This window comes from Vombatus ursinus, unplaced genomic scaffold (genome assembly GCF_900497805.2).
Source record: "Vombatus ursinus unplaced genomic scaffold, bare-nosed wombat genome assembly UNPS02011369.1, whole genome shotgun sequence".
In the NCBI taxonomy this organism is placed as follows: domain Eukaryota; kingdom Metazoa; phylum Chordata; class Mammalia; order Diprotodontia; family Vombatidae; genus Vombatus; species Vombatus ursinus.
The window spans coordinates 3229192-3299098 of NW_020951147.1; the positions used below are offsets into that span (position 1 = coordinate 3229192).

The 69907-nt window shown below is 49.4% G+C and overlaps 2 protein-coding genes across 9 annotated transcripts; one reads left to right on the forward strand and one right to left on the reverse strand.

The window, feature by feature from the left end:
* Positions 1-1687: 1687 nt before the first annotated feature.
* ALDH3B1 (aldehyde dehydrogenase 3 family member B1) lies at positions 1688-29728 on the reverse strand. Of its 7 annotated transcripts, XM_027856090.1 has the most exons (13): positions 29567-29728; positions 29030-29239; positions 24147-24238; positions 17667-17771; positions 15207-15369; positions 11900-12010; positions 11578-11698; positions 10419-10504; positions 8462-8543; positions 6697-7083; positions 6267-6433; positions 3054-3153; positions 1688-2117 (listed from the first exon to the last, which is right to left on the reverse strand). In XM_027856090.1, the coding sequence occupies exons 5-13, from the start codon at positions 15366-15368 to the stop codon at positions 1924-1926; spliced, it is 1410 nt and encodes a 469-aa protein (XP_027711891.1). In that variant the 5' UTR covers position 15369; positions 17667-17771; positions 24147-24238; positions 29030-29239; positions 29567-29728; the 3' UTR covers positions 1688-1923. The 7 variants fall into 7 exon arrangements, with proteins under 7 accessions (XP_027711891.1, XP_027711892.1, XP_027711895.1 ...); XM_027856091.1 differs by lacking the exon at positions 24147-24238; XM_027856094.1 differs by lacking the exons at positions 29030-29239; positions 29567-29728 and adding an exon at positions 24875-25050 and having other exon boundaries at positions 17671-17771.
* Positions 29729-39325: 9597 nt separating this feature from the next.
* UNC93B1 (unc-93 homolog B1, TLR signaling regulator) lies at positions 39326-56608 on the forward strand. 2 transcript variants are annotated; one of them, XM_027855998.1, is made up of 11 exons: positions 39326-39591; positions 40036-40177; positions 42458-42611; positions 43769-43930; positions 44936-45065; positions 45812-45905; positions 48002-48126; positions 51831-52013; positions 52231-52504; positions 53715-53833; positions 55596-56608. In XM_027855998.1, exons 1-11 carry the CDS (start codon positions 39487-39489, stop codon positions 55920-55922), a joined length of 1815 nt encoding a protein of 604 aa, XP_027711799.1. In that variant the 5' UTR covers positions 39326-39486; the 3' UTR covers positions 55923-56608. The 2 variants fall into 2 exon arrangements, with proteins under 2 accessions (XP_027711799.1, XP_027711800.1); XM_027855999.1 differs by having other exon boundaries at positions 52423-52504.
* The last annotated feature ends 13299 nt before the right edge of the window (positions 56609-69907 follow it).

Consider the following 69907-nt stretch of genomic DNA (forward strand, 5'->3'; position numbering starts at 1 on the left):
AGCGGAACCACAAGCTTGAATCCGCGGATGATTGGCCGAATTTAGAGCCGCCCAGGAAGCCAAGCTGGGCGGCGTCATGTTCGTCCGGATGAGCCAATGAGCAAAGACGCTGCCGTCATGTGAGGGACGAGCGACGCCGGGCGTCACGTGTTTCGCTCCGGGGGGGCGGGGCAAGGGTGCGCGTGGGAGGGGCGTGAGAGCGGTTAAGAAGTGCGGCTTCAGTTTCTAGTCTATGAAGTGGGCACGTGGAGCTCTCCTTGGTGTGTGAGCTAGTGCAGGCGTCCAGGCTGCTCCAGCCTCAGTGTCTTTAACTGGAAAGGAAGGGGAGGGGTCTCTGCGCCCCCGTGATGCTCAGAGCAGCCCAGGCCACCCCGCCCCGCTCGAATCCAGCGTTTGCTGCGATGCTTGTCATGCCCCACCCTCCGTCGCCCCATCTGGGGTCTTCTTGGCAGAGATCCTGGGGTGCTTTGCCATCTCCTTCTCCAGCTGGTTTTACAGAGGAGGAAACTGAGGCACACAGGGTGACGTGACTTGCCCAGCTAGGAAGTGTCTGAGGCAGGATTTGAACTTGGGTTTTTCCGACTGCAGGCCGGAGGCCCAGGGCACTGTGCTGCCCCCTGGCTGCCCTAGTTATTAAACACCTATTAAGCGCCTCTGTCCAACTACAGCTCCTAGTTGTGGGGAGCCTGCATTCTGGGAGTGGGGGGCACAGGACCCCCTAAATAGCAAGTCATTGGGCAGTGGGAGCAGAGGTCGGGAAGGAGGTGCCCCGGGCCGAGCCTGGAGGAAGCTCGGGATGCCGGCTGGGGCACCTGCAAAGACTGGGAGGTGGGAGATGAGCAGATGCATGAGGAGTGATGAGGAATCAGCTGGGAAAGTTAAGGGGGAACCCAATTGGGAAGGGTTTTTAACGCCAGAGGAGTCTGTGCTCAATCCTAGAGGCACCGGGGAGCCCCCGGAGTCTCTTTAAAATGGAGTGGCAGCCCTTACATTTCATGACTGTGCAGGGGAGGGACCAGAGAAGGGAGATGCCAGGTGCAGGGAGGCTGTGGCAGGAGCCCTGGCAGGGGTTGGGGTGGGGGAGCTGCGTCACGATGGGGAGAGGGGAGCGTCAGGAACGACTGTGAAGCTGCCAACCTGGGGGACTGGACAGATGGGGCCCTTTGGGACAGGCAGGGTTTGAAACCCCCCTGGAGCAGAACTAAAGGAGACCTCAAAAGGCCATGGTCCAGCAGGCACCTGGGCAAGAATTCAAACTGACGGTGTTGTCTAAGTGTCACCTGGCTTCTGCTTAGAGGACCCCCCCCCACCCATCCCTCAGCTCTCCTGGTTAAAAAGCCCACCCAGGCACTGAGTCCACATCTCCCTCTCGCTAACTCCCACACATTGCTTCTAGTTCTGTCCTCTGGCCCTGAGCAGAAAAGACAGAATTTACTTCGGGAAGACATTTAGAGGTCACTGGGTCCAGCCTCCCCACAAAAGGGGAATTTCCCCCACAGACAGCAGCCCGTCCCTCATCCCTGGTCAGTCTGCTCCAGACTGAACGTCTCCAGGTCCTCCATCCAGTCCTTGAATGGCTTCATTTCTTGACTAGCCTGTCCAGTGTTCCTCTAAAAATGTGGTGCCTAAAACCGAGCTGGGGCCCCAGCCTGGCTTGGAGGCTCAGCTCAATAATCAGACAGCTGAATTTGGGTTCCCCACAGGGCCTTTACTTAGAACTGGGCAGCACCAGGAATCCTAGGGCCCCTCTGCCCCAGGTACAGACAGACAGCCAGTAGGGCTGGAAGGTCAAGTCCAAGGGATCTCCTGCCCCTGTGTAGCCCTCACTACAAGTTCATCTCCACCATGCCGCTGAGACCCACGGGCCAGGTGCACGGCAGAAAGAGAGTCCTGGTGCCCGAGAGAGGGGGGCAGCCCCCCAGCTCAGAGGAGCGTGCATTGGCCCTTGCGGCTGATGTCCACCATCGACAGCAGCAGCCCGAGGTTACGCTGGGCATAGGGTGGGTACCGCAGGGAGTTAAGCTTCTCCATGCCCGGGCTCCGCAGGAGGCAGCCTCGCTGATGTGAGAACGTATCGAAGCTGAACTTTCCGTGATACATACCTATCCCACTGTTTCCTACAAGACAGAAAGGCAGGCAGCCTGTGAGGGGGCAGCGACGGGGGTTTGGGCAGCCCTCCTCCTTCCCCCCATCCCCACTTTCAGTACAGTTCCCATCCCGCCAGCCAGAAGTGTTGGGGGAGGGGGAGATTCAGCAAAACCCCCATCAGCACTGGGACATGGAATCAGGTAAAAAGTCTTGTGTCAGAGCGGTCTGAGCCGAGGCAAAGTGAATTGAGAAGACCCGGGGGGGCGCCCCCCCCCCCCCCCCCCACGGTAACTGCAACGTTGTATGGTAATCAGCTGTGAAAGCCTTGGCTGCTGGGATGAAGACAGTGACCCGAGACCCATGATGAGCCAAAGGACCCATGGTGGAAAATGCTCTCCTCCTCCAGAGAGAAAATGATGGACTCCGAGTGCACATGCAAGTAGGATTTTCTCACTTTCTGGTTTTTGGGGTTTTTTTTGTTGTAATGTGGCTAAAATGGAAACAAGTTTTACATATTTCCCATGTATAATTGATAGCATTTAGTTTGCCTTATCAGTGAGTGGGGGAGGGGAAGGAGGGAGGGAGAGAACTTGGAATTCAAAATTTAAAAAGAAAAGAATGTTTAAAAATAATAAAATTTTTTTTAAAAGTCTTACATCTTTTGCTACTGAACGGTGAGTCCATGGGGGCAGAAATGGCCTTTTCCACCCTTTGTGTGAAGATTAGACCCAGGACCCAGAAGGGCAGTTTGAGTCAATAAACATTAAAGTCTGTGTCAACAGCACGATACAGTGGAGGAGGCCTGGGAATCAGGAAGGCCTCAATTCAAGTATTCCTAGTGACCCATTACAGATACTGTGCAAGGACCAGGAAAGGCCAGGCTGTCTGCAGCATTTCTCCTGACTTTGGAGAGAGCCGGGGCCGCAGGGATTGGACAGGGTCATGAGGCGGAGCTCGAGACCTACCTACTCCTCCAAAGGGCAGCGTGGTCAGCGTCATGTGCATGAAGCCGTCATTGCCACAGAAGCCCCCGCTGCTGGTCCGCTCCAGCATCTGGCTCACCACCTAGAAGAAAGCCAGGGATCAGGAGATGGCTGGGCATGCTGCCATGCTCCGGCCATGCTGTGGCCCCTGGGCGCTCTGCGGCAGGAGAGAGGCTGAGGAGCACGCCCCTGACCAGTCCCTGTGACAGGTGCCCTGTGTAGCGACCTTAGTTACTTTGGAGTGCTGAAGCAGCAATACCAAGGCAAGGAGCCTGAGGGGTGAGGCCCTTCTCTGAGTCCCCCAGATTCTTCCCTTGCACCTGGCTCTAGGCCCATCACTTCAGGCCTGGACTGCTCCATAGACCTCCTCGGCTTCCAGTTTTCCACCCGGTTGCCAAAGGAGACTTCCTGAAGCATAGTTCTAAGTATGCCACTGCCCTGCTCAAGAACCTTCCATGTCTCCCTCTTACCTTTAGGATAAAATAGTATCGTAGATTTGGCAATGGGACGGACTGTCAGAATTACCTAGTCCAGTCCCCCCCCCCCACTTTTATGGAAGAGGAGACTGACCAGTGAATCCCAGAGCTGGAGCAGGGTTCTGAGGCTGTAAAGTTTAACTCATTTGTAAATAGGAATCCCCTCTATAACGGTAGGGCAAGTGGGTGGCACAGTGGATAGAACACTGGGCCTGAGTTCAAATCCAGCCTCAGACTCTTATTAGCTTAGTGACTTTGAGCAACTCACCTATTATTGCCTCAGTTTCCTCAACTGTAAAACGAGCTGGAGAACGAAATGGCAAACAACTCCAGCATCTCTGCCAAGAAAACCCCAATGGGGTCATGAAGAGTTGGAGGTGACTGAGCGACCAGTACCGCACTGCCGAAGACGGAGTGGTTGGCCATCCAGCCTGCTCGAAGACCTCAGGAGATGGGCGTCTCTCCCCTTCTTGGACGGCCCATTCCTGCTTTGGGGCAGCCCTCTGTGGGAGGCCCATTTCCTGATATCCAGCCCCTCTTCCTCTGCAGTTCCTTCTCCTTTCTCCTGGTTCTACCCTCGGGGCCATGCAGGACAAAGCCAATCCCTCTTCTTTTTTTTTTAAGGCAGTTGGGGTTAAGTGACTTGCCCAGGGTCACACAGCTCGACCAATCCCTCTTCTTCAGGACAACTCTGCCTAAAGTACTTTCTGTTGTTCAGTCGTGTCAGACTCTCCATGAGCCCCTTTGGGGTTTTCTTGGCAGAGATACTGGAGCAGTTTGCCATTTCCTTCTGCCCTTCATTTTACAGGAGGAACTGGGGGTCACACAGCTAGGAAGTGTCGGAGGCCAGATTTGAACTTGGGAAGTTGGGTCTTCCCGACTCTAGGCCCAGCATGCTATCCGCTGTGGCGCCACCTGGCTGCCCCTAGAGTACTTAGATGGCCGCTATTCGGTCTCCTAAGCCTTCCTCCCTTCCAGGTTTTATGCTTCCAGTTCCTTCAGGCCTCCAAGCCTCTTGCCATCCTACAGGAGATGCTCTCTAACTTGTCAACTGACTTCTTAAAATGTGATGCCCAGATCTGAACATGGAGTAATGTCACCTCCATGGTTTGGCACCCTTCGGAGGCCTCTTGGCTTTCTTGGCCGCCATGGCAAACTTGACTCATGGCAACCTTGTGGTTCACGAAATTCCCTCAATTTTTCTTATAGAATATGATGCCTCCCCCAAACTTGTGAAGTTTTTTTAAAAACTGCATAGGACTTAGTATTTTCCCATATTAAGATTGATCTGATTAGATACACCCCGTCATTCTCATTTATCAGGGTTGTTTTTGGAAGCCGACTCTGGTCCGGTGTGTTGGCCATCCTGCCCAGCTTCGTGTCATCTGGAAATCTGAGAAGCAGCCATCTGTTTTTCATCCAAATCACTGATAACCTGTGTTGACTGCACGAGTCCAAGAACAGAGCCTTGTGGCACTCTGATGGAGACCTTGTATACTAACCCATTAATGACGCTCTTGGAGACTGGGCATTCAGTGAGTTCCCGTCATCTGGCCAGTGTCACTATTGTATCCAGGAGGAGAACATGAGAGACTTGTCGAGTACTTTGCTAAGATCTAGATAAAGTATATCTGTGGCATTGCCTCGTAACCCGGTCAGAAGAGGAAATGCGCTTACTGCGGCATGACCTGATGTTGAGGAGGGCCAGACTGGCTCTGAATCATCACTTCCCTTTGTAAATGGCTACACGTCTCCCTTCCGTAAGACATTCTGGACTTTGTCAGGAATCAGAGTCAAGGTCAGCAGGCTGTAGTTTCCAGACTCTGCTCCATGTAGCAAGGACTACCGCTCTCCCTCAGACAGCCCTGGGGCGCGCTTTGGCGCTCCCACTCCTCGAGTCGGAATCTGAGGTTCGGCATGTTTGTGTCTCGGGTTTTGGGGCCCCCGGGGCCGTGAGCTTTATTGCTGTCCCCTTCTTGCCTCGTTCTTCCTCTGTCAAACCTGCCGTGGTGAACCTCTGTGGTGTCAGACTTGGCAAATCCCTGTGGACGGTTTTGTCCTGCAGGCCCGCTTTCTAGTTCAAAGCTTTTTGATCAGGTTCATGAGACTTCATGACATGTTTCCACTTGCCCTCATTAGGGCTCTCCATCCCTGAGCATGTGTCTGTGCACGCCTCACTCGTGTAATAAACCACCACCAAGATCCAGCCCCTCTCAACTCACAACCTTATCAAGGAATGAAATTTGCTCAGCACAATAAAGAAACCCATCTTAACAGCCATAGGAGAATCGCACCTAGGATCCAGGCAGGGAAAGTGAGGTGTGTGGAAGCTGAACAAAGACATGAATCTGGGTAGAGATGGGGGGAATATAGGTGCTAGAAGAGAAGGCCAGAAAGGATGGGTTATTGAACCCTGCAAGGCCGCAGTTAGGAAGAAACCTTGCGGTTCCTTATTTTTCTGGGGAGAACTAGCAGCTTTAGAGAAGAAACTTGGATCCAGCCCAGGAAGCAGAGACCCACCTGGTCGCCTTTGGTTCCATTCTGCCCCCTCTCCCCAGGCATCACTGACCTTTCTGACCCTAGCCCCTCCCTTCAGGCTCCACTGTCCTGTCTTTCTCTGGACCCCTCACTCTGTCCCCACTGCCTTCTCTATCCCTAGACCCTCCACTCACACCTCAGTTTCCTCTATTTTCCTGCCACCACCATCCCCTTCCCTTACCTTGGAGTCCTTGGAGAAGGCGTATAGGGCCAGGGGCTTCTCTCTCTTCCTGATGAAAGCAATGGCCTCATCGATGCCCTGCACATTCAGGATGGGTAAAATGGGCCCAAAGATCTCCTCCTGCATCACGGGGTCTGTCTCCTTCACATCCACCAGCACCGTGGGGGCTGCCTCGGACCACAGAGGAGACCTTAGGCTGGGGCTCTCAGAGGAACCCCAGGGCAGGGGAGCAGAGGTGCTGGGGACGTGAAAATGTCATCATAGGGCAGACTCGGGGGGGAAAGCAATGCACGCCATGCCATGGAGACCCTCACAGGGGCCTGGTCACAGAGGTCAGTGGGGACAGGGACAGCTGCCCACACCTTGGCTCCCTGCGGCTCCTTCGGAGCTGCCAGCCCCAAGGACCTTGGGGGAAAAGGGGGCCACTCACCAATGTAGCGTTCCTGCTCGTCTGACTGGCCGCCGATGGCTGCTCGGCCATTGCCCAGCAGGCCTCGAAGCCTGTGGAAGTGCTTGTCGTTGATGATGCGGCCCAGGTCTGGGGAACTCTGGGGATCCTCCCCATAGAACTGGGTCACTGCATTTTGCAGGGCAGGCAGCAGCTTCTCCTGCGTCTCCCGGGTGCACAGGATGTAGTCCGGGGCCACGCACGTCTGTCCCGCATTGAAGAAACGGAACCAGGCCACACGGTTGGCCACGTTCTGGGGGTCACAGTTGTCGTCCACGTAACAGGGGTTCTTGCCTCCCAGCTCCAGCGTGATGGGGGTCAGGTACTTGGAGGCAGCGGACATGACGATCCGACCTACGGAGGGGTTCCCTAAGGAAACAGGAGAAGTGTAGACCATCTCAGCACCTCTCCACCTCCCTGCAGACCAAGGAACCTTGGGTTTTCATAAGGTTGTAGGCTTTAGATCTGGAGGAATCTGAGAGGTCGTTCAATTTAACCCTTTCTAACCCACCTTCCACAGAGCTACTGTGTTGGTCCCCTGACTGTCTCCTCCCCTGAAACTTCTGGGGCTCCCTGTTACCTAGGACCAAAGACAGAAGCCTCAACCCCACCCCTAAAGCCCTCCATCATCTGCCTCTCCCAGGCCTTTCTATTCATTTATTCCCCAGCACTCCTTCCAGTCAGAGCAGCCCACTTTCTATTCTCTCTAATGGGCATCCCGCAGCTGGGCTCCGAAGTCAGTTGTCAGAAGCTCCCCCTTCCTCATCTCTGCTCCCTCTTAACACACCTCTCCTGAGCACCCCAGCTATCAGCTGTTTCCCTCCTGGCATCATTTTGCACCCTTTGTAATTGTTTACATGTGTGTGGATTGTTTTCCACCTTCTCCTGGCTGTAAGGGCAGGGATCCCCATGGAGGCCAGAGAGGAGGAAATCACCTTTTCAGGGTTGTGAGGAGAGCCAGGATTGGAAGGAGTCATCTGAATCCAAATCCTAGCCCTTGCCACAATAATCCCCAAAGGTTTTCTGTCCAGGAATCCAGCTCTTGCTTTTCTCCAAGGCTCTGAAAGAGTAACTGCCTTGGGGGTGGGCAGATCAAACCTGAGGCATTCCACACCTCCCAGATGGGGGCCCCCCTCTCTCCCAGGGCTGTGCTGGGTCAGCTCTGCTAGCTATGGGGAGGGAAATGGGGATCCCCATTGGTTCCCCATCCTGGAGGAGTTCTCCAGGAGACCAGCCCTCTGGCCCTGACTCTGAGACTTTGGACAATCTCCGTTCCCCTCCAGGCCTCTATTTCCCCATCTGTAAGATGAAGAGGTTGGACCAAAGGGTCTCAGAGGCTCCTCTTTCCAGAGTTGTCTGTTCCAGTCTGGTCAGGGAAACATGACATGCCCACTATCTGCTCCCTTCCCTCCGCTCCCACTAACCCCACAAGTGTCCAAGCCCTCTTCACCTCTCCCGGGTCATGGTGTGGCCTCCTAACTATTCTGACTGGCCCACACACTCCTGCCCAGCTCATCTTCCCATTAACCTCTCTGCCGTCGTCCACATCACCCTGTCCCTAGCCCCACGAACAGGTCTGCGAGGTCTCCCACGCCAATAACTCAGGACCAGCAGCAGATTTCCCAGGCATCCCACTGTCTGTCTGCACATGCAGTGACACACAGGATCCATGTTTAACTGGCCTCCCCAAACCATGCATCCCTTGTCTCATCATCCCACAGGACCCTCCCTGCTGGGCTGGACTCACCTGTGAAGAAGATGTAGTCAAATTTGTTCTCCAGGAGGGCAGAGGTCTCCTGGGGTCCTCCCAGCACCACAGCAAAGCAGTTCTATGACCCAGGAAAGAGGAGTTCCCTTGAGGCAGCCTGTGACCCCTGGGAAGCCTGTCAAGACCCTCTGCCTTGGCCTGGAAGGCCCCTCCTCCCCTCCACCACTTCCTAGAGCTCTAGGTTCAAATGCTCCCCCCCCACACACACAGGAGGCCTGTCCTGATCTCACACCCCTGAAGTGACCTCCTAGCTACTTTCAGTCTCTATTGTATTTACTTAGTGGGTGCATGATGGTTCCCTCATAGAATGGAAGCTCCTGGGGGTAGGGCTATTTGGTTTTTGTCTTTATATCCCCTGGAGCACCTGCCTGACACATCTAGATGTTTAACAAATGCTTGTTGCCTCAATGACAACTGGATTTTCTCCCCTGTCCTGGCATGACCAGGGTCCCCAACTGTAGTATAGGGCGAGTAAGGTAGTTCTCTTCAGGGCCTGAAGATGGAAAAGATTAAGCAATGTGTGTGTGTGCGCGCATGTATGTGTGTGTGTGTGTGTGTGTGTGTGTGTGGTGGAGAGGGTTAGGGGGGTGGGTGTGTGTGAAACACCCAGGATGGACCCATAGCCTTGGAAGGCAGGATGTGGGCCAGCTGCTAGCCTGTGGAAATGAGGGTCCCAAGGCCCTGACTAGGAGGCTGGGGTAAGGGATTGGGCTCCTTTTGTTATTGGCTTCTTCTCTGACTCCCCCATCTCTCCTCCCTAGGCCCCTCCACACACCAAGTAAAACCCAAACGGAGCCACCTACAAGCCAAGGGCCACAGAGGAGAAGGCCTCCTTCAGCCCCGACTGGCTCAGCACCTGACATTTCCCACAGTTCCCCAGGGTCCTTGGGGAGGGATGTAGGAAGCTGAGGGATGTAATGAAACTGATTGTTTGGGGGACACCTCGGACTGACTGATCTCTGGAAGGAAGACCCCCAACAAAATGAGTGACCCCAGTGGTGAGCTGCGTATACCCCCAGGTCAGGGCTCTGACCCGGGGCTCCCTTCCCAGCCTCTTTCCAGGGCTGGTGCATTCTGGGTGTGGAGCATGGCACCTGTAAGGCCTTTTCAATGCATTGACCGCTTTTGAAGAGCTGCTCCTTTCTTCCCTTATTCCTTGGTAGAAGGGGTGGTTCTTAGGGAGACCGGAGGTGGGGAGATAGATTGGGAAGGGTAGGTAATATAAAAATAATATCAATAAAAATTTCTTCTAAGTGAATTGGGGATGAATGGACAAAGAGTATGGATGGACACTCACTGGGAATGAGTGAAAAGTTGCAATAGTTTAGGCATTAAACTGCCCACAGTGATTGCATCGACTCAGGACCTCTCTCCAATGGTATAGGTAGCAGCCCATCCATGCCCAGCCTTCCTGGGTGACTCTTGTTCGTGCCCTTCCATAAGCTGGTGGCAGAGTCCACCCAAAGTGCTGGAGGCCTTCCTCACTGTCTCTGGAGGTCTCTAGAATACCAAGGAATACTCTGGCTGTCTCCCCTCCATCCCTTGCTCTTACCAAGTGACCAGACCATCCTCTGGGCATTGAAATAAATGTGTATGATAACAATGAGCTTGCTGAACAGAGCCCCTGGGACCCCATGAGTTACCCAGAACTGACTAGAGAGAAGCCCTGTGGCCCAGCTGGGGCTTCCCTCCCCTCTCCATGAAGCCTTAGAGTGCAGCTGAAAGATCTAGGTCAGAAGCCAGCTAGAACAAGTCACTCATTTTACACATGAGGCCCAGAGAGGGGACATTACGCTGGTCACGGTGGGGCTGGAATTCAAACCCAGGTTGTCTACCCTAAACGCCTGCAGCAATTGCCTCGGGTGCTTGGACAGATCCGGGTGCTGAAGGCATTGGAGGGCTGGGGAACACGGGACCCTGGGCCATATCCCCTCACCTTGTCCAGGTAGCTGGGCAGCACTTCACTAATGATCTTCTCCACGCTGTTGCTCATTTCCGAGGGCTTTACCACCACACAGTTGCCTGCAGGGAGGAGGAGAGGCAGGTTAAGGCACCGGGCCCCAGCCAGAGGTCAGCTTGTCAGAGAGGTCCCAGCGGCCAGGGAGCTGGGGGCTAAGGAGTTCTGAGCCCCTGGCAAGTCCCTTTACTCCAGGGCCACGGGGCACTTCCCCCCTCTTCTCAGTACTTGACTCTACCCCTTCCCAGGACCCAAGGGCATCATCACAGAACATTGGCTAAACTGCTCATTCTCACAATTGAACTATAGAGGGCAGCCTTGTCCTGGGTTCCACGGTCCTGCACTTGGCTGCTGCCGGAGAGTAGACCAGCTCTAGCTTCTGTATAGACACGCCCCTGGCAAGGGAGGATGGGGCAGGGGCAGTGGGCAAGGACAGTTTGGAAGGGCATGAGACAGAGAGATGGTCAGAGGAAGAAGGAGGTGAGGAAAGGGAGATGGAGCTAGGGCAGAACACGTCTTGTTCACTCAAGTATTTCATCGATTTTTAAGGCCTGGGAGGAACCTTAGAACATAGAACCTAGAATGTCAGAACTGAGCCTTGGAACCCAGAAGGGAGATTGTTGGATGGGGACATTCCCAGGGGTCATCAAATGAATGTGGAGGGAACCAGAGGACAGGCAGGGGACTGGCCAGTGATGTCACAAGCTGAGTTTCTTTCCTTTAAAATACTTTTCCCCAGCCCCCGGATTCTTAGGATAATACTTCTCTCCCCCACCCCCAGCCTGCACTCTGCCACTGCCTCTCCCTCCCTATTAAGGGGCTTTAAAGCTGGAAGAGATCTTAGGTAGGCCCTCGGTCAACCCCATTTTGCAGCAGGAAGAAAATGAAGCCCAGACAGGAGTCTTGTCCAAGGTCACTGGGTATATCAGGGCTGTCTTAGGACAAAAATTCTGGGTCTCCTCACTCACATTGGCTGGTCTCCTCCCTCTCTGTTTCCCTCTCTGCTCCCCATCCCATACCCCTTCCAGCCATTTTGGGGAGAGAGAAAGCTCCTGCCCGAGAACAATAGGGCCTGAGCAGGTGAGCACAAGTCTGGGGTAGCAGCAGGGACGAGGAAGTCCAGGCCCTCATTCCTTACCTGCTGCGATGGCCCCAACCAGAGGAACTAGCACGAGGTTCAGAGGGTAGTTCCAGGGGGAAATGATGAGGACCACGCCATAGGGCTCCTTCCGGATAAAGGCTGTGTCCAGTTGGGTGGCCTGGTGACAAAGGAATGAGAGCCTAGGCCCCTGACCCTGGATCTCAGCTTGGGGCTCCCCCCTCCTTGCTTTAAGAAATCCCGGGAACCAGAGGGAAGAGGGGGGAAGGAAACACCTTCAGAGAAGCCTCTCTCCCTGTCTCCTACCCCCCACTGGCCCCGCAGCTGTCCCATCCTCCCTCCCCAGTTATCCATAGCTCACCAGGTTTTTAGACACATGCTCATCCTTCATCCAGCTGTGCAAGTTGTTCAGAGCCAGGTTGATTTCACTCTGACAGATGCTGATTTCTGATATCTCAGACTCAAAGGGAGCCTGGAGGAGGAGGTGGTCCATAAGTCAGGCCCCAGGGCCCTCCCCATGTATCCCAGGAGCATGGCATACACCTAACCTCCACTCCAAACCCCTAAACATCCTTGTCTGATGTTGCATCCTGCAACAGGAGGAGGAGGAGGAGGAGGAGGAGGAGGAGGAGAATGACCTCGGGTCCTTGGAACCTCTGCCAGCTGAGACAGATCCTATCCAGCTTGAAAGGCCTGACTTAGAGCCCTGAGTGTGGTTCTCTCCACAGGCTGCCTATGGCTTAAGGACCAGCTGGGCCATTAGAGCTCTGCACTGCTACTCTCAAAAATCATTAGATAAGTCATACAGGGAACATCCTCCAGTAACAGGATTACAGAGCCTTGAAGCCTAGGATCAGTCAGCCAATAAGCATTTATTAAGTGTGTATCTGGGTGCTAAGCCCTGGAGATACAAAGGCAGAAACAGAGGATGCCCTCAGGGAGCTCCCTCTCCATAGGGGGAGATATGTAAATAACTGGGTGTACAAGATTGAGAATAAATGGAAGGCAATCTAACACTAAGACGACACTAGGGGGCAGGAGAGGGGGACCAGAGAAGGCCTCCCGCACAAGGTGGGAGCTGAGCGCAATCTTGAAGAAAGTCAGGGAAACCAGGAGGCTTGCAGCTAACCTGGGCAAAGGCGTAGGGGAGCGGGGCAGCCCATGCTGCAGTTTGAATGGAGCAGTCTGTGAAGGAGAGTTACCTGAACAGGGCTTAAAATGAACTTAAACTTGGACCTACATGTACAAAAATATTTATAGCAGCTCACTTCTGGGGTCACAGAATTGGAAATTGAGGGTTGGCCCATCCATTGGGGAATGGCTGAACAAGTTATGGTATGTGATTATGATGGAATGCTATTGAGCTGTAAGAAATGATGAGCAGGATGTTCCCAAAAAACCTGGAAAGTCTTGCACGGGCTGATACAAAGTGAAATGTACTGTGTACAAAGTAACTACATCGTAAGACGATTAGCTGTGAATGACTTCGCTCTTCTCAGCAACGCAATGATCTGAGACAACTCTGAAGGAGTCATAATGAAAAATGTTATCCATGCCCAGAGAAAGAATTGATGGTGTCTGAGTACGGACTGAAGCAGACTTTGAAAAAAATGAACTTCAACTTGAAAGGCTGCATTTTCTCCTGGCGGTATAGAGAGGCAACAAAGCTTTTGAGTAGGGGAGTGGCGCAGGCAGCTCTGTGCTTCACAAAAATGATTTTAACAGCTGAGCGGAGGAAGGGTCAGAGATGGAGCATCCAGGAGCCCAGTGGACAGTCAGGAAGCTGTTGAAATAATCCAAATGAGTGCTGTGTAGGGACTGGACCGGCTGGGGGCCTTGGGAATGGGCAGAAGAGCATGGATGACTAGGAGAGATGCTGTAAAGGTTGGACCAGCAAGCCTTGGCAACTGATTGGGTATGGGAGATAAAGAAGGGAGAGGACGTGGTCAAGGACAATTCCAAGGTCATGGCCATGGGTGTGTGGAAGGATGGTCATGTCCTTTAGAGAAGGAGGGGATTTGGAGAGGTGGGTTTAGAGGAAAAGGAAGAGGAGTGCCATTTTTGTGATGTCACATTCGAGATGCTCATGCGATGTCCAGGCGGAGATGCCCAGCAGGCTTTTGGTGGCAAAGGAACAGAGTTTAGGGGAGAGACCAGCCCTGAGTATGGAGAGTTGAGACTCATATGTGTAAAGATGAGAATGGATCCCATGGAACCCTGGGTCACCAGAGGAAAAGAGTATATGGAGAGGGGACCAAGCCTTGGGGAACACCCACAGAGAGAGGGAAGGAGACAGATGATGACTCAGCAAAGGAGGCAGAGATGCAGTCCTCAGACAAGCAGGAGGAAAATCAGGAATGGACAGTACCATGGGAAGCCAAAGAAGGAGGACGTAGAACCTCAGGATTTCACTGAGGGAAAAGATCCTTGTGGACAAGATTGAGAAATATGGACTGGATGGGAGCAGGGTGAGGGTAATTTACAGCTGAACAAATTTGTTGAGTTGTGTTAATGGATGCCAGCCTGAAAGGAAGTCTTCAGTGTTGGGCCATAGGACTCTACCCTATGATCTCACTGGTTCCAGATTTTCATCAGTGACTTAGAAGGCCTAAATAGCATGCTGATCACATATACCAATGACATGAATCTGGGAGAGATGAAGTTAACACTGGATGGCAGAATCAAGGTCCCAAAACAGACTGAAGACTAGGATGATGGGTCTAAATTAATAGGGATTCATCTAAGTTCTCGAACCTGGGCTGCTCAAGAACTCAACTAAGTACGGGACGGGAAAGGAAGGCTAGAAAATAGTTCATATGGAAATGACCTGGGAGCTTTGGCGGCCAGCTCCTCCACACGCATGTGAAAGGGACACCAGAACAACAAATGTTGTCGTTGGCCCCATGGAAAGGGTGGAGTTCCCAGAAAAGGCAGTGAGACCGGGGGTGAGAGTTCTACTGTCCTCAGCCTGATGAGGCCCCAGTGAGAGTCCTGCCCTGAGCACCCCGTGCTAGGGGGACATTGATGCTGGAGTACGCCCAGAGCTAGGGGAGGAGGATGGAGAGAAGCCTGGAAAATATGTCATGTCAAGCAAAGTCAAAAGGGGTGAGATAAGGCTCAGGGGTGTGGGATGGCTGTCTTCAACTTCTGGAGCGTCGTCTCACAGGGAGGAGGGACTCAATTTATTCTAGGTGGTTCTGGAGAATACAAGTAGAGCTAACAGCTAGAAAGTACAACGGGGCAGAGCTACCACGATTAAGGGGAAGGAGAAGCTTTCTACTAGGGCAAGGCACTGAACTGCCTTGTGAAGTGATGAGCTGCCCATCCCTGTCTGTGTTCAAGCAGAGGCTGGGGGGCTCCCTAGCAGGGAGGTTGTCAAAGGGGTTATGCATGGGAGGGAGGATGGAAAAGACACTTTTATGTGTTTTTTGGGGGTTTTTTAGGCAATTGGGGTTAAGTGACTTGCCCAGGGTCACACAGCTAGTAGGTGTCAAGTGTTTGGTCTGAGGCCGGATTTGAACTCAGGTCCTCCTGACTTCAGGGCCGGTGCTCTATCCACTGTGCCACCCAGCTGCCCCCAAAAAGACGCTTTTAAAGAACCTCTCCATGCCCAGGGTTCTGTGATGCTCTGAACTGGTCAGTCTCCAGAAAACCCTTTACAGTCTCACCTTGCGCAGATCCTGGGCCAGGGCAGCCAGCAGGGCATCTCGGTTCTCTTTCAGGAAGCGGTTCAGCCCCTCTAGCTGGGCAGCTCGGAACTCTGCTGGGCGGGTTCTCCCAGAGCCAAAGGCATCTCGGAGGCTCTGCAGGGTGTCCGTGAAGGGATTCATCCTGATTCAGAGAGAAGCAGGGATTGGCTCTGGGGCTGGGAGCTCCCTGCACACTGGCAGTACCCAGACACAATGCTCCGCCATACGGAAGCAGAGAACTTGTGCCCATTCATTATACACAGACTCCAGAAAACGCCCAAATACCAGCTCTCCTAGGAAGCCTTCCTCAGTCTCCCCAGCCCAAAGCTACCTCTCCTTCCACGGGCCCCTCTCAGCACACTCTCCCACTCGAGGAACAGAACTAGGTTGCACAACCTGGGGTCTAGAACCTGAGACCATTGAGTCCAACCCCCTCATTTTACAGAGGAGCACACCAAGGTCCAGGGCTGGCAGTGATCTGCCCCTACAGCTGGCAAATGGACGAGGTCCTATTGAGGCCCAGGCCTTCTGCTCTGGGGCTTTGGGGGCTGATTTTAAAAATACCATGACTGGGAACGAGGACCCTTGAACCGCCCAGGATGCAGCAGTCGCTGTCGCTGACATCTCTCGGTGAAGGTGGGAAAGAAAACTGGAGCATCTTAGAAAGGTTGTCATTAACAAATTTTCTCCACCCTTTCACCGGGCCTCAGCCTCCTCCACTGTGAAATGAAGGAGATAATTCCTAACTCACAGCTGGATGGGGAGAGTTGATGGGGCTGCCTCCCGGTGTGAACTCATCTTGACACCAAACAGGGTTTCAGGCTAACAACACCCTCAGGCTGCTGTTAAGAGTCCTTCCCCATCTGGCTCCCCCTAACTTCCCAGCCACATCTCAGACTGCTCCCCTTCACAACTGGTCTGCCAACTGATTTCTGTCCACAACGTTCCATCTCCTGCCATTTTGTCTTTGCATAGTCTGTGCCCTATGCCTGGAATGTTGTCTCTCCTCCCTGACGTCTCAGAATCTCTGGCTTCCTCAAGACTCAGCTGAAGGACTGGCGCCTCCTAGAGGCCTCGAATGACCCCCCCTCAGCCTTGGACATTTTCTTCCTCTTTTTGAAAAATTGTATTTATTTTATTTTTAATTTATGGAATAAAACAAAGCATTTCCATGACACAGTGTAATAAAAAAAGATGACTGCACACAAAACTGCAAATCTGTCTTGTACAACTCACTATTCCTTTTAAATATGTAATATTGTCTGTCCTGAAATTCCTTTGTATAGTCTTCATATTTTCAAACCTGTGTCCATATTCTAATCCCCCTGTTAGAACGGGAGCTGCGTTGGAACGTAGCCTTTGTCATTTGTGTTCTGCCTTCCTCCCTCCCTCCCTCCCTTCCTTCCTTCCTTCTTTCCTTCCTTTCTTCCTTCCTTCTTTCCTCCCTCCCTCCATTCCTTCTTTCCTTCTTTCCTCCCTCCCTCCCTCTCTTCCTCCCTTCCTTCCTTCCTGCCTTCCTGCTTTCCTTTCCCTCTGTCCACATAGGGAATCATACTCTTACCTGTGAGTGCTGTGCCCAAACGAAAGTAAATTTTGCTCACTGAAACCTCAAAAGGTATCTTGAGGTTTATGGGCTGGATTTTTTTTTCTTAAGGACCACCCCTTAAACCCAAATCACTCAGGCTCTCAATGATTGGCTGACAACAGGTCCCAGGTCAAGCCTCACTTGGTCTTTGTTTGGGCCCTGATTGGCACAGAGTGAGTGTAAATAGCAATTGTTTCTATTTATGTACATATATTTTACTAAGTAAAGAGGCCTTTCTCGGCTTCCTTTCTTACCTAGCCTTAATCACTGAATGGGTGTTGCCCCAGTCAAACTGAGACCTGTTAAAGACCTTAGGTTTAAACGCCAAGGTCCCCCTACCGAAACCTGGGCTATCTCAAGTTGTCCTGATCTATATCTCACCACTGAACCCCGATGGCTCCAGAGGAGAGAGTGTGGCTGCTGACTTGGCACAGCCCTCCCTCACTTAAACTCAATTCACTTGCATGTCATGGCATCACCTCCCTGATGTCCGGGTCCTCTTTGAGAATGAAGGACAAATAACACCAAGAAAACCCTAGGACCTACCCCAGTTCTAGCTAGAAACGTAGCAGGAAGTGTCTGCTGAATCGAACCTTCAGTTTTCCAGAGAATTGGGTTCAAAGGAACCCTTGCTCCCCATTTACTGAGACTTGAGATACAGAATACTCCAGACTTCCCTGGTATTGACTTAAATGAGGCACAGTCAACCTTACCAAATAACCCAAGACCCTTTACCATGGAAATAAAATGCCCAGATAGAGAGGTTACCAAGGCCAGGCCGGAGAGCCCAGGCAGTACACAAAGGCACTCTCCCCGCCTCCCTCCCTTCCTCCTTCTCTCTCTCCTTCTCACACCTGCCTGCCTAGGAGTGTGGCAGGTGGGCTCAGGTCTGACTGAGGTCAGTTAACAGTGTAGACCAGGGTGTGCAATGAGGATCAGCAGCCAGCAGGGGCTTCTTTCTGAAATAGATCAATGATACAGACACAGATGAAATTGACAAACAAATACAACATGCTGAGAATTCTCCCCTTGTCCTGCTTCTAGGTGGGCCACTGTATTGGGCTATCATGAAGGGTGCGAGATGGGGGAAAGGTTGCTGGGAAGCCTTCTCAACCTCTCTCCCGTCTCAGGGAAGAGTCCCTTACCTCGATATATTTATGCTAATTTATCACCTTGCCGTAAAATCCACCATTAAATCCTGCCTTGGATTAGTGACCTTATTTCCTGTTCAAATACATCCCCCTGTTCTCCTCCAACACATTAAGCTACTATCATCCCTTCACACTTTGGTATAAATGGGTTTGCCAGACCCTATCCAGGTTGGGTGAGGGGAAATTACCCTCACAAGTACAAAACAGAGAAGGTATCATTAGACAGTAGTTCCTATGAAAAAATCTGGGAATGTTAATGCATTATTTCCCATTCTCTTCACTTGCACAGCCACCCGGCAAGTCCAGGCCCTCATCACTTTTCGCCTGGACTCTTGTAATAGCCTTCTAACTGGTGTTCAGTTACTCCCCACTTCAATCTTTCACTTAAGCAGCTGCCAGAATGGTTTTCCCAAAGTGTGGGTCACCCACATCACTCCCTTACTCAATAATCTCCTTTGGTACCCAATGTAAGCTCACTAACCCCCTTTACAACATGACCTCATCCTCTCTTTCCATTCTCCCCTTGATTCCCTCCACACACTCTGTGGTCCAGTCTTGTTGGCCTATTCGCTGTTCCTTGTACATGATGCTTCATCTCCCGTCTCCAAGTCTTTGCAAGGGCTGTCCTCGTGCCTGGAATGCTCTTCCTCTTCATTTTCAGCTAACAGTTTCCCTGGCTTCCTTCAAGATCCATCTCAGATCCAGGTCTTTCCCCTTCCCCACCCCCCAACTCCGAGGTTAACCTCCATCTATTCTGTATATATCTTGCAGGTGCCCCTTTATAAGCTTGTTGTCTCGCCCATTAAAATGTAAGCTCCTTGAAGCAGGGCTTGTATTTGCCTCTTCATTGTTAACTCAGTATTTAGCTCATGCCTGGCACATAGTAAATGCTAATCAAGGCTGATTGATTGATTGGGACTGTATGCTGGGTATGAATTGGCCGCATGAGGGTTGAATTTTAAGGCAGAAGTCCTGAGTTCAAATCCTGGCTTGACTATTTAGGTTTTGGGCAAACCACTTAACTTCTCGTTAGGTTTCAGTTTAAATTTTAAATGCAAAAATAAGATAGTTGGACTAGAAGACCTCTCAAGTCCCTTCCAACTTGAAATCTATGATTCTACTCTCATAAAATAGTAAACATCTGATGTGATCCTAGGTTGTGTGTGAAGAGTCAGGACAAGGGAGGTGAGGGTCCCATCGGACCCATTTGGCCCTGGCTGGGCTCCAGTTTAAGAATGGCATTGATAAACCAGAGGGTGTCCAAGAGATGGAGGGAGGGGTGTGTGAAGAGACTAGAAAACATGCCCTGGGAGGGGAGCAGATGAAGAATCTGGGGAAGTTCAGTTTGGAAAAGGATGAGAAAAGGTCAGGGGTGAGGGGGAAAATGATAGAAGAGTTGTCACATGTAAGACAATTGGAGGGTAGAGCTAGGAGCAACAGGGAGAATTGCAAGCAGGAGAGGGGTGGGGGAACAAAGGTTGGTGTCATGTAAGGAAAAACTTCCTAATGGTGAGGGCTGTCCCAGAGTCCAACGGGCTAATTCCAATACCATAAAAACTATTTGACAAATTAAGCAAAGAAGGAGTTCTACAAAGGACCAGGATGAATTTACAAGTAAATTCTACCAAACAATTAAAGAACAATTAATTCCTTTTATGACATAAATATGGTTTTAATACCTAAAGCAGGGAAAGCAAAAACTGAGAAAGAAAACTATAGAACAATTTCCTTAATGAATATCTTTTTATTTTTTTTCTTTTCTTTTTTGGCTAGGCAATGGGGTTAAGTGACTTGTCCAAGGTCACACAGCTAGTAAGTGTTATATGTCTGAGGTCAGATTTGAACTCAGGTCCTCCTGACTCCAGGACCAGTGCTCTATCCACTGTGCCACCTAGCTGCCCCTCCTTAATGAATATCAATGCAATAAGTTTAAACAAAATACTAGCAAGAAGATGCCAGCAAAACATCACAAGGATCATACACATTGACCAGGTGGGATTTATATCCGGAACGCACGGCTGGTTCACTATTAGGAAAACTGTCAGCATAATAGACCAGATCAATCACAAAGCCAACAGAAATCATATGATTATATCAATAGATGCAGAAAAATCCTTTGACAAAAATACAGCACCCGTTCCTATTAAAAGCACTTGAGAGCATAGGAATAAATGGAGGTTACATTAATGATGAGTTGTATTTATCTAAAACCATCAGCAGCATTATCTGTAATGAGGATAAGCCAGAAGCCTTCCCGATAAGATCAGGGTTAGCAAGGATGTCCATTATCCCCATTACTATTCAATATTGTCCTAGAAATTCTAGATATAGCAGTGGGACAAGAAAAGGAAATTGAAGGAATAAGCATAGGAAACTAGGTAATAAAACTCTAATTCTTTGCAGATGATGTGATGAACCCTAAAGAATCAACTTAAAAAAAATCAACTAAAAATGGTTGAAACAATAAACAACTTTAGCAAAGTTGCAAGGTATAAAATAAACCCACAGAAATCATCAGCATTTCTATATGCTACCGCCAAAACCCAGCAGGAGAAGATAGAGGAATTCCATTTAAAATAACCATAGACAGTATAAAATACTTGGAACTCTACCTGCCAAGACACACACAGGAATTAGATGTACACAATTACAGATACTCTTTACACAAACAGAGGCAAATCATGGGTAAACTAAGCCAATAAAATAAAAATGACACTTCTACCTAAGTTAATTTACTTATTTAGAACCCTACCAATGAAACTACCACAGAATTATTTCATAGAGGTAGAAAAAAAGAAACAAAATTCAGCTGGAGAAACAAAAAGGTCAAGAATATTAATGGAATCAATTAAAAAAAGCGAAGGAAGATTACCTAGCAGTACTCCATCTCATACTCTCTTAGAAAATGGTAGAGAAGGAAATGGCAAACCACCCTCATGGTAATGGTAATCATTAAAACAATCTGATACTGGATGAAAAACAGAGTGATCAGCCAATGGAATGATAAGGTACACAATGCATAGAATTAAATGACCAAGTAACATAGTATTTAGTAAACACAAAGATCACAGTTATTAGGGCAAGAATTCAGTATCTGACAAAAACTGCTGGGAAAATTGGCAAGCATCCTGGTAGATAGTAGGCATAAACCAACATCGCACACATACCAAAATAAGATTAAAACGGGTATGTGATACATAAATGGCAATATCATAAACAAACTAGGGAAACATGAAGAAAATTACCTTTCAAATCTATGGACAAAGTAAAAGTTCATGACCAAAGAAGACATAGAGTGGATCATGGAAATGGAAATGAGTAATTTTGGTTACATGAAAGTAAAAACTTTTTACACAAACAAACCCAATAAAGCCAAAATTAAAAGGAAAGAAACTGGGGTAAAAACTTTACAGCAAATTTCTCTGAGAAAGATCTCATTTCTCAGATATATAGAGAACTGAGCCAAATTTATAACATTGAGAGCCATTCCCCAAATTATAAATGGTCAAAGGATGGGAACAGGCAGTTTTCAGAAGAAGAAATCAAAGCTACCAATAGTCACATGAAAAAATGTTCTAAATCACTAATAATTAGAGAAATGCAAATTCAAACTACTCTGAGGTGTTACCTCATACCTATCAGATTGGCAAATATGACAGAAAAGGAAAATGACAAATGCTGAAGGGGATATGGGAAAACAGGGACACTAAAACACTGTTGCTGGAGTTGTAAACTGGTCCAACCATTTTGGGAAACAATTTGAAACTGTGCTCCAAGGGCTGTAAAACTGCATACTCTTTGACCCAGCAATACCACTAGTAGGTCTGTATCCCAAAGAGATAAAAGAAAAGGGACCTATGTGTACAAAAATATTTACAGCAGTTCATTTTGTGGTGACAAAGAATTGGAAATTGAGCAGATGCCTCAATTGGGGAATGTCTGAACAAGTTGTGGCATATGATTGTGATGGAATACTATTGTGCTATAAGAAATGACAAAGCAGGATGGTTTCAGAAAAACCTGGGAAGACTTATATGAACTGATGCAAAGTGAAGTGAGAAGAACCAGGAGAATGTTGTATACAGTAACAGCAACATTGTAAGAATGCTCACCTGTGAATGACTTGGCTAGTCTGCTCAATACAAATAATCCACCTTGATTCCAAAGGACTCATTGTGAAAACTGTTAGACCCTCTAGAGAGAGAGCTGATGAACGCTGAGTGCAGATTGAAGCTTTTTTCCCCACTTTATTTTCCTTGCTTTCTTCCCTCCCCCCCAACAACATAGCTATCATGGAAATGTTTTGTGTGTGTATCATAAGTATTGTATTTCTTCCCTTCTCAAAGAATGGGGGAGGGGCTAGAGGAAGAGAGAATTTGGAACTGAAAATAAAAAAAATTTTTCAATAAACCAAAAAAAAAAAAAAAAAAAAGGAGCAATGTGCTGAGAGCCCCTGCAGGGCTACAAGCAGAGTGTCTGGTTAGGGATTCCAACTCAGGAAGACTCGACTTGCAGGGATGGGACTCTTTGGTCCCTTCCAGTAGATTCTGTGATTCCAGAAGCTAGCTGTGTTTGGGGAAGACAGGGTAGAGAGAGGAGGTCCTGAGCCTTGGGTAGGGAGGAGTCAGAGACAACCCCAGTGCAGCACAGGACCAGTAGGACCCACTGACCAATTTTGCCTCTAACAGTTTCAGTTGAATCACTTGATTGCTACAGGGGCATCCGCCGGCGTCTGGGGTTCTCAGATGAAACAGTGCAGCAGCTCTGAGATAAGACGCATCCTGTCAGCAGCATTTTGTGGTGACAAGCTTGCCCCTTCTCCCTTGGCTGACAAGAGTCCAGTTCAGCTAGTCCCTAAGCTCAGGAGGACAAGAAGGAGATCTGTAGTCGGAGACCATGGGACAGGACTTTGGGTCTGGAGTCAGAGGCCTTCCATTTGAATCCTGGCTCTGGTCCACACTCCTAGTGTGGCCATGCATGGCACAAGTCCAAGGGCGCTTCACGGTCTGGGTCTTGGTTCCTCAACTCCGAGGGTTGGGCTAGACGACTTTGAAGGCCCCTACCAGTTCTAAATCTTCAGCCTTCCTTTCAAATCAAAACACTTGGTGACCTCCTCAAGGAAGGTATGGTGCTTGGTATCAATCTGAAGACTCCTGCTACACATAGCTATCAAAAGAGCCTGGAGGAGGATGCCAGCTGGGGTCCTTCTAAACTTTTCCACTGCTATGAAATGAAACACATTTCCCTGGGACCCCAGGAGAAGGTGCCTCCGGAGGGGCCATTGGGAAGCTTTGCCATTCACCCGGACAAGGCACTTGGTCGCATTCTCCACATGCCGGAGGAACAAGGGTGCCCAGACACCTTTGGCATTCAGGTGGGAGGGAGGGCTATGGTGAAAAATGCCATTAGCCAAAGGGAGCAGGGAGTGGCTGATGGCATCTGGAGAGGTTGGGAGGCGACCTGCTGGGCGGCAGTGCGGAGGCAAGGGACAGATCCTTACTTTCTCTCCCTGGTGAGCACGGGGCAGGCTCCCCTCAAGGTAGAGAAATCTATTCAGAGACTTTCAAAGACTGATCTCCAGGTAGAGGTGGGGAAACTGAAGCCCAGCAGGAGGCAGGGGCTTGCCCAAGGTCCCAGAGCAAGTTAGGAGCAGACTCCTCCAAGCCCCAAACCCTTCAGCCCGACTGGAATGGCCCAGGGAGCAAGGCGGTGTGGTCTAATGGATAGAGCTCTGGATTTGGACTCAGGAGAACCCTGCGTTTGAATCCCACCTTTGACATTTACTAGTTGTGCGCCCCCGGCAAGCTGCTTCAACTTTGTCTGCCTCAGTTTCCTCATTAGTACAACTGGGATAGTAATACCTCCGAGGGTCATTGGGTAGTCTCTGACAAGCTTGTGTGTCAAACACTTCGCCCCTCTCACACCACTCTAGAAGTGACTATTTCTAGGATTTTTTTTAATCTTTGTATGCCCAGCACCTGACATCGGGCCTGGTATCAAGTAGGGGCTTAAAGAATGTTCATGGGATTCTAGCCTCTCAGCACCTAGCCCATTCCATCTACCCCAGAGAACAGACATAGAACAAAAGTCCTCCTGACAATAAGACCTTTCACTAAAATGCTCCAGCTCGCTCAGCCCCTTGGGCCCAGTGCCAGAGGCACATCTCTCCTCCCACGTATTTACCTCTAGATTGTAAACTTCTTGAGGGCAGCGATGGGGTCTTATTCTTCAACTGGTTGTGCTCAGGTCTGGCTTCATACCAAGAGTTCCTGGAACTGGAAGGGACCTTAGAGGTCATCTCATCCAATCCTCACCCCACCCCTCTGTTTGTACAGAAGGAGAAACTGGGGCTCAGATGGGCCAAAGGGATTTGTCCGAGACACAAAGCTGGGATTTGAACCCAGGACCTCAGACTCCAAAGCGTGTCCCTTGCTGCAATCTGAAGAAAGCTCCTAGAGCAAATTGCCTAGTTACATAAAACAGAGTCCACCCACAATTTTCCTTGCTTTTTATGGCTGAGTCCATCCTGCCCTCTGGCTCCTTCCCTCCTCCTCAGGGCTCTCATCTTTTGGGGGGAGGCAGGGGTGTCAGGGGTGGCTGGGAGGGCGTGGAGCGTGGGATACAAGTTCCTTTTCTCACTTCCCTTCCCTGACATCACTCCCCCATTAGGTTGGGGATGAACCACGTGAGAAAAGTCAGGCGCCGGGGATGGGGATGTGAGAGTGTTTGCCTCCCGGCTCAGCCAGGACTGAGTTGGGCCACCCTCCACCCACACACACCCCTTGTGCAGAAAGTAGAGCCCCACCCGGCTCCTCTGGGGCGGACTGAAGTCCACTTCCTGCCTGCTCCTTGTCAGGGCACCCAGCTGCAGGACGAGGGGTAGGCCGGGGGCAGTCCCGAGGACACCATACCTGAAGGTGTGGCCTAGTTGACTCCAGTTTGTGTCCCCTCTACCTGTCGCTCTGGAGGCCAGCTCTCACACAAACCTTCATGATCTGCTTTGGAAATTCTGCTAGTAGTCAGCCCAGCCCTTGGGAGGCGGGGACATGGCTCTCCCCACTCCCCCCCCCAGGCCAGTGAGGAAGACTCTGGGCTGGGCCCACTGTGACCATCCCAGCTGGGAGACCCTAGACGTGGGCGTGGCTAAGATTTCTGCCTGTGCCCTTGTCTTTAGATCCAGCTGGTTCCTGAGGCGGCCCCTTCTTGACCGGCGAGCACATGGCTAAAGGAGGAACACTGTGTGTCTGGGTCATCTTCTAGCACCGGCCTGTTCTGGGGGTAGTGGTCTGTGCTTGGCTGGGGTCCAGTTCCAGGCAGCAGCTTCAGTCTGTCTTGTCTCCCCCAGGCCTGGTAGCCTGGGTGTCAGAGCCTGGGCCTTGTGCCAGGCTGTTACCCTGGTCACAGTAATTATGCCCAGGTCAGGGCCAGACTGGGCTCTCTTACATCACGGGCAAGTCCTTGGGGAGCTCCCAGCCAGATCCCCTGTGGGCCCTCCTATAGAGAGCTGGCATATCTCCCCCCCCAACCCATTTCCAGGGGACTCTGTGGTTCATACGGCAGATGGCCCCCCTGCAAACCTGATTTCCTCTAGGGCCACAGGCAGAGCGACTGGGGAGCCAGTTGTCTTGGGAAGGTTCACAGGTTCTCCTTTCCCTGTCTGGCTCTGACCACCTCTGATAAGGGGAAATAATGGAGGCATCCCTGAAGCCCCCAGGGTGGATTTCCTGAACATACATAATCAGCTCCAGGCTGACCACACAGCCTGAGGCTCGCTCCAGCATCCAAGGCCCTCCACAATCCAGCTCCAAATGAACCAGTTAAGCCCGCTAAACTGGAGGTGGCCCCCATTCCAATCCCAGGCCTAAACCTCAGGGTTCCCTGGGCTCCTGTGGCATCCCAATCAGGCCTCATCCCAGAGGAGGGCTTTCAGTTCACCTCACCTTGCTGCCCACCCGGGGAGGCAAAGCAGTCGGGTCTCTCCTCTACGGAGCACACAGAACAGGACTTCATAGCCTCAGGAAGGATTGACGAGAGATCTGTTCTCAGAGGCTGAGGTGAAGAGGGGCCGCTCTCCCCAAGGTGGGGCGCTGCCCGAGCAAACACAGAGACAGGGATGGCCATCTGTCTGGTTTTGTCGGGACAAAGTTGGGGGAGTACTGGAAAGCAAGCCAGTCCAACCATCATCTATCAAGCTTCACTCACTTGGAGAAATGGGTCTTGCATGGGCTGGGGAGGGCCTTCAACGCCGAGCCTAGAGTCAGTGTTTTCCACTAGAGGCAGTAGGGAGCCCTGGCTGGAGGGGAGGCACGGATGTCCAGGGCTTCCTTCAAGTCCCAGCTAAAATTCCACCTCCCAGAGGGACCTTCCTCTTGTGGTTGGCTCACAGTAGGTGCTTAATCATTTTGACTGATTGGAGCTGGAGGCCGGATCAGTCGGGAGGCTATAATGATAGTGTAGGCTAGAAGAGATAGGGGCTGCACCTTCCCTCTCCTTCCAGCCCATCCCTGCCCCCCCAGGCTGCCACGTCCTCCTAGAAGCCTGCCTTGACTGCTGTCCAGAGATCACAGCCACTCACAAGGTGGGGGAGGGGCTTAGCATCCCAGCTCTTCCCATTTTACTCATCTGTTTTGCCTGAGGCCCCGTCCTATCACCGCCCCCACGTACAAACACTGGGCTCCCTGAAGGCCAGGCCTGGCTCAAGCTCATCCTTGTCTCCCCAAGGCACTTGGCACCTGCCCAGCCTCCAGATTAAATCTGGGGAACCCTGGAGTGACCGCGAATTCCCAGCCCCCGCCTTTCCCAGGTCAGCCCCTCCTGCCTAGGGCCCAATGCTCCAGTGAGTGACCAGGGTTCAGGACCTGAGCTCCGTGACAGCATCAGGGCATTTAAAGCTGGAAGGTCCATTCTCCCATTTCACAGAGGGGAAACTGAGGCCAAAGAAGCGAAAGGAATTTGCCTAGGGTCCCCTGACCCCCAAATGCAGAGTGCTTTCCACTATAATTAACTATATGTATAGGCCTCAGTTTCCTTGTCTGTAAAAGGAAGGCTTTAATAACAACTGACATTTACAAAGCACAGCAATAACCCTTCAGGATCATGAATACTATAGCCACGATTAGCTCCATTTTGCAGATGGGGGAACTGAGGCTCAGATCCTTAAAAGGCCACACAGCTGGTAAGCCTCAGAAGCAGGATTTGAACCCTGATCTTCTGTCCTGCTATCCCTGCTGCCTCTAAAAAGTCATGCCATGGGCCAGTTAGGTGGTGCAGTAGATAGAGCACCAGCCTTGGATTCAGGAGGACCTGAGTTCAAATCCAGCCTCAGACACATAATACTTACTAGCTGTGTGATTCTGGGCAAGTCACTTAACCCCATTGCCTAACCAAAAATAAAATAATAATAATAATAATGAAAAGTCATGCCTTTAGATGTCCCTGGTCCTTCTGTTGGGGTCCCAAAGGAGGGGCTGGGGATATAGGAGGGCCTCCTGCCCACCACCATGAGGCCATCTCTGGAGATGCCCCTGGAGAGATGGAGCCCACTGCGGCTGCTGCCTTGGGCTGGGCCTGGGCTCCACTTTTCACCTCTGGCTCAGGGAAGGTTTTGCTAAGCCAGAGCTTGGCTCCTGGATAGCGGGTCCAGGCTGGAAAGAGCCCTAAGCCCCTTGGCATGGCAGGTCAGCAGAGGCTCCAGAGTGTCCTCTGAAAATTCTCATATCCTCAGTGTCCTTGCACACCGTGGGTGCTAAATAAATGCTCGCTAAAGCTGGTGGAAGCCTCGGAGCTCCAGGTTTGCCCCCTCGAGCTCCAGATCATGTCCTGCCTGTCTGGGGCTATGGGACGGGGATTTAGTCCTGGCTTGGGAGCCAGTGGACCTCGGTTCAAAACCAGCCCTTCTCCTAGACTGTCTCCTTTTCTTGGCTTCCAAGGCATTGTTCTCTCGGCTCCCTCCTACCAGCCTGACCTGACCACTCCTTAGGCTGTGGTGCTGGCTCTTCAGACTGTCTTTGACCTTCTAAGTACAGGCGTCCCACAGCTCTGTCCTGGGTCTCTCTCCTTTCCTCCCGTGCCTTCTCTCAGTGATCACATCAGCTCCCAGGAGTCTCATTATCCTCTCTATGCAAATGACTTCTGATTTCTCTCTGGAGCCATAAAATCCACATCATCTTCTACCCATCAGCCATCTCTGACTGGACATCCCTGGGCATCTCCAACTCAACATGGCCAAAGTGGAATCGACTCCCCTACCCCAGTCCTTCCCTCTTCTAAACTTCTCTCCGCCCAGGCCCCAGACTGGCGGTCAGCCTCGTCTCCTCACTAACCCCTTATCCAGTCAGTCGCCAATTCTCCTTCTCTCATACCAGTGCTCCTCTGTCTGTTCGCATGCCCCAGTGCCCCTCACCTGGACCATTGCAATGGCTCTCTCACGAATCTCCCAGCCTGCAGACTCTCCCCTCCCCAATCCAGCCTCCGGGCAGCTGCCCAAGGGATCTTGCCACATCCCTGGCGGACAATAACATTTCTTTACTCAGAAATTTTAGGTGAATTCTGGTTGCCCCAGATGAAACACGCAAACTTGGAGGTTGTTTAAAGCCCTCCGGGGGTGGTCCCCGCTTAACTTTCTTGGTTCATTTAATGACTCCCCCTGACCCACTCCCTGATCATCAGACACGCTTGCTGACTGTTCCCCACAACCCACTTCTGCCTTTGACTATGTGGTTCCCCTGCCAGAAATAGATTCCTTAGATTCCTTCCTCATCTTTGGCTCTCCGAATCGGGATCCAAAACCTAGCTCATGTGCCAGGCCCTGGAGGGGACAATTCCTCATCCCCTAATTGTTAACACTTTCTCCTCTTTGAAGGTACTTTTTGAATTAGTTATCTATATACGTGCCCTTTCCTCCAGTGGATGGTAAGGTCCTTGAGGGCAGGGGTGACTTCATTTTTTGACTTTGTGTCCTCAGCACCTAGTATGGTGCCCAGCACATAGTAGGCCTTTGAGCAATTTGTTCAGTAGAATTGAGCTGTATCATTTCTTAGCTGTGTGATTTTGGGGAAGTCTCTTACCGTTTCAGTGCCTCAGTTTCTTCTTATGTCAGATGGGGCTAATGTCCCTTGCACCACCTGCCTTCCAGGGTTATGAGGAAAGCTTTAGCAAACCTTCAAGCGGGAAAAGAGGGAGCTGTTATTTGGTGGTGGAAGGTCAGGTTCCGGTGCTCGATCCTTGTCAGACATGTTCATCTGCAGAGTGTGGCGCTTCTGGATGGCATCCTGGGGCTGCAGGGATCAGAAAGGGAGAGGTGAGCTCTGGTGCCCTCCCAGGAGACAGCACCCCACCCCTCAGCGTCCCTCCCCCACAACTTGTTGGAAGCCAAAACAAAGAAAGAAGATTTCCCTGAGCAGTTGCTGAGGATAGACAGGAGAGAGATAGGGTTACAAATGGGTGGGGCAGAGAAGCGCATCTTTCCTTCTCTCCGCCCTCCAGCTGGAACCCACTGCAACCTGCCTTGCCCCTATGCCACCCGCTGCCCCCATGCCACCCACCCTGGCCTGGGGTTTCTTGGATGACCCTCACCCCCGGGTTTGCAGGCTCTTTCTACTTACGTAGCCAGTTCCTCCTGGGCATCATCTTCTGGAAATGTACCCATCCCTGCACCCGGGAAAGGTCCCAGGAGAAAGGTGGAGGTGCTCACCCACCTTGGGTGCAATGGGGAGAGCAGGCAGTTCTCTTCATCTTCTCTGACAGACCCACAACTCTGAAGCTGCCAGCCTGTCACGTGAGCCCAGCATGTGACAGAACTCCATCCTTGCCACCTGGAGAGGAGCCAGATGGAGACAGAAGGAGGGGTTGGGCCAGGGAGAAAGGTACCTGACAGCTCCCTGGCGTGGTGGCTCCTTCCTCCTCCCCAGAAGGTTCAGTTTTCCTGCTGTTGCAAGGGCTGCTAGGCCACGTGATGGAGCCCACGGGCCAGAGGATGCCTGGGGCCCAGCCACACCTGACCAGGGGACAGAACTTGTTGATGGCATTTCTGAGAGCCTTCTCTTTCTGGGCAACCCTCTTCCCAGTGTGGTGGTTATAGGGATGGGCGTGGAAGGAAGAGGTCTGGGTTCAAGTTTGGCCTGAGATAGGATCCTAGGACTACAGATGTAAAGTATCTTGGAGGCCATCTAATCTGACTCCCTTATTTTACAAGTAAAGAAGCAGAGTCTCTTAGACTTCAGTCAAGTGACTGGCCTAAGGTCGCACAGGTCATCAAAGGCAGAGCCAAGCTCCTCCCCAGGAGTCCTGACTCCAAACAAAGCCTCCTACACACACTGGCCACATGGCCAGTGGCATACACGTGGACCTTTCTGAGCCTCGGCCGGGATTGTTGATTGGAACCATTCTCTGACCCTCATTCTCATGGAAAGGGCCTCGACAGCTGCCGACATAGCCAAACATGGGAGGGGGAGACCCGTGGCATCCTGCCAGATTCTGAGTGTGGCTCAGAATCTCTCCTGGATCTCTAGAAACTCATCTTCCTGCAGGTCACATCAACTCTGAAACTGCCACATGTTTGGTGCTCCCTGCCCCACCCCCGCCCACCCCTCCTTCTGACTGGAGAGGGCAGAGCGCCTCCTAGCTCCTCCACCATTTAAGGAGGGCTGGAGAGAGCTCACTTCATCACCTGCCCTTGACCCTGCCTCCAGGTACCCTTTCCTTTTCATCTTCCCTCATTAGATTGAAAGCTCTTTGAGGGCAGGAACCAGCTTTTGCTTTTTTTTTTTTTTTTTTTGTATCCCCTGAGATTAGCAAGGACCTGGCACACAGAAGGCACTTAATACATGTTTATTGACTGATTCCTGGCTCAGCTACCTATTAGCTATGTGACTAGGACCATGAATCACTTAGCCTCTGTGGTCCTCAGTTTCTTTATCTGTAAAATGAATCAGCTGGACTATATATTTTTCTAAGGTTGCTTGATAAGCCCTTGCTTATCATGCATTTGCGAGTTACCCAAGGTCACACAGCAGGAGTGATACCAGCAGAGCCAGAGGGGCAGCCCTGCTGTCCTTCCAGCCCAGGGCAGACACCACAGTGCCTCTGGCAGGTGGGGTCCCCACTCCTGGGCAGAACTGCTCTGCTCCCTTTGGGGCTTCTAGGGGCTTGGACCTAGGGCCATCCTAAACCTGCCACATGAGGCCAGGAGGTGACTTGGTTGCATCCCAACCGTTCTTCCAGGGCCTGGATGGTCTCCCAGAGTGTGCAGTAAGGTAAAAGCACTCTGCTCAAGGATTCTGTTCTCCCCCGCCACACACACACACCTTGTCTGTCTGGCTGGAAAGCTTGGCTCTTCACCAAAGACATTTGAGTATGGGAGCCCCTCCCTTAATGCCAGGAGAACTGCCCAAAGGCTGGGGGAGGGGGGCCTGACCAGTGCTTCTCCTGGCAGAACCTTCCTTTCCCCACCCAGCTCAGACCCAACCTCGCCACAGTCCTTTCAAATGGTAAAGCCCTTTACAAACAAACGTTCCTTGAGGGGGGACAGCTCGGAGAAGGTCAGGTGTTTTGATGACCATTGTGTAGATGAGGAAACTGAAATCACAGCTCTCCTCCCTTTCTGTGAGGAGCCTCTCCCAGTCCTTCCTAATCTCTCTCCGCCTTGGATCCTCTCCAATTCAAGCTGTCTGTATTTGTTTGTCCAGCGTTCCCATGTTGTCTCCCGCATTAGACTGACCTTGAAGACAGGCATTGGGTTTTGCCTTTTTTTGTATCTTTAGTACTTACCACAGTGCCTGGCCTGTAGTGAGTGCTTGCTTAATTAATGTTTATTGACTGATTGAGGCTCAGAGGGAACAGCTGATCTTCCTGTGGTCACACAGCTAGTCAGTGTCAGAGGAAGACGCAGATAGTTCTTCCCAGCACCAAGGCCCGCACTAAGCAAAGCAGCTGGTCCACCAGGACCGAGCGGATAGACATCTCCGGTTGGCCGTCCCAGAGACATCTCAGTCTACGTGGCCGAAACAGACCCTCGTGTCTTTTCCCCCAAGTCTTCCTCTCTTCTAAACTCCCCTATTTCTGTGGAGGGCACTGCCACCCTTCTGGCAACTCAGACTCCCAACCTTGGCTTCATCTTTTACTCATCACTTTCACTCACCCCACACATCTGGTCAGTTGCCAAATTTGTCACCTCTACCTTCCGGCCTCTCTCATATCGAATCCCTTTGCTTCACTCAGATAGCCACCGCCCTCATTCAGGTCTTTGTCCCCACACCTGGACTATGGAAATCACTTTCTTAGTCAGCGAGCAAACATTTATCAGGAGCTTACTATTGGGGGCCATTGCTGCTGCCCAGAAGCCAGCAAATCCCTGTCTGTTTACTGTCACCACTACTCCCTCACTCTGGCCCCAGAAGACTCAGTCATGGATAAAAATGAGCTGGTGCACAGACCAAAGGGGCTGAACCAGCTGAGACTTAGGTTGATATGGCAGCCTGCAAGAGATCTGTAACTGAGGGCAGGGCTGAATTAGCCAGCAGAGGGAGGAAGCTTCTCTCTGGTGCTGTAAACAATGTCATTGGGGCCCTGGGGTCAGTTTAGAAGGTCATTTCAAGGACCGAGCAAAAACAGAAGGTGCTGAGCAAATGAACTGAGGCTGCAGAGAGAAAATCGAAACCAACCAGAGAGATATCTGCCACGACATGTCCTGCTCTCTCTGGGCGAAGCTTTTGATCCCTAAGGCTTCTCAAGCAGAAAGCAAAGCTTTCGATTTGAAAATGAAAGGAGACCACTTCTGTTATTTGGCTGAGATTGCTGCTGGTGATAACTATTCAATGGATGAATCCCAACAAGACATCAAGAAGTATCTAAAATCAGTCAAAAGGAGATGCAACCCAGGCTTCTTGTAAGATTGGGTCTGAACCTGAATGGCAGTGTTCTGCCAGGAGATCCTGAACTCTCCAGAGAAAGCCTGCTCCCCGTTCAAAGGCAGAGATGAAACCGTCGTGGAACTGGACACGTTAAGTGATGAGTCCTAGAAAGCCAGTACGCTAATGATGTACTGACTGAAAGACAATCTGACTGTGTGGGCATTGGACATCCAAAGAGGTGTGGTAGAAGGAGGGGAGCCATTAGCTGGCTTTCCAACCTTAGTCAGCCTCATTCTAAAACGGGTTGTGGTAGACCATTTCTCATGTATGCTTTCTCACAAAGAGTTTGTGTTTATGATTTAGGACAGGTCTCGGTGACTTTTATTTGGATTTCTAGATTTCCCACGTGGTTTTATATTTAATATTAGGGGAGAAAAGCTAGTTAACATTTGCAGTTTTCAGTTTTCATCTGAAGTGATCAGTATCGGGATATGGAATTTTTGTACACTTTTGACATGTTTGGCGTAACAGTTGTGCTACAGGGTGATTTCACAATGCCGGGGTTAAAAGAGCTTCCGTGGCTAAGCAAAAACAAAACAAAACTTGACTATATAAACATGACAAAAGCTTGTCATGGTTGGGGGGAGAGGGGGAGGAGACATTGATTCCAGCCACAGGTGCAGTTATTGTGGTTACTTTAGGGTAGGAGTACTCATGGCCAGTGTCCCTGAGGTGTGATGGTCCCTCCATGAGTGTCTGTGGCATACATAATCTCAACATGTGCACTTTATGAGATTGCAGCTGCAAAAGTGTTCCTTAAGATAAAGTTTTAGCCCAGGTAATTTACTCTGAAAAAGGGCAGAAATAGTTCACATTCCATTAGCTGTACTCTTTCATTATTTTTGCTATCCTTATTTTTTAGGCTGTTTAGGCTGATGTAAATTGGATAATTTTGAGTACATTAAGTTAAAAAGGTTTTGTAGAAATAAAACCTAAATGGCCAAGCTTTGAAGGAAAGCAGAAATTGGGGGGAAATTTTATAGACGGTTTCTTGGATATAGGTCTCATATCTCAAATATATGTGGAACTTTGCCAAATTTGTAAGAATATAAGTCATTCTCCAGATGATAAAGGGTCAAAGAATATGAACAGGCAATTTTTTGATGAAGAAATCAAAGTTATATGTAATCATATGAAAAATGCTCTAAATCATTATTGATTAGAGAAATACAAATTAAAGCAACTTTGAGAGATCATCTCACAACTATCAGATTGGCTAAAATGAGAGCAGGGGAAAATGACAAATTCAAGAGGAGATGTGGAAAAATTGGGACACATTCACTGTTGGTGGAATTGTGAACTGATCCAACCATTTTGGAGAACAACCTGGAATTATGCCCAAAGAGTTATAAAAGTGTGTATACCCTTTGACCCAGCAATACCGCCATTAGGTCTGTCTCCCGAGGTGATCAGGAAAAAAAGAAAAGAATCTACAATATTTCTAAAATATTGATAGCAGCTCTCCTTGTGGCGCTGGCAAAGAACTGGGAATATCAGGGATACTCATCAACTGGGGAATGACTGAACAAGTTGTGGCACATGATTGTGGTGGAATGCTACCGTGGGGTAAGAAATGATGAGTTGGTTGAATTTAAGAAAATCTGGAAAGGCTTGCATGAAATAATGAAGAGTGAAATGATCGAAACCAAGAGAATGTTGTATACTGTAACAGCAATATTGTTTGAAGAATATTAAACATATATACACATATGTATATGTATGTGTGTGTGTGTGTGTGTGTATTCATATATATCTTCTTCTCTCCCCTGACATGGCCTGAGCCCCCGTTGCCGGCCCATGCCACCCACAAGCATCCCCACGCATTTTTGGCAGCTCATTCTTCCTTTTCTATGCTCAGCCTTTGCTTGGTTACCACACTGTAGCCAGAAGGGGAGGGTCCAGTAGCTTTGGTGCAAGCATCCCTTTTCTCAAGGGTCTCTCTGGGGAGCTGGGAAAACCCCATTTTCAGGCAACCCACACAGTGCAACAGCTCCATTGTCTCCTTCCTGTAGACCTTTTTCAAGACCTTCCATCCCCTTGAGAACCCACACCATGGCAGAAAGTCGATCAGCAGAGGCCTCCAGGCAGCTAGGTGGCACAGTGGAGTCAGGGAGACATGAGTTCACTTACTAATTGTGTGACTTTGGGAAAGTCACTTAACTTCTGTATGCCTCAGTTTCCTCAACTGTAAAATGAGGATAATAATGGCACCTACTTCCCAGGGTTGTGAGGATCAAATAACCGTAAAGCTCTTAGCACAGTGCCTGGCACATAGTAGGTGCTAATAAATGTTAGCTATTATTTTCCTCATCTCACACAGTGGGTATTGAGTGGGATGCTGAAACAGTGAAGCCCCCTCAGGGAAGGATAGGACTTGGCCTTGCTGAGACAACACTTCTCCTAGAGTTCCCAGAAATTGCCTTGCTGAAAGAACCAGAATGTTACTCAAGATAAGGGAGTACATCAGGCCATGTCCCTGAAAGTGTCTTGCTTGTCCAGGCTTTCTGGCTCTCACCTCCTTTTATCTTACTTTCCTGCTGTACCAACGGAGTTGCCTGTTTTGTGCCTTTTTGCAACCTTGTTGCTGAGGTCTAGTTTCCGAGATTAGACTGTGAGCTTTGAAGCCCAGCCAATGGGAAAAGGAGCTAGTAAGTGAGTGGGGGTTCCGAATTAGGGTCTATATAAACTGGCTTTGAGCTGCACTCCCTTGCACACCCTGGCTAGTGCCATGTTAAGCGATGCTGGGTGTGTCCTTTCTGGAGAAAGCCAATAAACGAACTATTCTTTTTGCTAATATCTCTGAGTCTCCGATTCATTGGTAAGGGTCTCTGTACCCCACACAGTTTCCTTCGAAGCAGTCATACTAGTTGAAGCACCAGGCTTCTAATAACTACCTGAGAAGCCATGGTGACTCAGCACTTCAACATAATTACACAATGGCCTTTCAACACACACACATTTATGCAAGGCTGTTTGAGCTCACAATTACATAATGTTGACTCGAAACAATTATCCAACATTACCTCCACAGTTATACAGCCATTCCTTAAAGCCAGCTTTCCAGGTCTGTTAGTAGTATTTGTCCAGAAAACAACAAACTTTGAATGAACTGTAACCAAATGTGGTCAACCAAGGAGATCCTAATACAATTAGTCTCAACTTGACTGCCCCAAATGCATTAAAATCCAAGATAAGTCCCCTTGGATGTAACCCATTTTCCATTCAATTTGGATTTAATTTAATTTAATTCAATGTGGGGAAGATCAATCACTCAATTAGCATTAATTAAGCACCCACCGTGTGCCAGACAATGTCCTAAGCCCTGGGTAGTATTTCGGATTATGACATACCTAATAAGGAGGCATTTTTCCAAATTGGGGGGCAGGGGACACAATGTGTGCATTTGTTTTATCTGAATATGCTTGTGACAAAGATTTGTTTGTTTTCTTGATGGGGGGGGAGGAAGGATGTAGGGGAGAGAACGGAATAGTGAGAGTGGTGAAGAAAAAGAAAACAACCAAAAAGAAAAGAGAACCATTGTGGCATTAAATGAACAGAAGAGAGAGGAGCAGGAAAAGATGTATAGAATTTATTATAGAATTTTGAGAAACAAGGCAAACTATATGAACTGGAGATGCAGGGTTTCATATGCAATCCTCTTTTTCTGCTCTTTGTATGTGGAAATGATAGTGTTTGTTGATGTTTGCCAATTAAGAATAACAGAAAGATCATATCAAAAATATTATGGGGCCTCATCTACTCAGGAAGGATTAACTCTTCTCGGGGTTAAGGCTCAAGGTAATGGCCAAAATTTTTGGATTTTTTTTAGTGCATCTCTTGCATAAACATATCCACTTTTTTTTTTCAGTGAAAATCAAAGCCAACAAAAGAAAGATTAAATCAGCGAATTCTCTCTACCTAATCACGACTGAAGCAGACTAATTATTGGCTACAGGAGGCACCAGTGAGGTCAAATTTGAGTTGTTGAATGGGGGATCTCAACAGGGGCACAATATTGCCACCTTCACCATCAGTTGTAGATTATTTTATGAGAAGAAGACGGAGATGGCACATGACTCTTCGTTGTTGTTGTTGTTGTTTAAAAAATACGGTTGCAGCTACATGAAAAGTGGAAATGACGGTGAAAGCTGAGCCCCCACTCAGAGACCCAGGCACTTCCCAAGTTCAACTGAAGTCAGCTTGTGCCTTGTTAATACTCCAGGCAGGAAGTACTCATTAAGAAAGCAAAGTATCTAATTGGAACAGAAAGCAAAGCAAAAGAAAAACATATCGCAACACTTCTTCCCCGCAAACATAGCTGTTCCAGAACTACCATTTCGTGACAAAGGGGGAGGAATCTTTGTCTCTGTCTCAGGAACATGCTGCGCCCCCACGTGGATGGATGCTACCACTACAGCCTTAGATGTTGCTACTCCAAATCTACTGGCTGGCTTCTCTTCTTCCCAGGGTTGTTACTCAGTTTGTCTTCCTACAACACAGCTTGCCCGTGCTGCAGCACACAGTCTCAAGGGAAATGGAGTCCTGGAAACCTCTCCCATGGAATGATCGTTCTCTGGGGCCCAGTATTCTGAGAAACGCACTACATACCTTAGTTTCATTATTACACACTCATTATTATTCCTTCTCTGTGCCGCCCACGGGGAAAATTATTAAAATAACCACACCCTTTGACAAATTGGTTTCATTGTTAGGAATAGACTCTGCCTGATGGTATTATCAAAAGGAAAATGACCAAAAATCCCAACTTCTGACCCAGAGATTGTAATAGTAGCATTATATGTAATCACAAAAAAAAAACCCCAAAAACAAACCCAAACCAAAAGAAATCCCCCAGACTTGGAAGCCAAAACCAAAGGAACTTGGAAGCAACTCCAACAATGAGTGAGTGGTTGAACAGACTATGGCATGTTATTGTAAGGAAATACTATAATTCAATTAAGACCAGCTAATCTGAGGAACAGAAAGAAATCGGGAAATACCTTTATGAAATAAATCTTTACATCCCTCGGATGGAATACACACTAATTATATTCATATAAGAGAAAATAAAACGGAGGGAGGAAATAAGCATTTCTATAGCACCCACTGTGTATCATATTATGTCATTTGATTCTCAGAACAACCTCAAAAGGGAGGTGCTATTATTGTCCCCATTTTACAGCTGAGGAAATGAGGCAAACAGAGGTTGTGACTTGCCCAGGGTCACCCTGCTACTAAGTGTCTGAGACCAGATTTAAACTCTGGTCTTCTTGACTCCGAGCCCAGTGCTCTATCCCACTGCACCTCCTAAATGCAAATAAGAATGAATGAATGAAGAAAGGATTTTACTAAGACAGGGAGAGGGATGGAAAAATTACTATGCTACTTTGTGCACTGAAATTTATTTCAGTGTAACTAAGCATAGATCATTGGTTGCACTGATGCTCAAAAATGTTTTTAATAAAGTATTTCATTTGGGACGATAGTTTGAAACCTTTGTCTAATTTTTCAGTGCACCCTCGGGGCTCAGGCTCTCCAGCATTGCAGGGCGAGGCAGAGGCCTCAGCACCATCACATTCCCTCTCTGGGTCTCAGTTTCCCATCTGTTAAATGAAGGGTTGGACTGGATGCCCTATAGCCTCCTTTCCCGTTCTTTTCCTCCCTAGGGGCCCTGCCTGACAGACTGGAGGCGGGGACAGAGGATCTTGGGTCGAGAGCTACCCAGGCACCTGCCCACCCCCTTCGTCTGGTGTAAGGGGGAAACAGGTTTGAGAAAAATACGAAGTCACCTTCCTAGCTTTGTTGCTAATAATAACCAGCATTTTGCAGCACTTCCGGGTTTGCAAAGTACTTCACAACTATTATTTAACTCTTTTGATTCTCACAGCCGGGGGAAGCAGGGGCGCTGCGGGCGTGATGGTCACAGCCAGTAAGCACCAAAGGCGAGATTTGTACCTAGCTCTTTCTAGACAGCACTAGTACATTGAAGAGAGGAGTGGTGGGGGAGTGTGGGCACCACTCTACCTTCTCGGTCTCCAGCTTCTAGCCTGCGATAATGCTTGTTGAATGAATGGACTGGGTCAGAGGACCTGGGCTGGAATCCCACCGAGTGCCCGCGTGGTCTGGGGGCAAGCGACTCAACCTCTCCGGGCCTCAGTTTCCTCATCTGTCAAACAAGGGGCAGGCCTAGAATCTAGTCTTCTAGGGGCTGGCTGGTCGGGGCGGGGGCGGGAGGGAGGAGGGGTGAACACGGCAGTCAGGGTTCCTCCGGGCCCAAGCAGTCACCCCTTCTCTCCGGTCTGGGGATCCCGACCCCTAGGAACTCAGGTACCAGGGCAGAGACCAGGGCTACTTCTTGTTCCTGGTTCCCGGTTCCCGGCTCCCGGCCCCGCCCCTGGCCCTGCCCCCGCCCCTGCCCCCGCCTCCCGTCCGGGCCCGGCTGTCTAGGGGGGCTGGCAGAACTGGGTGATCTCGCAGCGCTCGGGGCCGGGCGGTCTTGGGGTCCCAGGGCAGCAGCTGGAGAACCGGGCGGGCGGTCGAGAGATCCACCCGCTGGGGAGACCAACGGACTGTCTGTTGGACAGCAGCCTCCCACAGCCCTCCCTTCTCCGGCCATGGAGGCCGAGCCCCCGCTGTACCCAGTGGCTGGAGCCGCCGGCCTCTTGGCCGAGGAACCCGGAGCTGCAGTCCCCGACGGTGTCCTTCCGGAAGGGCCCGAGGTACTGGAGCCCGCCTGAGCCCAGCCAGGCCCCGACCCGTGGGAGGGCTGGGGAAAGAACGCCACCCTAGGGGTCCCGGGTTCCAGGTCTGTCTCTCCTGCTGACCGAGAGGGTTACTTGGGGCAGTTGCTCCAACTGTAAATGGAGGGGTGGTCTTCAGTTTTCTTCCCGATCTAAAGCCTGTGCTCCAGGAAGCTAGGGGCCTCATGGAGAGGGGAGAAGGGGAAGCATCACTCCGCTGGCATGGAGAGCCCCAACTCAGGTTCTAGCGTCTGTCCTGGGGTAGGTGGAGGCAGGGGGCCGGGGAGGGTGGTCACCCCAGGGTGACCTCAGCTTTCCCAGAGGCTCCTAGAGAACCCTGCTGCCCCCCAGCCCCCATGACTGGTGCCAGGGGAGGGGGGAGCCTTAGCTTCTGACCCAGTCCCTTGTGCTGGTGCCCTACAGCTGGACGAGTTTGTGGGGGCCTATCCAGATTACAACGAGGAGGAGGAAGAGCGAAGATATTACCGCAGAAAGAAGCTAGGCGTGATCAAGAATGTGGTGATTGCCAGCATTGGGGGGATGCTCACCTACAGTGTGTACTTGGGTAAGAGAGAGCACCCTGGGCTCCCTCCACACTCCCCCGCCCCTCCTCTCTTCAGCCAAGGCCTGAGCTGGCTTTGGAGCCAGAGTATCTGTGCTCAAATTCCTACTCCCCTACTTAATACTTGAGTGATGTGGGACAGCCCACTGGAGCCTCAGTCTCCTCATTTGTAAAATGAGGAAACTAACTTTAGCAGGAGGCCTGTAAAAGTGGGGCCCACTCTCCCTGACTCCTTTTCTCCCCATGACCCAGGCCTCAGAGGTGTGTCCTGGATGAAGAGTGGGGTTCAGCCTTCCTCATTCCCTTTGTCTGGGTCCTGGCTCCAGAAATCTGCCAGGCCAGTCTCTGTCAGAGACCCAGCCCCATTGGCTGCAGCCAGGGGAGACCAGCGGGGACTGGTCATCATCCCTCAAGCTCTGGAAGGAATCATTAGACTATGAGGGTTACCTGATCTTTGTCTCCCCTCTTCTCCCCCTAGCTGAAGGCTCAGAACTTATTTATTCATTCATTCACTCATTCATTCATTCATTCCCTTGAGTTGCTGGGGATGCTTAATAAATACTAGTTGAGTGGCTGGCTGACACACTTGTTTCCAGACTGGCCTCACTCCAGGGAGGGTCAATAATCACCCCTGAGGGTCCCAGGAAAGTGTTGACCCTGTGAGGGGGCAGGGCAGGGGTTAGGCACTGAGGATGCCTAGTGTCTGAGTCCTCAGGGCACACAGCTCAGAAGGAGGGAGGTCAGGACTGGAAGCTCCGTGGATCCCCTCACACCATCTGCTAAGGCAGAAGCTTTGGAAAGTTCTCCTCACCCAGGCTCTGGGACCACATAGCTGGCTTGGGTCTTTGGTGGAACCTGGCCTGCTTGGTCCAAGCTGTCTCCTTAGTTCTGGGGCTGTCCCATAGGCGACGTGAGATTCTCCTGCAGGAAAGGAGTCCTGCTCTGGAAGTCGCAGGTTTGGGTTTCAGCCCAGCTCCAACACTTACTCCCTAGGTGACCGTGTACAAGTCACTTCCCTTTTCTAAGTTTCAGTTTCCTCCACGGTTGGCCACCCCTCCTCAGCCTCCCTCCTGTGGGGCTTGGCAAGCATCGATGAGAGCAGACTTGGCAATCTGTAGAGGGTGATGTTATTAGACTGCATCTGGTCAGACCCGGGCAGACTTTAGAGACAGGAAAGGAGGAGTGGGTGGGTCTTTCACTCCAGCTGGGCCCAAGCTCTGAGCAAGTCATTTCTCCTGGACTTCTCATAAGCAGATGAGGAAGCAGGCCCCGGGGCACCCAGTGGGAGACCCTGACCCAGGCAGCCCTGGGCCACAGCTCAGAGCCTTAGTTCCTCTTCCATTTCCTCTCCTCCCACAGCTGCAGGAGGTCGGATTGCTGTGGGCAGGGCAGTAGGGGCCTCCTCTCCCCTTTCCCCTGGCCCCCAGGTTGATTATGGCCACCTTGGGTGTGGGGCTGCCAGGACCATCACCCCTAAGTTGAGAGCCCTGGAAGGGAAGAACCTTGGAACAGAGAACAGATAATACCAGAGCTGGGAGAGACCTCAGAACCTAGAATGCCAGAACTTGGGGGAACCTTAGAACCTTAAAACAGAGAACAGAGAATGTCAGTACTGGGAGGGACTTTAGAACATAGAATATCAGAGCTAGGAGAGACTTTGGAACATAGAATGTCAGACCTGTGAGGGAACTCAGAAACTAGGACATGGAATACTTGGGCTGAGAAGAACCTTAGAACCTGGAATGTGAGAGGTGGGAGGGACCTTAGAACATAGAATGTCAGATCTGGGAGAGATCTAAGAGAAAATAGGGACCAGCCCCCTCATTTTGCTGATGAGAAAAGAGAAAGGATGTGCCCCAGGTTCTAGAGCGCCGGGGGCATTGTACCCTCCCTGGCCAAGCCTCTCTGTCTGCCCCCCACTGACTCCCTCCTTCTGTGTCTGATAATAATTATTGTGTGGGTTATTGACCCAGCTTGTGGCTAGGGCTCTGCGGGTGGTTGGTGAGTGACCAAGTCCTTCCTGGGAACACTTCCTCTCCCCCCACTCTGGGCAGTGGGTCCCCAGTGTCAAAGAGGTGCTGCGGTCTGGCCCCTTAGCCCATAGAGCACTGCTAGAACTGGGTTCTGGACTGCTGTGAGCAAGATCCCTCCTTCCTCCCCACCTGGCCCTCCCCACAGCTGTTCTGGTCTCCTTGGGGTCGTCCAGGAGCGGGTTGACTAACTCATGGGGGGGCTTTGGCCTGGACTGGGCCTAGGCCTAAGCCCCCCTCCCCAATCCCCCAGGCCTCCTACAGATGCAAATGATTCTCCACTATGACGAGACCTACCGAGAGGTGAAATACGGCAGCATGGGACTCCCCGACATCGATAGCAAGATGCTGATGGGCATCAACGTGACCCCCGTGGTGGCTCTGCTCTACACCCCCGTGCTCATCAGGTGGGTGTGGGCAGCAGGACCAAACTGACCCCCGACCCTACACTGGCCCTGCCCACGGAGGGAGGTGCTGGGGGGCAGATGGAAGCCCTGCCTGGGCTGTCCCTCCTCAGCCAGTGTGTGGGCCTCAGTGGGATTGAGAGGCAGGAGGCCAGCCTCCTCCAAGCTTCAAATGAGGAGGCTGACCGATGAGCTCTTTGACTAATGATGCCGCCTCTTTGCCTTTTCCTGGGTTGCCTTGGGCAGGGAGTGCCCTTCCTCCTTGGTGCCGCCTCTGAGCATCCCTAGGGCCTTTCCAAGCTGGGCTGCCTCCCAGGTGAAGTCTTTCCTGGTCCTCCCCATCCCCACTCCTTCAGTTATCAGCATTCTTTCTGTCTTGAAATGATACAGGGGATACATGTTGTATCCCCTCCCATAGAATGGACTTGAGGCAGGCATTGCCTCATTTCTGTCCTTTTCTCCCCAACCCATCACACAGTGCCTAGCACACAGTAGGTGCTTAATAAATGTTTATGAACTTGAACTGAATATACCCTGCAGGTTTGACCTCACTCCCTTCAGGAAGACATAGAGTTGCAACATTTCAGAGCTGGTTGAACCTTCAGGGATCAACCTTCTTGTTTTACCATTTGGGAAACTGAGGCCCAGAGAAGGGAATAGACTAGCCTAAGGTCACGTAGTGCATTAGAAGCAGAGTCAGGACTAGACTCCAGACCCAGTGCTAAAACTGAGGCTGTTTTTTCTGCTGCCTTCCCTCCTCCTACTGTCCCTCCTGGAGCTGGAGAGGCCACCTCTCCATTTCACAGATGAGCAAACTGAGGCCAAAGGAGGTTAAGTGGGCCTTGCCCAAGTCACACAGGGCACAAGAGTCAGAGGCGGGATTTGAATCCAGGGCCTCGGCCCCCAGAAGCAATGCTGTTTTCCCTGAACTACGCTGCCCTCTGTGGACGATGTTAGTGATTCAGAGATCTGAGGGGGAAGGTTCCAATTCAGGAGGCGTCCCAGGCTGGAAGGGGCTGCTCCGGCACCAGAGGTCTTGGAGCAGAGGCTGGACGGCCACTGCCAGGCCTGGGTTGGACTTGGTGCCAGCCTCGAGGGTCTACCAGGGCTGAAGGCTGAGGGCAGAGGACAACTGACTGAGAAAGTTCTGCCCCCGGCAGGTTCTTTGGCACCAAGTGGGTGATGTTCCTGGCCGTGGGCATCTATGCCCTCTTTGTCTCCACCAACTACTGGGAGCGATACTACACACTAGTACCCTCTGCAGTGGCCCTGGGCGTAGCCATTGTGCCCCTCTGGGCCTCCATGGGGAACTATATCACCCGGTAAGCAGGGCCAGCTGGGCAGGGGGGCTGGGGTGGGGAGTGGAGGCATGGGGATGTTGGTGGCCACACCTGGCCAGGGTGGGGAGCACTGCTCAGACAGCCTGGGGCTTGGGCTGTTGTCCCAGGTGCAATGTGGGCAGATTCCATTTTTTCACTTGAACATGGGAATCTAACTCAGTTTAATTCAGCAAATATGCAAATATTTGTTAGTTGTGGCTGCTGCATGCAGCGCCTCCTGCTGGGGACTGGCTGGGGAGCCAAGTTTACAGGCTAGAAGGGAGATCAGATACCAGCACAGATAATACTGCTATTTAATATTACATGGCAAGTGTACTAGAGACATGCCTACCCAGTGCCGGTGATGTGAGCTCTGAGGGGGGAGGTCTTTATGGACCCTGGAGGTCAAGGGAGGCTTCCTGGAAGAGGTGGCATTTGAAGTAGGTCTCCCGGCCTTTGCCCAGGCTACCGTCCTGTGCGTGGAATGCCCTCCCTTACCTCTGCCCTATTAAGTCTCTAACTTACTGCAAAGCGCAGCCCAGGTACTTCCCGCCACAGGAGACCTTTCCTGACCTCCCCCCAAGTTGGCAATGCTCTTTCCCTTTGGAAATGATTGTTATATTAGCTTGCAAGAAATAGTAAATACAAAATAGTTAACTTCTCCATGTCCATGCTATGTCCCACTATACCAGGATATAAGACTGAGGATGGGGGGATTTCCCTGCCCCCTAATGTTTGTCGAGTTAAAGTGAGTTGAAATCAACAGGCAGGGGGCATCCAGGCATAGAAATCATCCTGAGCAAGGGCAGAGTGGGGAAAGTTCCAGATGTGTCAGAAGTGAGATGTCCAGTTTAGTGGCATGAGATGGAGTAGAACGGTCAAAACTGCAGAGGGAAGCACCAGGTGAACAGGGAGCAGCTGGACAGCTCCCAGAACATCTGTGAGGCTCCGCTGGAGGATCTGGGGGATGAGACCATGTCCATGCCAATGCTCCATGTTCTCTGGCAGGATGTCACAGAAATACTACGAGTATGTGAATTACAAGGAAGAGCATGTTCAGGAGCAGAGGCGTCCCCCGCGGGGGGCCCATACGCCCTATCTTGTCATCTTCCACACCATCTTCTATAGCTTCTTCCACGTGAGCATGGGCAGGGCTGGGGCAGGGGTGGGAAGCCTTGGGAGAAGGAGCCAGAAGAATTTCTAGCCTGGAGCAGTGCTTGGTGGGGAGACATTGAGAAGATGGCCCTCCCCCAATCCTTTCTATCCAGCCCCCTCCTCTCACCTGGCTCTGCTGGTGGTACTCAGGTCTTTGAGGATGGCACAGTAAAGAGGGTGCTTGGTTTGGACTCAAGAGAGACCAGGGCTCACAGCCTGCCTCTGATAGTAGCAATGTGACTGTGAGCAAATCACCCTACTGCTTGAAGCCTCAGTTTCCTCCTTTGTGAAATGGGAATAATAATGCCTGGAAGCCTAGCCTTCCAGATCATAAAAGAAATCAGCACCTTACCCCCCTTCCCCTCCACTGTGTGACATTAAATGGCTTTGGGGGTAGGGACAGGATTGCCTGGTATCACCCTATTGTGAGGAGCTAGCATGGTATGGCAGAAAAGGGCCTGGATTTGGAGTGAGAGGACCTGGCCTAGTATCTCAGTTCTACCTGTATGACCTTGGGCAAGTGGCTTGACTTCTTTGGACCTCAGTTTCCTCCTCTGTAAAATGGTACTTGCTGACCTCAAAGATCCTCTCTAGTTCTCAATCTAGTATTCCATGACCTATAAATGCCCCTAGAAGGCTGGTTGTGGGGCTCAGCCCCTAACTGGGAGGCGGGCATGGCTCGGGATCACACGGCCACCACCTCTAGCCCCCCACTCTCCTTTCCTGCAGCTCAGTTTTGCCTGTGCCCAGGGGCCCATGGTCTTCTTCCTCAATGGGTACTTGTACGGTCGGAATCACACCCTCTATAATGTGCATAACTGTGGTGAGTCTGAAACCCGACTCTGTGGCTGGGGTTGGGGTGGCAGGGACAGGGAGGGGGTACCCAGCCTCAATGCAATTCAACAAGCATCGATCTACTAAGCCTGTGCTATGTGCAGTCACAGAACTTCTGTTTGCCTCAGTTTCCTCATCTATAAAATGGGGTTAATAATAGCACCTCTCTCTCAGGGTTGTCGTGAGGATCCAATAAGAGAATGTTTGAAAAAAGCTTAGCACAGTGCCTGGCACACAGTAGGCGATGTAGAAACGTTAGCTACGATGATGACGATGAAGGTAAGCCAGGCACTGTGCCAGATGCCAGGGAGACAAAGAGACGGGCACCCCCAGGGTGCCTGTGTTCTACCTGGACAGAAACATGTAGATACAACGCAGCATTTCAGAAACAATCACGAGCCGGAGCATCAGCTAGCGCAAGTATTCCAATGGGCTGAGGAAAAAGTGGAATATATGGGAATCAGGGACTTCAATTACAGAGTTTCTTTTTGAAAAGTGAATGTTAATTAACGCAGTAGTAACAAAATTGCCCTGCTCCTTTAAGGCCCCTTCTGAGCCTTCTGTGTTCTTTTGTTTCCTTCTGTATTTTTCAATGTTGTATTGACGCTCTTTTCTTTCTTGGGTTTTTTGTTTGTTTCTTTTTGTATCTGTCACTTTCGAATAATTCACCTCCCTCTACAGAAGCCCTCCTTTATAACAAATAAGTCTAGTCAACCAAAACAAATTGACCCATTGGCCAAATATATGGTAATTTGAAGAGGAGTAGAACAACGGTGACTGGGAGGATTCGGAAAAGTCTCATGTGCGAGGCGGCCCCTGAGCTGCCCCGTAAAGCACACAAGCGAGTCCAGAAGGGAGAGGTGAGGACGGAGGGCAGTCTGGAGAACAGTAAAGCAAGCGGATTTGGGTGGAGACAAAGTCATGCAGCTAGGGTCTAGCAGGCAGTTGGTGATGTGGGATGGAACTCAGGAGAGAGATTAGGGCTAGATATATAGCTCTGGCAGTCATCTGCATAGAGATGATGACTGAACCCATGGCAGCTGATGAGATCGCCAAGCAAGATAGCATAGTGTGGAGGGGGAAGAGGGTCCAGGATAGCTTTGGGGGAACATCTGAGCATAGGGGATGGAAATAGGCCAAATGACAAACTGTCTAATTGCTGGAGGCTGCCATGAGAAATGTGCCATGACATAGTCAGTGTCCTCAAAAGTCAAATGAACTTAGAGTCATGCGACCTGAGTTAGAATCCCAGCTTGCTACTTATGTGACCCAGGACAAGTCCCTTCCCCTCTTGGAGCCTCAGTTTCCCCATCTGTAAAATAAAGGGAATAGATTTATCTATCTAGCCTTTGAGGTCCCTTCCTCTAATAGGTTTTACTTCTAAGGAACACACCAAGGTGGACTGGGGTGGTCAGGGAAGAATTCCTGGAGAACATGGACCTTGAAGGACAGCTTGGGTTTGGAGAAGAGGGAATGATTATTCCGAATATTGCTCTCTTTAGAGAGATTCTGGACCAGCACAAAAGCTCTGTTCATCCTGGTCCAGGAAATGCGCTTGCCTCAGTTGAGTCAAAGCTGGGGCTTCATGTGTGTCTCAGCAGCACTTTCTCTGTGAAGGTAACATTGTTGAGCCCCCAGTGGGCCATGTGCTTTGGGTTGTGATCTCAAGATGGGAAGGATTGGCTTGTATAAGCCACACCTTCCTACCCAGGTCTCCTTGAGAACATCACATGTTTGTAAGATGGTTACAGAGGTTAAGGGTTCAACTTGGGACCAGGGTCAGGCACTTGGCCTGGGGCTCAGCATGGGCTGTGGTTAGGGTGAGAAGCTCAGCCTCTGGCCTAGGTCCATTGGTCAATCTTTGGATGAGAATTAAAGCTAAGTGTTGGTACACTGGGAGATAGAGCCTGTGACCTTGGCCTCTGACCTCGATCCAAACAGCAGCAGCAGACCCATGAACGTGACAGTGCCAGCGACAGCCTGGGGTGGCTTTGGGAGCAAATTGGCTTAATTTCTGTCACTGCTTCTGTCCTTGTGACTCCTGTCCCATCTCACAGTGACTTTGTGTCTTCTTGTGTCCCCCAGGCACCAACAGCCATGGGATCCTCATTGGCTTCAACAAGACTGTGCTTCAGAGACTGCCCCACAGCCAAAACCTCATCATAGTTGAGAGTGTGCTCATGTCGGTGGCCTTTCTGGCCATGCTGCTGGTAAGGATTCCTTCAGCCCTGGCCAAGCATCCATCCTCCCTGTGAAAGCTGGAGGAAAAGGGTGGGGGGAGGGATTATGATAAGAGATGGGGCAGGAAGGGCTTGGGGAGGGGTTGGAGGACAGGGAGACCTGTGGGAAGGGGATCCCTGGTCTTCACAAAAAGGTGTCCCCCATGGACAGCACAAACTAGCCCTACTCCTAGGCCCCAAAGGAGCCACGAAACAAATTCTGTTCAGTGCAAGAAGTGCCTTCTGGGTGCAGTGCTTAGCCATTCTGTGGGAACTCCAAATCAGACCTGGACACTCTCCTTGGGGAGCTCATAGGGTGAGGAGATAAGTCTCCTCTGGAAGGTTACCTGTGAGCACAAGCTTGTGAGGGAGTGCCTGTGGGTGGTAAAGATTGTCAGGGCTCTGGGCCCCTCTGGTGCTCAGGACACATTTCCAGGTGGGCCTGGGTAGGATATGGGCCCCGTAGGCCCATATTGGGTAGAGATTGGGGCTGGATGGGTATCTGAACATCCCTAGATCTCAACCTAGATTCCTAGATTGGAACTCAGAGCCCTTGGCATCAGAGGACTAACCTGGAGCTGACACCTGGCTTTGATGTTTATGAGTCTTGTGACCTTGGGCAAGTCCTCAACGAGAAGAAGAACAATAATATTGGCTGACATTTTAAGTATTCTTATTTCTTTTCACAACCATTTATTATCTCTCCCCCAACAATTAAAAAAAAACAAAAACCTTCACGAAAAATGTGCCTAATCCAGACAAACACATCCCCACATTGGCCATACCCAAAGGCATGGATCATTCTTCATGTTCAGTCTGTCCCTGTTGGGCAGGAGGTTGGTGACATATTTCCTCTTCTGTCCTCTAGAATCATAACTTATCATCGCATTGAACAGAGATCCAGAGCTTTTCAGAGTTGGTTTTTTCCTGTATAATGTTATTGTATAAATTGTTCTCCAAACTATGCTCGCTTCACTCTGCATCATTTCATAGAGGTCTGCCCAGCTCCCTCTGAAACGATCCGTCGCATCATTTCTTACAACACAAATATTTCATTGCATTTGGAGACCAGAATTTGTTTAGCCATCCACCAATCCCGCAGTGTCCAATTTTTGACCATCAATAATTTTGTACGTCTGGATCCTTTTCCTCTTTCTTTGGTTTCTTTCAGATATAGCCGTGTTACAGCTAGCCAACGTTTATGTAATGCTTCAAGGTTTGCAAAGCACATTATCCAGCTCAAACCTGACAACAGCCCTATAAAGCAAGCGCTGTTATTATTGGCATTTTACATATGGAGTAGAAGAGGTTCCAGTAACTTGCCATGCTCACCCAGATAATAAGTGTCTGAGGCAAGATTAGAAACCAGGACTTTCTGAACCAACCCAGTGGTTTCTCCACTCTGTCGTTCTGGGCTTTAGTTTCCAGCACTGCAAGTTGAGAGTTGGGCTGGAAAATCTCTAAGTCCTGTTCTAGTTCTAAGTTTATAAAAAGTGTGCTCCAGAAGAGGCAGGCAGTGTGATGTAGAGAATAAGCATCAGAGAAACAGCTTGGCATAGTGATGGAGTGTCAGGAAGGTCTGGGTTTATTGAATCTATTTCTCCCTCTTGATGATTGGAGTTGGCTTTACAAGATAAGTTATTTTGAGTTGTAGCTTGAGTATCTTTGAGTTTTGGAATATACTATTTCATTCTCTTCCGTGCTTTCTCATGAATGTAGAATACTTTTGTATTGTTCATTTTTGAAAGTCTTTCTCTTGACTGCTTGCAGAATTTATTCTTTGTCATTAAAATCATCCAATTTAAACATTACTTGCAATGACATTTGAAGTGTATTTTTCTTCTGACACTGATTAGTGGATCCTCTTGATCTATGTTTTATATCCTGTATTCAGAAGTTCTGGATAGTTTTCTTGTACTATTTCCTATAGGATGGTGTTCAGGTCCTTAGTTTATCATGCCATTCAGGAAGACCTCTGGTCCTTAAGTTAACTCTACATTTTGTCAGCATATTTGAATTGTAGAGAATCCATCTATTCTTTTTAACTTTTACTTCTCTTCTGCCAGATTCTCTTCTGTTGAAGTATTTTTGCGTTCCGAGTAGATGATTTTCTTTCTTAAAGCTTCTACTTCTTTGCAGAAGCCCTCCATTATGCATTTAATTTTTGCTATTCTGCTATTTTTGTTTTTAAGTTCTGCATTGAGAGCACAGATTCCTTTCCTTAAGAGTTCTCCGTGTCTGTCTCTCGCTGTCCTTTTCCGTTTCTCTCTGTCTCTCTTTCTGTCTCTGTCTCTGTCTCTCTTTCTGTCTCTGTCTCTGTGTCTGTCTCTGCCTCTGTCTCTCCCTCTGTCTCTGTCTCTGTCTCTGTCTCTGTGTCTGTGTCTCTGTCTCTGTCTCTGTCTCTCTCTCTCTCTCTGTCTCTCTTCCTGTCCACATTCTGGAGTTTCTTGCTGCTGCAGTTCCATAACCTCTGGAGAGTGAGTGCCCAAGATACTTTATTTCATGAAGTGATATTGGCTTATTTTCCTCCATACCATAATATTTGTTCAAAGTGCTTTGTTTCCCCTTGAAGTTGGACTCATTCTTCCTTTAGTTTTCATAATTCCATGCTTGTGAGCTAGGTTGGTATTCAGGTTTTCTCTCTCGCTCTTTTGGATTTTCTGCTCTATTTTCTGTCACTTGCCTTTGAGAATCCTGCTCACTCTTCTCCTGTTTCACAGATCCCCCTTCCTCCTGCCTCCTGGGCTGGGCTGCCAGGCATCCTGAGCACCTTTGTAGTGAGGGGCATCAAAGATGAGGTCCCTGATGTAAGCAACGTCCCCAGGCAGTCCTTCCTCGGTTGGGTTTCTCATCTCCCTTCCTTCACCTCTAGGCTGTGGCTCTGAGTCTTCCTCCTTGCCAGACTCTTCTCTCTCTCTCTCTCCTGATCATTGTCCCCCTTCCTTCCTTCTTGTGCCAAAGCAGAGTCAGGGACTCCTGTTTCTTGCAGGGTCAGATACTAGCCCTTCAAGTCACTGACAGGGCCACTGATATGTCCAGATCCTGAGTCATAGGCACTGGGGCTTATGTGTGCTAACATTAGTGAGCTGATGGGGTCAGGTCAGGCAGGGATGCTGAATGGTAGCTCTAAATAGGAAGGGGCTCTGGGGTCAGTTCGTGAAGTTTTGCCCTTGTGTGGTGTTTCTATCTTCTTTTCTTGTGAATTTAGCTGCAATTACTCTACATCTAGCGCGTTTTCAGAAAACAATTATTCCATCATTTTAGTGCATATGTGATCCAGAATTTAGGAAAACCTCCATTTGAATCTGCCTCAGATCTTTACTAGCTGTGTGACCATTAAACAGATCATTTCACTTTTCTGTGTATCAGTTTCCTTGTCTACTAAACGGGGCTAATAATGCATGTTGTCCTGATCTTGTAAGGTTGTTGTAAGGATGAAATGAAATGATATATGTAAAGTGCTTTGGAAACCTTAGAACACAAAAATGTCAGCTATTATTCTTCTTCTTCTTATTGCTCACATTTGGCTTCACACTGACCAGGTGTGTGACCTTGGGCAAGTCACTCACCTGCACCCGAGCTGTAAAGTGGGGATGAGTCCACTGACCCAGCCTCCCCTACAGGGTTGCTCCACCAAAAGTCCTTTGTAGGCTTCCAAGGGTGACGGAGCCACGCCCTGTGATTCCGCCCCGTAGATCCTGGCCCTCTGCGGCTCCGCCTACCGGCCCACAGAGGAGATTGACCTTCGCAGCGTGGGCTGGGGAAACATCTTCCAGCTCCCTTTCAAGCACATGCGTGATTACAGACTGCGCCACCTCTTCCCTTTCTTCATCTACAGCGGTTTCGAAGTGCTCTTCGTCTGCACTGGCTTCACCCTGGTATGTGGGGGGCTCCCCGGTGACTCAGGGACCCCCTCTCCCTGGGTCAGGGTGCCCTTGGGGTATTTGTCCCCATATCCTTGACATATTCCAGCAGTTCTCAGGCGTTTTGTCTTGTGCTGAAGGAATCCAGGAGGCTCTCACCTGGTTCCTAGCAGTGAGTGAGTGGCTCCCTGTGGCCCAGAAGCTTGGAGGCCTCCATCCTTTCTCTCTGCAGGGCTATGGTGTGTGCTCCATGGGCCTGGAATACTTGGCGCCCATCCTCATGGCCTATGGCTTCGGCGCTGCTGTCTTCTCCAGCCTTGGGCTCCTTCAGCTGTGTCTGCCCCGACAGGTGCCCCTGGTGGCGGGGGCTACCGTGCACCTGCTGCTCATCCTTGCCTTCTTTTTCTGGGCCCCTCTCCCGCAGGTCCTCAGCCACAGCTGGGTCTTCTACATGGTGGCTGTGCTCTGGGGTGTGGGCAGTGCCCTCAACAAGATTGCATTAAGTAGTGAGTACCGATGGCGGGGGATGGGGGGATACATCATCATCCTTTGTTGTTACTGAGTGATTTTTCAGTCATGTCTGACTCTCCGTGACCCCATTTAGGGTTTCCTTGGCTAAGGTACTGGGAGGCTTTGCCATTTCCTTCTCCAGCTCATTTTATAGATGAGGAAACTGAGGCAAACAGTTAAGTGATTTGCCCAGGGACACACAGATAGTAAGAGTCTGAGGCTGGATTTGAATTCGAGAAGATGAGTCTTCCTGACCTCAGGCCTGGTGCTCTATCCACTGAGGCACCTAGCTGCCCATGCTGATAATTGCTCACCTTTCTATATCGCCTTAAGGTTTGCAAAGCACTCCATGTCTTACCTCATTTGATCCCCATAACAACTCTGTGAGGTAGGTGCTACCATTAGCATTCCTATTTTACAGATAGGGAAACTGAGGCTAAGAGAGACTAAGTCACTTTCTCAGGGTCACATAGTTAGGAAGTATTGGAAGCAGAATTTGTACTCAGGTCTTCCTGACTCTGAGGCCAGTGCTTTATTTATTTCACTTCCTAGGTGCCAAGACCTGAGACATGAGGAATGGCTATGGGACCAGATTTACGTATGGGGGTGGGGTTTGGGACAGGCAGGAGACCCTGCATATGGATTGTGGGACTGCGCTGGGGTCCGACACAGGACCCTAGACCTAGGGTTGAAGATGGGGGGTCCCATTTACCAACCCAGAGGGTCAGGCATCCTGAGCACCTTTGTAGTGAGGGGCATCAAAGATGAGGTCCCTGATGTAAGCAACGTCCCCAGGCAGTCTTTCCTCGGTTGGGTTTCTCATCTCCCTTCCTTCACCTCTAGGCTATGGCTCTGAGTCTTCCTCCTTGCCAGACTCTTCTCTCTCTCTCTCTCCTGATCATTGTCCCCCTTCCTTCCTTCTTGTGCCAAAGCAGAGTCAGGGACTCCTGTTTCTTGCAGGGTCAGATACTAGCCCTTCAAGTCACTGACAGGGCCACTGATATGTCCAGATCCTGAGTCATAGGCACTGAGGCTTATGTGTGCTAACATTAGTGAGCTGATGGGGTCAGGTCAGGCAGGGATGCTGAATGGTAGCTCTAAATAGGAAGGGGCTCTCACATTTGTGATGAGAAACCCAATCCAGGTGGGACCCTGGGTGTAGAAACTGAGAGGCCTCAGCCAGGCCATGCCTTCTACCCTCCACAGCCCTCCTTGGGATTCTGTACGAAGATAAAGAGCGTCAGGATTTCATTTTTACCATCTACCACTGGTGTCAGGCCCTCGCCATCTTTGCGGTCTACCTAGGCTCCAACCTGCCCATGAAGGTGAGACGGGGTGGCAGGTGTGCACGGAAGGGGAGGTCAGAGTGGCCCCCTGGGAATCCAGGGCGTTAATAGAAGAACATTCATCTTTCTCAAGCACCTTGTCTTTTTGCAATTTTCGTTATCAAAATATTTGTTTCTACCTCACTCTCATCTCTAAAGGTATCTGTATCCCCTCTCTTCCCACTCCTTCTAACTCTAAAAAAAGAAACAAGATGAGCAGACCTGACCAGCTTTCTCAGACTGTAGCCTTGTGCACACCATTTCCCTAGGTTTGCTCCCTTTGCATCAGTTCAGGTGGGTCTTCTCGTGCTTCCTGAATTCTTCCACTGTTTCAAAGCGCTTCTAAGCCCCTTCAGTTTTGCAGGTTTCTCCTCACAGCAGCCTTCTCTCACTCCTGCATCTTTGCACAGGCTGTGCCCCATGCCTGCCATGCCTTCCCTCCTCTGCTCTGCCTCTTCGAGTCCCTGGCTTCCTTCCAAGCCCAGCTCAGCTGCCCCTCCCCCTGCCCCAGGCCCTGGCTACTTCCTTCTTGACTCCTATGACTTTGTACATAGCCTGTGTTTTGTTTTTTTGGTTTTTTGGTTTTTTTGGCTAGGCAATGGGGTTAAGTGAGTTGCCCAGGGTCACACAGCTAGTGAGTGTTATGTGTTTGAGGCTGGATTTGAACTCAGGTCCTCCTGAATCCAGGGCCAGTGCTCTGTCCACTGCGCCACCTAGCTGCCCCATAGCCTGTGTTTGCTTATCTGTGCACATAGTACATGCCCCTAAGAGACCCCAAGCTCCTCCAGGTAGGGTATACAGTGGGGGCTTAATAAATGTTGCTTAAATTGAACTGAGCCCAGGGGGGTGGCTTGCCATTCAATCACTCAACCAACTAGCAAGCTCTATTAAGCATTTAAAGAACATGAATTGTGGAGTCACAGGACCTGGATTCAAATGCCGCCTCAGATGCTCGCTGCCTGTGTGACCTTGGCCAAGCCACTTCCCTTTCTCTGGGCCTCAGTTTCCTCATCTGTAAAATGAGGGAGTTGGATTTCACAGCCTCTGGGTCCCTAAAACTCAGAGAGGGAAGGGCTTTGCAGCCCTCCCCGCCCCCCAATCACAGTTACAGATCAGAGGAAGCCTTTGAACTCAGGACTCTCAACTCCCGAGTCCCAGAATCTGGGAGCCCAGTGATGAGGAGGGGGGAGGGGAGAACAAGCCTTACCCTGCCAGGTCTGGTACCAAACATTTACTGAGTGCTGGCTTGTGAGGAATGAGGGGTAGTCTCTGCCTTTAAGACCCTCCAGTGTCCCTGGGAAGGCAGGACATACACTGTTTAATGGCCCAAAGACCAGCAGAAGAGCCTTCCTGGGCTAGTCGCGCCTTGGTGAGGACGGCAGCCGGTAAGCAAAGAGGCAGGCCTTGGGGGAAGGGACTCAGAGGCCCCCTGGTCCAAGCCCCATCACACTGTCCTTGCCATGTTGGTGCAGCCTGGCTTCTTGAAGGGGATGGCTGGGGAACTGACCTTGAAGGACAGGTAGCCAGGGCCTTCCTAGCAGGAAGACTGGTGAGGAAGACTGCATGAAATGTGTGCACATGTACGTATGGGAAGGAGGGGAGATGCTGAGTCCAACAGGGCTGGCTCAGGGGCACAGCCAGTGTGGGGTGGGGGTTGGGTAAGAGGAAGAAGGGCAAACCCTGTTGGGCCAGGGTCACGGGCATGTCCAGGACGGGGGGAGGGCAGGGGAGCCCCTGAGTAGCCCCTGCTTCTCCCCTCCAGGCCAAGCTGGCCATCTTGCTGTTGACTGTCCTGGTGTCTGTGGCCTCCTACCTGTGGATGGAGGCCAAGCTCAAGCAGCGCGTAGCCTACCGCCTGCCCCGAATTCCCCGGCCCCAGCACAAGGTGTGCGGTTACCGTTACCTGGAAGATGACAACTCCGACGAGACAGGCTCGGAAAATGAGCAGGGCTCAGCCCATAGCCGAGATGGCTCAGACAACGAGGATGGTGATGGGGAGCCACTAGCAACGGGGGCGCTGGGCCCCGGCAGAAGGCGCTACCCTTATGAGCAGGCCCTGGATGGGGAGGATGGGCCCGGGCAGGAGTAACCGCCAGCAGACTCTTCCTGAGCCTGTGTGCTCTCTGCCCCACGGCCCCTTGATCACCCCCTCCCCCGATCCCCCTCAGGCACCCAGAGCAGCACTAGCCTTTGGGGCTCCAGTCAGATTTAACCACTTTAGTTCTTGGCGCACCTGAAGTAAGCCTTCTCTTCCCTGGACCATCTCTGAAATGGGTACCCTGTCAGAGGAACCTCTGATACCTGTCCACGTTGCCAGGATCTCAGTGTGGTTCAGTAAAACCGCTCCTAACCAGACTCCCAATTAACCAACAACCTCAATTAACGGGAATTCGTTTTGAGGAGAGAGGTTCAGCATGAGGAAGAAGACACCAGTGGCCAGAAGAGGAGGAACTTGCTGGCCCCGGCCTGGGCTTGGTAGCAACAGTCCAGCCTCCTGCTTCTCTTGCTCCAGCCTCCTCCCTGTACTGTGACTGCCCACGTTCACAGCGACAGTTCTGAATCGAGCCAATTCTGACTTAGGCAGGAAAGGGGACTTGAGGCCCCTCACACTGACATTGGGCTCTTGGGGGGCTGGGGGAGTGGCCCTCATTCCCCCAGAGTGTAGCATGACTTCTCTGTCCCTCTTCTGCCGACGTTGAGGTTCCCCGGTGGGAGATGGGCTTCCCTCATAACGGCTCCGGTATCTGCTTCCAAGATTCACTGCTTTTTAAGTCACTGGCTTATGTCTGAGTTATCAATCTCAGGCTTCCTATATGTGGTTAGAGGGGAACTGGAGGGAGAAGGGATGTGGTCATTGGGCTTGAGCAGGGACTCAGATCTGGGTCAAGATGGAGGGGCACCCTGGGGAGTGGGGGCAGGGCAGTTGGGGTCTTGGCAGTCCAGTGCCAGAGGCAGTGTGGGCTGGGGAAAAGAGTGCTGGACAAACTGTGAAAGGTGCTGGCTCTGATGACTGTTTGGCCTTGGCCAATCAACCGATCATCAATATTTATTAAGCACCAACTATGTGCCAGGCACTGTGGAAAGACAGCCCTGCCCTCAAGGATCTCCCAATCTAAGGGACAAACCTCTTCCATCTTGGCATCTGAGTTTCCCCATCTGAACACCTGAGGGGGCTGGGCTGCCTAGATGGCTTAGCTCCCTTCCAGTTCTAAAATCTGGTGGTCCTTGATGGACATCTGGATAGAGTTGAGCAAACTGACTGTTGCCCCCTTGTGGTGGCCAGTAAGCACTGCATGTACCGGGCCTTGGAGAAAGGGGCCCCAGGAGCACCCAGCTCAGCTTCTTCCAGAGCAGGTATCTCTTCCACAGAGGTCCACACTCCTTTCCCCTCAACCCCCCGGGGCCACCCAGCCTCTGCTGGCAGAACTCCCGTGATGGGGAGCCATTTCCACTTTTCCATTACATTTAGCAAACGTTTATTAAGCATCTACTGTGTGCAAAACACCAAGCTGGTGATGGGGAGACAAAGATGAAAACCAGGCCCTGCCCTCAGGGAGCTTACCTTCCACTGGAGGACACATTAGGTAAATAGAGAAGGAAATAGAAGAGGAGGGAGGAGAAGAAGCGTTCTGTCCATTGGTATTGTCTCCCAGCTGAGCTTTGAAGGAAGGGAAGGCTCCTCAGAGGCTGAGGTGAGGAAGGATCGTGCTCCTGGCATGGGGGACAGCCAAAGCAAAGAGACAGAGGTTGGAGATGGAAATACCCCCTCCCCTACCCCTAGTCCTGATCTCTGAGACCAAGCTGACAAAGTCGAGTTTCTCTTCCTCATGGCCAACCTTCAGATAGTTTGAAAGAAGATATTAAGTCCCCTTAAGAATAATAGTCAACAGAATGAAGTAACAAAAAGAAGCATTTATTAAGTGCCAACTGTGTACCAAACACGCTGGTGCTACAAATAGAAAAACAGACAGTCCCTGCCCTCAAGGAGGTCCACTTCTAATGGGAAAGACTATAGGGGGCAGAGGCCATGATGACCACAACAACTTAGAGGAAAACAACTTGGACCTGTGTGGGGGTGAATCCTCCCATCAAAAGTCTGAGTCAGAATCCAGCCTTGCCATGCTAGGCAGAGCAGAGATGGCCCAACTGTTGATTTGTTTGGCTTACCTCTGCCTATTGATGACAAGGGAAGGTGGGCTTCCATTTAGGAGAAATGGGGGAAATTAGTGGATGATGACTGAGATCATAAAAAAAGAAGAGAAAAGCACGAATAATCAACATTAAAAATACATGGAAGAAAACAAGGTTAGTAGGGATGCAAACATCAGGGCAATTTTGTTACTATCTTGTTAAATTTAATATGCACTTACAACTGTAAAAGCCAGAAATGGACAATTTCATGTATAATCCTCTTTTATGTTCTTTGTATATTCAAATAATTGTTTTTGATCATTTTTAATTTCAAAATAAAAAGTGTTTCTTTTCTTTTTTTAAGAGAGAATCCAAGTTCAAGATGGGTGAGGAGATAGTCAGAGGACACAAGGCCACTCTAAATGAGTCCCATGAACTATGTACCAGGGAACTGAAAGAGCTTTTTAGATGTGGTTTTGAAACTACACTTGGTGGTCTTTGATGAGTCAAGGAGAATTAGGAGAAGTGCCTTAGGACTGGAGACGAGTAACATCTTGGTTTCCCAAATGCTACAGTCTGGTAAGCTTGTAATTTACTCTTGGCAAAATGCTCAAGCAGATTACGAAGGAAAGACTATGGCATGACCAAGTCTTGATGAAGCTAAGCTACCTTTTAGTGACCACTAGCTCCATTTCTAAATCCAGACAAACCATCCCTTTAATTATACATTAGAGAATTTTCCTAGGGATCACGTCAAGCTCTGTGGCCTATGTAGAATCTAGGTGCTCCCAACTCCTCCCCTTTATAAGATCGGAACACCTGCTTGCCTTTCTCTACTCCTGTGGCTTCTCTGTCATCTTTCCTAATCTTTTTTTTTTCCCCATAAGGCAATCAGGGTTAAGTGACTTGCCCAGGGTCACTTAGCTAGTGTCAAGTGTTTGAGTACGGATTTGAACTCAGGTCCTCCTGACACCAGGTCTAGTGTGCTATCCTCTGTGCCACCTAGCTGCCCCCTCCCCAATCATTCTTGCAAATTATGTTGTTTTCTGTTCAGATTGTGCAATGTTACTGCGGGTTCCTTGAAGGTGCGGGTTGCTTTTGTTGACTGTCCGGAATCCGGGCTCTAGGCTGCTACTGCAAACTGCCTCATAGTCCCAGTGAAGGACTATAAAAAATGTGTTTTCCATTTGAAAACTTGGTTGCCTCTGAAGAGAACTATGGGAAGGTACCCACTCAACTGGTAGTTATTTTGACCAAAGTGTTCCCATCACAAGCCAGTTGTGCCCCATCAACTATGCCTTCTTCAATCTTGTCCATTCTGCACCACCTTTATTTGATCTTTCTGTATTTTCAAAAGCTTATTGGAAATTGTTCTGCTCTACGTATTGGTAAATATGAGATAATATTTGTGAAGTCCTTTGCAAACTCTAAAACATACTCTGCTTGGATGATGACCTTGATAATGACACATGTTCATGGTACAGATCTTTTCTTGTGGCTGCAAGAAAGAAACGTTGCCTTGGCTAAGTCATTGTGTTCTCCATGCTAGCCTCCATAGTCGTTTCACAGACCTCTCCTACTGACCCTGTTAGTTGTCTTAAACTGACCAGTGCTGACAGACGCCCTCTTTGGGATAATGAAGCAATCTCCTTCTGGGTACCTCGTCCCACAAAAGCAGCAAGAGGTGACTGTGTCAGAGCATTGATTGCAGAACCAGGAAGGATGACTCACTCACTCACTTGGCTTTAAAGGGAAAGGATTCTCCTGCTCTTTTCTTTCCTCTCTTTGGAACATAAGACGTGGAGCTCTCTCGGGAACTTCCTGTGATGGGATTCAGAGGAGCAGTGGGTGCATGTGCTACCTAGACAAGGAGGAGCCCAGGCCCTTAGAACCTGGCTGTGCCTCCTTTCTGTTTCCTTACCTGAGCCCAGGCGCCTGGGAAGCAACCTCATGATTGGGAGGTCAGGAGCTTCTGGGTTCCTCAGGTGACGCTGGTCACACAGTAGTGGAAGGTCAGAAGATGACCTGCACCAAGAGGAGAAGGAGTCCAAGCCCTGTCCTAGACTGCCAGAATACAAGGGCCTTGAGGGGGCTCTCCCTACAATGCAGAACTGAGGTAAAGGCAAAATGCCCATTCAATCATCTCATTAAATGTCCCATGTTTCAAGTATTAACCTGCTGTGAGAATATAATAGGACTTTTTGATTGTTGTTTCACGTTTTGAATTTTTGTCAATGTGCACTTATGAGTTCTTTGTGTTTTAAGCATTTCTTTTGTTTGGAGGAAATAAATAGCTGTCCTATACCTTATTTATACTGCCCATTGAGTACCTCTTCTGACGCCTTGAGGAGAAACCTTAGACAGGAATCAAACTTGTGATTAAGGGGAGCTAGGTGACGCCATAGCGCACAGAGTGCTGGGCCTGGAGTCAAGAAGACTTATCTGAAATTAGTTAAATTAAATTAAGTTAAAATGCAACTCATCTTCCTGAGTTCAAATCTGGCCTCAGACACTTATTAGCTGTGTGATCTTGGGCACATCACCCTGTTTGCCTCAGTTCTCTCATCTATAAAGTGAACTGGAGTAGGAGATAGCAAACCACTGCAGGGTCCTAGTCAAGAAGAGAGTAGGACACAGCTGAAATAACTGTACAGCAACAAGACTTAAGCTTTAGGTCATTTCCCTCTGGGTTCTGGGGTGGGAGCATAAAGAACCAGGAGTCTGAGAGAGTCTGACTCCTTCCTGGCCAAGTTCCCCCAGGGCTGAACCTGGTTGGCATGTGAGATAGGGGGCCCTTAGTGGGAAAGGGTGAAGGCCCAGCCCTGGGCCCACAGCATCTGTTTTTGTCCCAAGATGGGGTGGTCATTTTCCTCCAAAGTTCCTGTCATTTTTACTTCAGCAACCAGTTTTTGCTTGTTGACTAGATCAAAGCTAATTAGATTAATTTTAGCAGGAGTAAATGTGTAACTGGAACAAGAACCTTTCCTCTAACAGAAAGAACATAGGAGGGAAATTACCAGCTTCCTCCGTTTCCTTTTAGAATTGCTAAATGCCTCCTTGAGGCTTCCTGAAACTTTAAGGCAATTTGCCAGGCCAGGGCCTTAGCTGTCAGGGGCATGATGGAAATTGAAAGGAATTTACTCTCCCAAACTCAGTTAAGACTGAGGACTGGGGGGAGGGGACTCTTTTTCATTCTTTGCTCCAAGGGATGGCTGTATGTATAGGTGGGTGTGGGATGGGGTTAGCTATATTTGGAAATTAAAATGCAATTAGAAAGATATCGATAAAATAGAACAAAGAAATGGTCTTGTTAGCTATCTGTTAGCTGGATGTCGTGATTGATGTCCAAATAGCAAAAGAGCTGAAAATGCCTTGCCTATCTCCCCTAGGCACGTTGGCCCTCCTTCCACCTTCTTGGGGAAAAATAAAAGCTGTAGCACGACGACTGTTCCAGCAGATGGCAGCAGCCTACCACCCGCTTCAGAGATGGGGTGGAGAGGCCATGGCAAGGGCAGCTCTGGGGCCTTGCCCGGCAGAGCCAAGGATTCAGAGAGGGTGGCCCGAAAGACAGCGGTCCAGTCATGTTGGAAGTGTGTTACAGATGCAAAAAAAAACCAAAAACCCACACACAGCTGAAAAAGTACAGAATCAGAGCAAGACTGAGGCTTAAGTGGAAATAATTTGGAGTATTTTGTTGATTGTAAACTCAGTAAGTCAACAATGAGGTATGACATCCTAAAAAGTTAATTAGACCTGAGGGACCAATGTCATGTAGGAGCTGAAGTAAGAGGGTCCCTGAGGCACTGAGTGGGGGGGAGGGTTTGTGTGCTTGTTTTATCTTAGAAGAAAATGGCCCTTTGGAAGAGCTCATTGATGTTAACTGAGGGACTGCTCACTCCTTACTTAGGGGAAGGGACAGGAAGGAGCAACCAGTGGGAGCTTGAGCTGATGGCTCATTAATGGTTGTTTCTGTTGTTCAGTCTGACTTTCGCCTCACCCCATTTGGGGCTTTCTTGGCAAAGATGCTGGACTGGTTTGCCATTTCCCTCTCCAGCTCATTTTACAGATGAGGAAACTGAAGCAAACAGGGCAAAGTGACTTGTCCAGGGTCATCCACTTAGTAAGTGTCTGAGGCTAGATTTAAACTCAGGTCTTCCTAACTCCAGGCCCGAGGACTCTCTAACCACTGCACCGCCTAGCCCCAAACCTCTCACAGAGCCCTAGAATCCTGAAGGGAAGATGCAGTTGGCCTAGCTCTGAGACAATGAGTCGGAGTATGTTTGCTAACCCTCATCTGGGATAAAATCGAGCCCTTCAAATTTTTAGGTACTCCTGCAGAAGCATAGAGAAATTGGTAAAAAAAAAATACTTTTTTCTCCTTTTGTCTTAGCTTATAATTAGTTTTTTAAATAGTTTTTTCTTACATTTCAGTCAGACGCTTCCCTCTGAATTGATTTTTCAAACTTTTGCATGTGTTGAATGTTTGATAATTGCTACTTGCTATATTATTGAGACCTGCATATTGAGTGTTGATTTTGAAGCTAATGGGAAAAATATGGAACCTTTCTCATCCTCCTTAGTCTTAAGGCTTTCCCTCAGGACAGTACCCCCGATTTTCCCTCTTCATATTTTGTTTATACTTAGCAGTCTGAATGTTTTCTCCCCATTGGACCGAGGATTCCTTGAGAATAGGAAAGCTTTTTACCTTTCTTTGTGTCTTTGTATCTTGGCACCATGCCAAGCACAGAGTAAATACTTGTGGACTGAGTAGTTGTAGCCATTAATTGAGAGATGTTGCTGCTTTTGAAAATTAAGGTAAACCCAAAGACAAGGTTCCAGGCACAATCAATTTATTAGGCTACCAGTAACCAATAAATTGGGTCAGTGACCCTGAGGGAGGGCTGACAGGGTCTTTTAAACCTGGGTGTGTCTTCCTTCTGATTTGCCTGACATCATTTGGACCTCCCCTGGCAGACATTTTAATGAGGAAGGAGATTACGAGACACCTTAATTCCTCCCTATTACTTCCTAATTGGGACACGGAAATAACCCTCAGAGTGATGGGATTAGTTTGCAGAAGGGGTGTAGTCTTCAATGCTTTGATTGAATCAACTTGAATTTGAATTAAGTGGGTAGTGGGTGAGGTGACTAAGGAATTTGCATTTGAATTAAACGGATGATGAATGAGGTTACAAAGGTGGACAAAACCAGGGTGGAGATACAAATTAAAACAATAAAATTAAATCAAACCCGAATAAAGGATGGAGGTAATTATAGAGACAAGTCACTTCACCCTGTTTGCCTCAGTTTCCTCATCAGTAAAATGAGCTGGAAAAGGAAATGGCAAACCACTCCAGTATCTCTGCCAAGAAAACCCCAAATGGGGTCTTGAAGAGTCAGAAAAAAATGACTCAACAGATTACAAGACAAGAGCTTGACCTCTGGGCAAGTTTCTTCAGGAGTAGGGGAAGGGTTAAATGACAAGGGTAAGGAGTTTAGACTCACACTGTGTGGGAGTGTTGAGGTTTAGAGGTGCTGGGACCCCAAAACCACAACACCAGGATCCTGCCCGAATGAATTCGACCCAATCCTTCTTTCAGCCAAAGACAAGGTTTATTAAAGATCCGCCATATTGGCCAGTCTCTTAAGGAATCTAGGCATTTGTATTGCTAATGCAAACTGACCAGATCTCAAGAATCTGAGCCCCTTAATGGAGGCCAGAGGGACCTTATATACAGAAAGACTGTTGGAGGGATCTAGGAGTGGCTAAGTAGTACGGACCACGTGGCCAAGGGAGAATGGAGTCTAGACAGGATTAAGGGTGGGAAGTGGCCGGGGGCAATAAGGAGGTAAAACAATGGAGGCCTAGGCTAAGTTAAGGGTAACAGAGAATTGGGAGATTGGGTGTAAGGGATAATGAAGAGTCTACCATTGTCCATATGGAGTTTGTGGTATAACTCAGCTGTATATCAGAATTGTACATAACTGGTTTTGTAGGGTTTCTTCCCTCCCTCCCTCCCTCCCTCCTTCCTTCCTCCCTTCCCTCCTTTTTTTTTTGGTAATAAATATTTATTGAACATTAGCTAAACATTGTGTAGAATATAAAGGTAGATACAGTCCTTACTCAGTGAACCAGCAAGTCATAAAAATATAAGGATGTGGGGCAGCTAGGTGGCACAGTGGATAGAGCTCTGGCCTTGGAGTCAAGAGGACCTGAGTTCAAATCTGGCCTCAGACACTTAACACTTACTAGCTGTGTGACCCTGAGCAAGTCACTTAACCCTAATTGCCTCACCAAAAAGCAAAAGAAAAAAAAAATGTAAGAATGTGAATGATTGTGGATGAATGTTAGATACTTAGCATATGATTTCATTAGATACTCACTGCCAGATATGGGGTGGACCATTCCTAATCAGACCCAGATGTGCCGGGGAAATTCTCCAGGTCACTTATTTGTACCAAACTTGAGCATGGGATAAAATCAGTCTCAGAAACCTAGAGTTAAAAGAGACCCCACAGGTCACCTGGTCCAACATCCTGTGAGAAATCATTCATTCGGACCCCTACTCTATTTCCAATCAGTATTAATCAGTTTGATATTCTACATAAATCATATAGAGATAGATAGGTTCTTGTAGTGGGTCTCAAACTTACCAGTTATGAGGCTCACTTGTACAACCACAAGAACGCTGACAAAGATATCTCCATCCTATTTTATTTAAATTCCGTGTGCAAACCTGGCACGGGTGAGATGCCTTGATTCTTTGGAAAGTCTCTTGAATTATTTTTGTACCTCCAGACCACTCTCTCTTGTCCAACATGAGCAGGTGACCATCTATGACTATCTTATGACCACTGAGTCAGTGGAGATGCCCCATGCTTCACCCAACCTGTGATTCCCCTGCTGATATGTCATTTTTGGCCCTCAAGAGCAAGGTCTACCAACCGATGACATTCTGTATTTCACCATGCCTCTTTTGCATATTTGGGTATCAAACCTTATAAAAACAAGGTCCTGGAAGAAGGGGGCATCTCAGATCATTAGGAAGATGTGAGGTCCACTTCATTAGAGGGACCATGGACCCTTTAATAAAGTGCTGTTGGCTCAGAGCTCTGCCTCAGTCTCTTTTATTGTAGGTTGGACAGCATTAATTCCTCCTCATTTTACAGATAGAGAAACTGAGGTGAGTGCTAGTCACCCAGAGGTGGGTGGGGACACCTGGAGTGTCTGGCTCATTGGGTTATTGTGGGTATTCAGGGAGGTGATGTTTATAGATTAGCTTGTGAGCCCTGGAATGTGTTAATTATTATTTTTGTTTTGTTCTGGCAACAGTGGATTGTTTTCCTCTTTGCTTGAAGGATTACTTCTGCAATTATTATTGTGTTGAAAGCTATGTCTATAAGTGCAGGGGAACTTTCAGCTATCTGGATGAATGTAATTAGTATCTCTAAGTCAGCGCTTTTTTCAAAGCCAAATTTTAATGGCTTTTTGTCAGTCTGCAGGCTTTGACACTGTCAATTGCTAGATACTCTCTCCTCTCTAAGTTTTTGTGATACTGCTGGCTTCCAGTTCTCCTTCTTCCTCCCTAATTACTCCTGAATCTCCTTTGCTGGATGTTTATCCAGTTCACAGCTGCCAACTGTGGGTGTCGCATGGAATTCTACCCTGGGTCATCTTCTCTTTTCCCTTTACACTATTTCATTTGATCATATCAGTCCCCATGGATTTAATTATCATCTCTATGCAAATGATTCTTAGATCTATTTACCTAGCTCTAACTTCTCATGTCCTCCACGCTGCATGTCCAATTGCCTACTAGACATTTTAAACTGAATGTTTTGCAGATCCTTAAACTCAACATGTCCCCAAAGCATACTAATTATCTTTCTCCCTAAACCCTCCCCAACTCTTACCTTTCCCATTACTATAAAGGACACTACCATCCTCCCAATCCCTCTGGCTTGCAAGCTAGGAGTCAGCCTCAACTTTCCACTATCTCTCAACCCTCATATCCAAGCCGTGGCCAAGGCCTGTTCATTTCACCTCTGTAACATGTCTGTTTCATATCTGCAACATCTCTTATGGATTTCACCTCTGCTTCATAGATTTCACCTCTGCAACTTCTCTTGTTGATTTCACCTCTGCAACTTCTCTTGTTGATTTCACCTCTGCAACTTCTCTTGTTGATTTCACCTCTGTAGCTTCTCTTGTTGATTTCACCTCTGTAGCTTCTCCTGAAGTTTCCTTTTCTCCTCTAACACTACCCCGGTCCATTGTCCTTTCAGTTGCCAAAGTGACCTTCTCAAAGCGTGTCTTTCCATAGCCTGTCACCCCTCTATTGAATAAACTTCAGGGGCTCCCTATCAATTCCAGGATCAAAGATACAATTCTGTACTTGACATTTAAAGCGCTTCACAATGGGCCTTTTCCTACCTTTCTAGGCTTCTTATCCTTCATTCCCCTCTCCATGCTCTACAATCTGATGACATAGGTCTCCTCGTTGTTCCTTGTATATGGCAATCCATCTCCAGACTTAGGGGTTTTGCAATGTTCTTTAGGCCTCAAATGCTATTCCTCCACATCCCCACCTCCTGGCTTTCCTGGCTTCCTTCAAGATTCATCTTGAATCCCATCTTTTCTGTAACAGTCCCTTCTGGACCTTCCCCTCCACCCCCCAGTGCCTTTTCTCTGGGATTACTTCCCAGTTACATTGCATCTCTTGTTGCTACATCCCTGTTAGGCTGGGGGCTGCTTGAGAGCAGAGACTATCTTTTGCATTTTCTTTGTATCTTCAGCACTTAGCACTGTGCCTGGCACATAGTAGGTAATTAATAAATGCTTGTTGAATGACTGGCCTGCTGTCAGGAGGTTCACCTAACCATGGATGTGGTCCCACTATTGCAGCGCCCATTCAGGTCCCCTAGTAGAGGAGAACACACTGGTCATTCTAACCTCATGACCAGATGACTCTAATAGCTTTGGGGGGCCCTTTGGGTCTGGGAGGATGTTTTCAAAAGCTTTGAGGTTGGAACCCTCTCTGGTTTGACTTGGCCTGGCCTGACCCCATGGGGTGCCCCCGGGGATTGCTTCTAATCAGGGCATCCCCTTTGTAGCTCAGGTTCTGCAGGAGTGGGCTGACTGCCTGGATATGGGGTGGAGTGGCAGGATTCACCGCCCCATATTATCAAGAAAGTGACAAGCCTCATGGAAAGAGGGGCAGGGGTACCCAAAGCAGAGTCACTGCCTGTCGGGCCTTGAGGATTCTAGCCCGTTAGGTGGGGACCAGCCCTGTGCCTGTCCAGGCACCCTCCCCTCCATCACAATAGCTTCCTGTTTAGTTTCTTTTTTCTCTCAACCATCCTACACACAGTTATCATGGTGATTTTCTTAAAGCATAGCTCTGACCATATCCCTCTCCTCTTCTGGAAACTTCTGTGTCTCCCTGTTGCCTTGAGGATAAAATACAAATCCTTCTCTTTGGCTCGTAAAGCCCTTAAGGATCAGATTCCAATTTACCTTTCCAGGCTGATTGTACGTCACCCTCTCCCCACTCTATGTTACTGTCAACTGACCTTTGCACAACCTGTCCCTCATGCCTAGAATTCACTCTCTTCTTTTCACCACTTCTCTGAAGTGAACAATACAACATGTGTACGTTACATTCCCCTTACCCCCTGCAGGATATAAGGTCCTATTTGTACCTCCAGCTTCTGACACAGTGCCTGGCACCAGCAGGCACTTTAATGTTTTGGTAACCTGGGCTTGGTGAGACTTAAGTGGACCTCCTCAGGATTAGGAGACTTTGGAGAATCAGGAGCTACAGAGACCAGGTGGGCTGCAGCGTATGTGCAGTCCTCATGTTTCCAATTCCTGCGGCCTTGAAGGAATTTCTTCCACCCAGTCCTGGAGGTGGGGAGGTGTCCCTGAAGGTAGCAGAAGATGGAGGAGGACTCCTGTACCTGCCCTGACATGTGATAAGAAGTAGAGTAAGTGTGGGTATGACTTTATTAGGGACTAAGAGCATGGGAAAGTGGAGGTATTCACAAAGAGGAGTGTGTATTTACATACACAGCCCAAGGTGCTGACTAGACTGACCTGGTGAGATTCCTAAAAGAAGAATCAAGTGGCCTGTGTCCAGGAACCTGTCCAAGATTGGGGCAGGCTGAATAAACAGGGGGTTTATTGGTAGGGAACTGGTGGAAGCACACTAAGTCCAGTCTGTAGCTTTTTTCCTGCTCATCTTTTCCCAGAAGTCATTGCTGGAAAAAATTCTACTCATGACTTAGATTTAAACCCCTTTTTCCTCTGCTTCCCTGGACTGACTGGAGGAAAGAGGGACGAAGAAGACAGGAAAATTTAAGGCCAGTTGCAACATTGCTGAATCTGCAACTCTTAAGCATAGTTCTTTTCTTGCTTACATACATGTTTTATGTTAGCAGATTATGTTCATAAAACATATGGCCATTAAAAGTGACTTGCTAAATCCTATGGCTTAAAGTGATTGAACTTGAGGTGGGGCTCCTGGGAAAAATAGGGACTTGAGTTAATTAAAGAATTTGGCTTTTTTTTTTTTGTAATTTCTGACTATATTCCAGAATATATGTACTAGACTGCCTTTGAACCCTGAAAGAAAATGAGTAAGGGGAGGAATCTGGAGGTGTTGTAGTCATCTCCAGGTACACTTTCTGTCTCTGCCTCTATCTAGCCTGGTCTCAGTGATATGCACTGTATTCACACACTCACACACACACACACACTCACACACACACACACACACACTCTCACACACACGCACACTCACGCACACTCACACACACACTCACACACACACACTCTCTCTCACACACACACACACACACTCACACACACTTGTTTAATTGACTAGACTCTCAAGCTTCCTTGGGGACTCTGCTCAAGCATTATCCCCTATGTGGGGCCTGTTTTCCTGATTCTTCCAGTGGCCAGTGTCCCCTGCTCTCTGTACAATCACTTTGTATTGATTTTGTTTATGTTTCATATTTATTTCTATGTGCACATGTTGTCTTCCTCATTCACATGTAAGCTCCTTGAGGACAGGGACTGTTTGTTTTATTCTCCATATCCCCAGCACCTGGCAAAGTGTCTGGGACTTAGTAGACACTTAATACACGCTTGTTGAATAAGCGCATGAACTGAATGGGTGTGTAGAATAGGAGATGATCAATCAGTCACTGAACATTTATTAAGCACCTGCTCTGTGCCAGGAAACACTGTGAAACCCCAGGAGCCAGGAAGATGGCAGAAGGCTCAGAATTCCCAACGAAGGGTATTCCTGTAGGGATCCCAGCCTGGCTGAACCACGCTCAAATGAAGAAAGCTGAAGGATAGTTCCTGCTCTCAAGGAGAAGTCAAGGAAGAGAATGGAAATGACCGCTTTGCCCTTGTCCTTTCCCATGTCCTCATGACAAATTGGGATCCAGAATTCCGTGATGACGCCTCTTTGGAAATGCCCGTCTCAGCATCTTAGAATTGTATTTGCTAAGAGCTGGAAGATAGCTCAGGGGCCACATGGTCCAAGCCCCTCCCCAGCTAAGAATTTTTCTCTGTACCATTTCTCCACGGGGTCACTCAGCCTGGGCTGGGGACCCCTAGTGAGAAGCCCCTCCTCTCGTAAGGAGGCACTTTGAAGCAGCTCATTGCGGGGAAGTTTTCCTGACACTGTGTTTCCAGCAGATTTTATTCATTATGCTTGTTTCTGCCTCGTGGGACCAAATCCCTCTCCTCTCCAGGACAGTCCTTCTGATACGAGAAGACAGTTGTGTTCCTCCTGACACCCCTTCTCCAGGCCAGACATCCCCAGTTCCTTTGTTACTGTTCAGTTGTTCAGTCCTGTCTGATTCTTTGTGACCCCATTGGGGGTTTTCTTGGCAAAGATACTGGAGCAGTTTGTCATTTCCTTCTCC

Excerpts from the sequence above, each read along its gene's own strand:
- ALDH3B1 (XM_027856091.1), bottom strand. The coding sequence starts at position 15,368 with ATGAATCCCTTCACGGACACCCTGCAGAGCCTCCGAGATGCCTTTGGC. Across the intron at positions 11,699-11,899 it reads AGCATGTGTCTAAAAACCTG|GCCACCCAACTGGACACAGC; the intron begins GTGAGCTATGGA and ends CTTTGTCACCAG. Across the intron at positions 3,154-6,266 it reads CCTTCTCCAAGGACTCCAAG|GTGGTGAGCCAGATGCTGGA; the intron begins GTAAGGGAAGGG and ends GCTTTCTTCTAG.
- UNC93B1 (XM_027855998.1), top strand. The coding sequence starts at position 39,487 with ATGGAGGCCGAGCCCCCGCTGTACCCAGTGGCTGGAGCCGCCGGCCTC. Across the intron at positions 40,178-42,457 it reads CACCTACAGTGTGTACTTGG|GCCTCCTACAGATGCAAATG; the intron begins GTAAGAGAGAGC and ends CCAATCCCCCAG. Across the intron at positions 43,931-44,935 it reads ATGGGGAACTATATCACCCG|GATGTCACAGAAATACTACG; the intron begins GTAAGCAGGGCC and ends GTTCTCTGGCAG.